At 38.9% G+C, this 72,089-nt stretch overlaps 1 protein-coding gene and 1 pseudogene across 1 annotated transcript; both read right to left on the reverse strand.

Annotated features, from left to right (window-relative positions):
• Positions 1–40,021: 40,021 nt before the first annotated feature.
• Positions 40,022–43,169, reverse strand: LOC142166595 (desiccation-related protein PCC13-62-like; annotated as a pseudogene).
• A 3,293-nt stretch (positions 43,170–46,462) lies between these two features.
• Positions 46,463–48,985, reverse strand: LOC142166596 (isoleucine N-monooxygenase 2-like). Its single transcript, XM_075225958.1, has 2 exons — positions 47,965–48,985; positions 46,463–47,208 (listed from the first exon to the last, which is right to left on the reverse strand). The coding sequence occupies exons 1-2, from the start codon at positions 48,961–48,963 to the stop codon at positions 46,576–46,578; spliced, it is 1,632 nt and encodes a 543-aa protein (XP_075082059.1). The 5' UTR covers positions 48,964–48,985; the 3' UTR covers positions 46,463–46,575.
• Between the last annotated feature and the right edge of the window lie 23,104 nt (positions 48,986–72,089).

Below are 72,089 nucleotides of genomic sequence, written 5' to 3' on the forward strand. Positions count from 1 at the left end.
ACAATACATTCCCCACGGCGTAATGAAAACTATTTTCTTAGCGTCTTATTCATCCATCCAGATCTGATGATAACCAGCGAAACAATCTACAAACGATTGCAACTCATGCTTGACATAATTATCGATCAGGATGTGTATGTTTGACAAAGGGAAGTCGTCTTTTAGACTGGCCCGGTTGAGATCCCGGTAGTCGAAACAGACTCTAACCTTCCCGTCTTTCTTCGGCACCGGTACAATGTTGGCTAACCATGTCGGGTATTCTACTACCCTGAGAAGCTTAGCTTTGACCTGCTTAGTGGCTTCTTCCTTGATTTTCAAACTCATATCAGGCTTGAACTTTCTGAGCTTTTGCTTTATCGGCGGACATGTTGGATCGGTTGGCAGTTTGTGAGCCACAATAGATGTACTCAGACCAGTCATGTCATCATACGACCAGGCGAATATGTCCTCATATTCTCTTAGAAATTCTGTGTATTCCTTCTTTTTTGACGGCGATAAGTGAATATTGATTCGTGTTTCTTTGACGTTTTTGTATCTCCCAGGTTAACAACTTCTGTCTCGTTCGGGTTGGACTTAGGCCTGTTCTCAAAATTCTCAACTTCCTTAACAATCTCCTCTGGTATGTCATCTTCCTCTAAATCTATGTCTGTTTGTTGCATTGTCTCATTGCATGTCACAGTCATTGGCTCATCAAGGTAAGTAAAAGTAATGATGTATAAGTAAAGTAATGAGAGAAAAATAATAATAAGCGTCGAATTATAAGAAAAGTTAAAATGCTAGGATAAATTGCATAATTGTTTTGGAACATTGTAGTTCTTATTACGGGAATTAAAATGCAAAAGAAAATCATTTAGTAAATAAAACAGTGCATGATGCTTAGCCTTGCTACCTTGAGGCTCGTCGGGCTCTGGTTGTCCTGATGGTCCAACTATTGAGGCGTGATCATCTGCTTATAGATTGTATGGAAGGTCCTTCCTTCCCCTCCTCCTCGAGAACAACATAACACTCTATGTTATTGTCTTCTTAGAACAAGTTCTTCATCGCCGCTAGTGCTTCTTCTTCATCAGACCCATAAATAATATCGGCCGGTTGGAAATTCTGCTCCAGATGTGGTATCGGCTGCTCCAGTGGATAGTAAGGACCGTGTCATGGTGACGACCAATTGTTGAATTCTTCCCAGGTGTACTCATATCCCAGACTGAAAGTGGTACCATGCTTTTGAGTTTTATGGGCTTAGTGATTCCTTGGAGGGTCTTGCCGAGCCCTTTGCCAGGTTCGTACCCACACCAATTCAGTATACTCTCGATCTTGTTATCCCACCATTTGTCTTTGTCAACAGCATTCACCCTTTCGATGTGATGGTAAGTTTCTCCTCCTAGCTTCCTTCTTCCTTCGATTGACAAAATGGTCTGGCGACTGTATATAGGATTTCTTCCGCCACCATAAATGATTACCTCTTGATGGTTCCATTCGAATTTCACTGCCTGATGCAGTGTTGATGCTACATCCCCAACAACATGAATCCATGGCCTTCCCAATAGCAGATTGTAAGATGCTAGCACGTCTATCACTTGGAAATCAACATCAAACCAAGTTGGCCCCATTTGCAAACACAGGCTAATCTCCCCAATAGTGGACCTTTGGGACTGGACCTTACCCAATTTCTTGAGTGTTACCAGCAGACAAATGTTGAGACTGGACCCTCTATCGATTAGGATTCTGGTGATAAAATAGTCTTCGCATTGTATGGTGATGTGTAGCGCCTTGTTGTGACACAACCCTTCAGGTGGCAGCTCATCCTCATGAAAAGAAATTTTATGACTTTCCAATACCAGTTCTACCATGTTAGCCATTTCCCTCCAGTGATGTTGCTTGGCACGTATGCTTCACTCAGCACCCTCAACAGAGCATTCTTGTGTGCCTCAGAATTTTGTAGCAGAGCAAGGATGGAAATTTGCGCCAGTGTTTTGTTCAACTGGTCGACGACTGAGTATTCCTTGGCCTGTATCTTTCTCCAAAGATCATCCGACCCTATCTCAATGATGGGTGACCGATTGGAGGCCTGCTTGCTTGAGTCAGCTAAGTGTTTAGGGGTATAAACTCTGCCAGTTCTTGTCATACCTTGTGCCGCAATAGTTTCTTTGAACCTAACCTTGCCTTTCCTCCTTGCCTCAGCTGTATAGTCCCATGGTATAGCCTTTGTATGGAATGATTTCATGGTCAACATCACCACTAGAATCGGCGTAGATATATTTACTCTGAATGGAGCATGTGCCTTGGGTGGTAAAATTGCAACTTCAAATAGTGCGGGTGCATTTGCTGGAGACACGAATTCGACCTCAATTGGTGCTGGTGTCTTTACAGATGACGTTGCTTCAAACTCAAGTGGCACGTACATATTTATTTCGGCGTCACCAGAGGGCTGAGTCTAGACCACGATCGGATTAAGAGTAACTATTGGCTTTTTTGGGTAATCACCTTCTGCTATCAATCCGATCGTTCCCTCGAGATCCCAATCATCCTCTATTTCAATCATGTGGATGCCTCCACCCTTATGGTCTGGTAGAGGGTTGTTGTGGACATTTGGAGCGGGTTCCTTTTCCACAATAATCTTACTATCAATCAGAGACTGGATCTTGTCTTTCAGAGAACGACATTCGTCGATGTGTTGATACTCAATTTTTTCCCTATATATTTTTATATACAAAATACTTTCAAAATAGCATATATATATTCATACATAAGCATACCCAAGTATTTTAGTATTTTTCCAATCTTTTGAAGAGTTTTTAAAATCAATTTACTATCCATTTTAGTAGTACAAAATCCATAATTATTCCCAAAATCATCAATTTTGGTGAATAATTTATTTTATTACCATATTTATACCAAAATATAGTTAAGATAATTTTTGTACAGTTTTACAAATTTATTTGTTATTTAAAAGACTAAATTGCATATAATTGCAATTATAGCCAATTTTAAGATTAATAGCATTTCTATAATTGTGAAATTGGTTTCAATATTTTTAAATCAATATTTATGTGTTATTAGTTGGGTCAGTACTTTTAATTTGTTTTTAAAAGTCTTTTCACTATTTTTATAAAATAAAATAGGAAAATTGGCTATTTAGCATTTAGTCTATTTCTATTTCAATTACAACCTCATTTCCTTTCAATTTTAACCTCAATTTGATCCCAATTCCGCCCAAATTAAAACCAACCCAGTTTCAATCTGGATCCAACCCACGACCTAATTACAAACGACCCAACCAGTTCCCCACCTAGCACTTAAATCTGGACCGTTGATAACTCAAGATCAACGGCCAAGACTCGCCCTTCCATAATTAAACCTAAACGACTACCCTAATCTCCCTCATTCTAACTTGACCCGCCACCTTGAAACCCTTCGTCTCTCAAAACACTCTCAAGCTCTCTGAAACCCTAGCCATCTCCCACCTTATTCTACCATGTTTCCACCGGAATCCGTGGCTTCTCAGGCCATGGATGGTTGGTACTCACCCTCTTCTACCATCAAACCATGGTAGTTCGAAGTTTCGAGGCCTGACTCTAATGGATCTCTTTAGATCCTTCTCAGATCTGTAGATCTATGGCTTCTTCGGCCATTATTCCGGCGTGTTCAACCAATATGAGTCTTTTCGACTCATGATCGAATTTTCTTCCAAGTCTTTCTCATTTCTAGGGTTTCTCTGAAACCCTAAGCTATTCGAGGTTTTCTCTGGTTGTTTTTTAAGATCTATGTTATATCTGTATTATACTGGAATTTTAAAACGTTTTCCCCAATCTTCTCTTTCAAAATTTGTTTCCCTTCGATTTAGGGTTTCTGGAAAAGTATTAAAATTTTCCCTGACTCCTCTTCTTCTTTTCTTTGTGTGAATCTTGTTTATGCTATATTTTTATGTTCTCTTTTCTACCTCGTATGTCCTTTTCCTATGTTCTTAGGTTCGCCTTATTATGCATATTCTTCTACTGTGCTCCGTTCTTTCTTCTACTGGTTTCTACATCATGCTTTCACGCATTTATCTTATGTGTTCGTTTAAACATGTGTTCCTTTACTGTAATTTCTACTAAGCTCTTAGTCCTTATTTGCCATCTTCTGGACTTTGTTTGAGTTCTTTCTAAACATGTTTCATCTACTGTTTCCTTAAGTTTATGCTACCTCTTTGTCTTCTGAACTTGTTTAAGTTCCAAGTTTTTCTTAAAACATGTTCTTTATGCTTCAAATCAGCTTTTTCACTATGTTTGTTTCGAACCTGCTATTTTACCTGTTTGTTTTCTCATGAGCCTCTGAAAGAGACCTCTAAGCCTATTTCAGTTATTTGTCTTCTCGTCTCTGCATCTGATTCGAGTTGAAAACCCTAGGATTTGGGGTTTTTGGCGAGTTTGATCTTATGTTTGGACTTGGGTTCTGTTATGGAACCCTGGATTCTCTCAAACTAAGTCTGAGTCTATGTACTGAATTTGAGCCTCTTTATTTGTGACTCTGAACTTTTCTATGCTATATTCTTTCTAAATTAGCATGATAATTCTTTCTTGTTTGACATGTCTCTATGCTTTATATATGAGGAATTCTTCCTTCAAAAGAGATTTTGCCAATTTGTGATTGATTCAGAATTCCTTTTAATAAGGTTCGATCGATTGTTACTGATTTTTTTAATTAAGCCTTTCTTCACCTTTTCTAGTTGGATTCATTCATACCAAAACTCAATTTCTGATTTTTACTGGTTGATGATTGATTGTCTTTCCTTATTTGCACAAACCGTGTTGCTATCAAACTCTTTCCTTAAATAGTTTCTATGTATTTGCCATTCTTGTACTACTTTGGAAAATATTTTAATCCAATTCTTTCCTTAATTGTCTTCTGCCCCTTTTGAAATTAGAATCCCTTAACTGAAGGGAGATTCTGTGTGATTGATTGCATACTATTCCCTTACCTTTTCTTACTTCCCTTCTGTACTTAAACACCTTGAACCTTCAGTTCAACACTTCGAATTCAACACTTTACACATACACCTCTCAATTTCAATACTCTTTCAATACTCTACTCTCTTCTGAGATCTTTTGTACTGTTTTCTTGCAATTTGGTTTACAAGACTTCAACTTTCACTTATTTGTTTCGCTGAAATTGGTATGCCTTAATTTCAATTTCATCACCATCCCTATGTGTTTATTTTTCAGTTGCTACACTCTTGTCTACTTTTCTCTTCATGTTCTGTATTGAATATGTTGCTCTCTCTTTGTATCTGTTGTTTTGTTATGAACTCCATATACCCCCACTCCCTTCTATGTGTTTGAGTTAAGGTTCATGGCCTGATAATATCCAAATTGCTGCTTAGGTCTGAACATGATCCCCAGTGGATCCCAACTCTCAAAATGTGGTTAATAGGCTAGTCAGGGGTATGCCAGTACTCCTGATTGTTGGGCATGACCACAAGCCTGCCATGGCTCGCCCTAATTCCCCCTTGTGCACTTAAACTGACTCTTAGATTCTAAGTTCTGCCCCCCTCTTATGAGCCTTGCTTTGGGACCTTGAGTTCCCTCTAAACTTGGACATCTGATGGCTAGCATTTCAATATTGCACTATGCTCTTAATTCCGCAATATATTTGGGTTGTAAGCGCTTTCCGGAGTCCATTTGAGGATCTTGAGGAACTTTTACACATTCCAAATAAGAGAAGGCTTGGGAAACCTGATCTTGGAAGTTGGTTCACCTCATATTGTTGAACCTTGACTCTAAATTAGGCTCCTCAGTTGTAGCTTAATTTCTGATGTAATTTTACTTTTCTTAATTCATTATGGTCTGTAATATGTTGTAATAACTTATGGGGTTCTAGTGAAAAGGGGAGGGTCACTTATGTATGCAAAGGGTAGACAGCATGCTCATAGGTGTTACTATTTACAAGCTCTGCACTTTCGCATATCATATAGAAATCCTGTCTGTAGGTTTTTCTGCACCTCTGCATATGTATAGATCATGTCTATAGGTTTTTTGCATTTTAGCATATCATATAGAAATCCTGCCTATAAGTTTCTGCACTTCTGCATATAGAAATCATGACTATAAATCTTCGGCACTTCTGCATTTTACATCTATCATTAGGCAAACAGTTATAGGTTAAGTAATAATAAGTTTCATTCTAGATACCATGTCTATGAGACTCCTGCACTTCAATAATCGTCTTAAAACCAACAACGCTTAGTAGTCATGCCTTTAGGAGTAACCAGTTGAATCTGATTCATTTATTTCATCTACAAGTCCAAAATCAGTAGTAATGTCGTTTAATATCTACAGAACTTATGTGTTTTCTACAATCAGTAAGCGTTCTTTAAAATCGGAGTAAGCACTATTAGATATCATGCCTATAGGTCTCACTTAGGTAAACCATTAGGTATTTAATTAATTGCATTAGTCTTTGATAAATTACAACAAGGTAAGGCTAATTCGGACTCCTCATCTGAGAAATATGTGATTAATCAGCCTATCCTACGCTTTAATTTAATTCAGACCATAACCAGTACATGTAAGTCATGCTAAACAATTTGTTTCTTTAAATAAGGAGGCATGTTTGAGCCTTTAAATGTTATGTGTTTTCCCATATTTGCTCTATGTATTTTGTTTGTAACCCTAGATGTTGTCCTCCGAGGCTTATAGGATTGGGGCGGGTACTAGCATGCAATAAGTAACGACACCATTCTGTGCTTTAATACCTTAACGGGGTGGGAAGGGTAGATATGGATATGATAATCAGTGCGCTAATACCACGTGTTACCCCTCTTTTGAGGAGTGATTACCGGGTATTGCATTGACGTGATTCATATTAATCATAAACCTAGGACCCCCTCCCTTTACGTGTCTTTATCTGCTTTCTTTAGAATTGCTTAAATATTTTATAAATTTCTGCCCTCTTTACTGTTCCTCAAAAGTCTTCAATTTATTTGCCATATTATATGCAAACCCCTCTATTTGAGCCCTTAATTGCTTACTTGATTATGTGAAGTCACAATTGTAACATGGCCGGGAACCACACTAGTGGATCTTGAGGGGTGCCTAACACCTTCCCCTCGAGATAATTTCTAGCCCTTACCTAAACTCTGGTTCTTCAAACTCAAGCACTTCTTAGTGTCCTAATGCACTTAATCATTAGGTGAAGACTCTTCAATTCCAAAACTCAATTCCCAAAAGCGAACGAGTTGTCCTCCCAAATGTCACAAGCCCGATTTAGCGAGAAAAAGGGGGCGCGACCGCGTAGAGACTCTGTTGGGGATACTTCTTTTAGGCTTTTACCATCTGATGTTATTTGTGACTTTATTGCTTCTTTATTGCTTTTATTTAATATCTTTATTTCTCTTCTATTACGAAACTGACTTGGCTCTTTGTTTCATTTCTCTAATGATTTCTTTTACCGCTTTCCTTCAATACTGTTGTAATTATGAGCAATTATATTAATCATTACTTTATGAATGTGCAAATACACGACAACTTGTAACTGCATATTCAATATCATATTCCACTCGTGCCAAACAAAATATCATAGCAACGCTTATAATGAGTGGTTGCGCCCTTCCGATATCATTACCCGCTAAATTTGGCAAAGGTGTATTTGCGGTAAAACCAGTCGATCAACGGTGTAGTCGATGGTTCCGTGCCTTTCCCTCTTGAGTTGTCCGCTCAAGGGTACCAGTCTAATACCTTATAGAAACCCTACTATGTTCAATTGTGCATGCATCACTGTCAAAACCTAGTCGAGTCAATTATGTTGTCCACATAATGACTCTTTAAGATAGCCTTGTCCAAAGTCCACTAGGTTTCCTAGGAACCCAAACGGACATTACCATATTCTGTGCATTTATTTGGAGAACTAAATGCTGCTTATGCTAATTATTGGTTTAAATAGTCGAGTCTGGCTGGGTAAGGGTCTAACACTTTGTTTTGCATAAATGAGGCACGAAGTCCCCAGATTTGGCATGGTCACCAACATCCACCCAAGGTTGCTAAGCTGGTGGAAGGATCTTCACTCCAGTGATCAGGCTCTTGTCTGGAAATACCTAGGAAATTTGCCTTCTCTCCTGGAGGTCCAACCCAACAACAAAATCATAGAAGCTTCTACTCTGTTCTGGGACTGTGATAGGTCTGTGTTTCGCTTCGGGGAGATTGAGATGACACCTCTGCTCGAGGAAATAGGAGGATTAGCTAGTATTCCGTAGGAGACTCCAGGTTTGCTTATGCCGGAAAATTACAAGGGTAGGGGTTTTCTCAAAATGATGGGACTAAAGAAAAACACATACATGACCTGTTTAAAGGATTCCTACATTCCTTTCGACTATCTGTACGAAAGGTACGACCATAGTAAGTCCTACCACACTTACCCAGATGAATTCTCCCTCACCTCATTAGGGCATATCCACAGAAGGGTCTTTGTCTTTATGTTCTGCTTCTTGGGGATGATTGTATTTCCTATGAAGAAAGCAAGGATTCACACTAGGCTAGCTATGGTCACTAAAACCTTAATGGAGGGAATTGGTGGGCAACCCTTTAACATAGTGCCCATGATCATTGCAGAAATGTACCGAGCCTTGGAAAAGTGTCAACAAGGAGCCCCACACTTCGAAGGCTGCAACTTGCTACTCCAGCTCTGGCTCATGGAGCATCTCCAAAGGGGTGAATATCAGCAAGAGATTTAGCGGAGAGACTGGGACGATCATATAGCCTTACATCAACCAAGTCGAATGAACTACATGCCCGACATGTTTGCTCAGCTAGAAGATGCCAAAAGATAGGTGGAACTGTTTGAAAATCTGACTGAGGATCAAATACAATAGATGTTCGAATGGTTCCCTACTGACGAATTCATCGCCCGATCCAGGGACGCACCGTTTTTGATAATGATCGGTTTAAGAGGAACTTACCCTTATGTCCCCCTCTGGGTCATGAGACAGGCTGGTAGGAAGAAGGTTATACGAAGGGTCGACAAGATGAGTCACTTCCAAGCTGACTTCCAAGCTGATGATAGTCTTTATAAGTGCCAAGCTCATCATATGTGGCATTGCAAGATCATAATGGGAAGAGATACTATCGAGCCAGACATATACCATGCTGGCTGCACCCCATACTATTCAGGATGGCTGGAGGACAATCACAATGGTCTGGGCCAACCTGGGTTTGTTCGAGGTCACATGATCATCGATGAAAAGGCCGAAGCACAGGTCAAGTACAACCAATTGCTCAAAATGATACGGGAATGCGAAAGTGAGCACCGGGAGATTCAAGAACCCCATCAAAATTTGATTGAAGAATGGAAAGATATGGTTGTCAACGCCAACAAGCGACTAGGGTATTTGGAGCGGGGTTTAGTGGAATTGGAAAGAAAGTTCATCCAGAGGATTGAAAACTGTCATAATGCTGAGGGAAGCGAATGAGGACACTTGGCTAGAGCCTATTTAATGCTGGGACTACGTGAGCTAGTGAAGCTATTCGATGGAGCTAAAGATGCCGAGTCTGGAGAAGGTCCTTCTGGGACCAAGTAGTTAAGAGTCTTTTCTTTTGCTTTAAAAATGTAATAAGTCCAACGGCCATTAGTGATATTTTATGTTTCTGATATTTTAGTGTCATTTTGGGATTCGTCTTATTTTTATCAATAAAATGAGGCATTTAGCAATATAATTTCTCCAAATCAACTTGTCGCTAGGCCTACCTCGGGCACAACGAGACTCCCAAATTAAGACACGATTTATATTCTTGCACTATGTGCTTAAATATTGCAACGTTTTCTTCTCATAATCCGTACTAACGTGCTACCTTTTTGTTTTTACCTTTAGTTTATTCCCCTCCCTAAAGGTTAGTTTGTGCACTCTGGCATCGTCATCTTACTCCACAAGATCCAAATGCCCTTCACCTCCTCCTCCTCCGAGTCCTATCAGAAACAAGAACAAGGGAAAGATGGAAGATTTGAGCAACATCATAAAGGAGAACTCAGTTGAAAGGGTAGAGGTTCCTCAGGGTATTCAGGTTTCCAAGGAAAGTGACTCCTAGCTCGAATAGAAGTTATTGAAGTTTCAGGAAGAACTGGACCATACCTCCACAAAGCATCCCGAAACAACAAAACCAACCCGCTCCTCATCACCACTGCAACACATGCCACACTTAAGACAATACCCCACTACTTATTCCTGAACCACTAAACTCCACAAATGATCATCCCCACAACACCCCCATCTACATGGAAACCACACCACACTATCTCAACCTATTTCAAGCACACCTGCGCCTGATAACAAAGACTCTCTTATCAGGAATCTGGCCATGGAACTCAAGAAGCCGACTAGCCGAGTTTAAGGTGTCGAAGGAAGTAAGGGGATTGAAGGACTAAATTACGAAGACCTTTGCATACAACCAGATGTCAAACAGCCCGAGGGGTACAAACCTCCTATGTTCGAAATGTTTGACAGTACCGGGGATCCGAGAGTTCTTCTGAGGACATACTACGATAAGTTGGTCGGAGTGGGGAGGGACGAAAAGATTCGCATGAAACTCTTCATGAGGAATCTGAAGGGAGATGCCTTATCTTGGTACATCAACCAAGACCCTAAGAAGTGGTCAAATTGGGTAAGTATGGCGTCCAATTTCATGGACAGGTTCAGGTTCAACGCTGAAAATGCACCAGACGTGTTCTACATCCAGAACTTAAAGAAGAAACCCATGGAGACATTCTGTGAGTATGCTATTTGTTGGAGATCAGAAGCTGCTAAGGTCAGACCGGCTTTAGAAAAAGAACAAATAAACAGGTTTTTCATCCAAGCTCAAGACCCATAGTACTATGAAAGGTTAATGCTGATTGAAAGCCAGAAATTTTCCGACATCATCAAGCTAGGGGAAAGGATCGAGGAAGGTATCAAAAGTGGTATGGTCACTAACTTTGAAGCTTTGCAGGCCACCAACAAGGCTCTACAGTCTGGTGGCACGTCCAAGAAAAGGCACGTGAGCGCTATGATGGTTGTACAAAGAACAAAATCCCCAATCGAATACCAAACCTACCCAATACCTCCATTGACATATCAACCTACCCCAAATTACCAAACACCCCCGCCCTCCTACCAAGCTCCACCACCTCGTTACCAATCACCTCCGCCTCCCACATATCAGCCCACTTCACCCAGATATTCCCAACCCGCACATGTCTACCAAACCTACAATACTCAACCACCTCCCACCCGCCAAAACTTTCCTAGACCCTGTCCAAACATCGACCGCAGACCCCCCCAAACAGTATACTACCATTGCCGAACCTATCGACCAGCTGTATGAAAGGCTCAAAGTTGCTGGTTACATCACCCTTATCCCTGCCGTAAACCCCGAAAACCCCTCCCAATGGGTCAACCCAAACAAAACTTGTGCATATCATTCCGGCATGAAGGGGCATACCATTGATGAGTGCCGCTCTATGAAGGATAAGATCCAAGCTTTGATTGACAACAAGATCATCATAGCGAAAGAGCTAGCTCCGAATGTCCGCAACAACCCTCTGCCTGACCACAAAGGTGGGGGCGTTCACATGATTGAGATAGAGGATGATTGGGACCCCAAAGATCAATCAGATTGATCGCTGAAGGTGACGAGCCAAAGGAACCAATGGTCACACTTAATCCAATTGTGGTCAAGATCTAGCTTTCTGAAAACGCTGAAGTAGACATGTCCAAACCACTTGAGTTCGAAGCACCTTCTTCTGCAAAGATGATAGGACCTATTGAGGTCGAGTTTGGGCCTCCAAAGATACCTATACCATTCGAAGTGGCTGTGTTACCATCCAAGGCAAAGGTGCCAATTCCGGTGGCCATGACAACTGTAACACCGTTCTACCCAAAGGCCATACCATGGGATTACACCGCCGAGGCGAGAAGGAAAGGGAAAACCAAATCGGGAGAAGAAATTGCAGCATAGGGTATGGCAAGAATCGGCAGGGTTTATACCCCAGAACACCTAGTCTAGCCTAGTAAGCAGGCCTCTAGACGACCAACCGTCACTGAAACTGGGCCTCATGATCTCTGGAGGAAAATACAAGACAAAAAATATTGTGTTATTGATCAATTGAACAAAATGCCAGCCCAGATCTCTATCTTGGCTCTGCTACAAAGCTCTGACGCACATAAGAATGCCTTATTGAAGGTGTTGAGCGAGGCATATGTACCCAGCAACATAACTAGAGGAGAAATGGCAAACATGGTGGGGCAAGTATTGGAGAGTCACATACTCACTTTCCACGAAGATGAGCTGCCACTTGAAGTGCTAAGACACAACAAGGCCTTGCACATCACTATGCAATGTGAAGATCATTTCATCACCAAAATCCTAATTGACGGAGGGTCCAGCCTCAATATTTGTCCATTGGTGACTCTCAGAACATTGGGAAAGAGCCTGCATGAGATCAAGGATGGAGTCATCAATGTCAAAGCTTTCGATGGATCCCAATAATTTCCACTATTGGGGAAATTAGTTTGTGTCTACAAATGGGACCGGCTTGGTTCGACGTTGATTTTCAAGTAATAGACGTCTTAGTATCTTATAACTTGCTATTGGGATGGCCGTGGATCCATGCCGCTGGAGCTGTAGCATCAACACTACATCAAGCAGTGAAATTTGAGTGGAATCACTAAGAGGTAATTATTCACAGCGATAGTAGCAATCTCATATACAGTTGCCAGACCATCCCAGCAATCGGAGGAAGAAGGAAGATAGGCGAAGAAACCTACCATCACATTGAGCGAGTCAACGCCGTGGACAAGGACAAATGGTGGGATAGCAAAATTGAAAGTATACTGAATTGGTATGGATATGAACCTGGCAAGGGACTTGGCAAGAATCTCCAAGGAATCGCTAAGCCTATCAAGTTGAAGAAACACGGTACCACTTTCAGTTTGGGATATGAATACACTTGGGAGGAATTCAACCACTGGTCGCCACCATGACACAGTCCCTACTACCCACTGGAGCATCCAATACCTCGCTTGGAACAAACTTTTCAGCCTGCCAATGTCATATATGGGCCGGAAGAAGAGGAAGCACTGGCAGCGATGAGGAATTTGTTTTTGGAAGATGATAATATGGACTGTTGTGTAATTTTCGAAGAGGAGGGGGAGGAAAGTCCCTCTATACAAGCTATGAGCCGAGGAGAACGCCTCAACAATTGGTCCATCAGAACCACCAGGGCCCAGAAAGCTTCGGGGTAGCAAGGCTGAACAAAGCACCATGCATTTTCTTTATTTTTCGCTAATTGACTTTCTTTCCGCATTCTTAATATTGAAATAAGAGTTCCAATGTTCAAAACAATTATGAAATTTATCAAAGCATTTCAGTTTCTTATAAATCTTGCTCTTATTACTTTCTATCATTTACTTTATGTACACAGCATTACTACTACTTATATTGATGAACCGACGATTGTAACGTGCGACGAGGCAACGCAACAAACGAATATGGACTCAGAAGAAGATGATATTCCATAAGAGGTTGTTAAAGAGGTTGAGGATTTTGAGAACAGACCGAAGTCTAACCTGGACGAAACTGAGATTGTCAATCTGGGAGATGCAGAAAATGTCAAAGAAACACGAATTAACGTTCATCTGTCACCATCAGAAAAGAAAGAGTACACGGAATTTCTAAGGGAATATAAGGACATATTCGCATGGTCTTATGATGACATGACTGGTCTCAGTACATCTATTGTATCTCACAAACTGCCAACTGATCTGACATGTCTACCAGTAAAACAAAAGCTCATGAAGTTCAAACCTGACATGAGTTTGAAAATCAAGGAAGAAGTCACCAAGCAAGACAAAGCCAAGGTTCCCAGGGTAGTAGAGTATCCAACATGGTTAGCCAATATTGTGTCAATGTCGAAGAAGGACGGGAAGGTTAGAGTCGGTGTCGACTACCGGGATCTCAACCGGGCTAGTCTGAAAGATGACTTCCCCTTGCCGAACATACATATTCTAATTGACAACTGCGCCAAGCATGAACTGTAGTCGTTTGTTGATTGTTTTGTTGGGTATCATCAGATATGGATGGACGAGGAAGACGCGGAGAAAACGGCTTTTATTATGCCATGGGGGATGTATTGTTACAAGATGATGTTGTTAGGGTTAAAGAATGTTGGGGCCACCTACATGAGGGTCATGACTACTATTTTCCATGACATGATACACAAAGAGATCGAGGTGTATGTAGACGATGTCATCATCAAATCCAAGAGAGCCACTAGCCACATGGAAGATCTAAGGAAGTTCTTCAACAGACTAAGAAGGTACAACTTGAAGCTGAATCCCGCCAAATGTGCATTCGGGGGTCCTGCCGGAAAACTACCTGGGGTCATTGTGAGTCGCCGAGGAATAGAACTAGATCCATCAAAGGTCAAAGCCATCCAAGAATTGCCACCACCGAAGAACAAGAAAGAAGTTATGAGTTTCTTGGGAAGACTTAACTACATCAGTCGGTTCATATCTTAATCCACTGTCATTTGTGAGCCAATCTTTAAGATGTTGAAGAAGGATGCCGCTACCAAATGGACTGATGATTGTCAGAAAGCCTTTGACAGAATCAAGGAATACCTGTCAACGCCGCCAGTTTTGGTCCCGCCCGAGCCGGGTAGACCTCTATTACTCTACCTTGCAGTATTGGATGGAGCTTTCAATTGTGTTCTGGGGCAACATGATGAAACGGGAAGAAAGGAGCAGGCCATCTATTATCTCATCAAGAAGTTCACCCCATACGAGGCCCGGTATTCTCTACTGGAACGCACCTGTTGTGCCCTGACTTGGGTAGCTCAGAAGTTGAGACACTATTTCTGTGCCTATACCACTTACCTCATATCAAGAATGGATCCTTTGAAGTACATCTTTTAGAAGCCCATGCCCACTGGCAAGCTAGCCAAGTGGCAAATCCTGCTGAGTGAATTCGACATTGTTTACGTGACTCAGAAGGCAATCAAAGGACAAGCACTAGCAGATCATCTTGCTGAAAATCCCGTGGATGGAGAATACAAGCCTCTAAAGACGTATTTTCCTGATGAAGAGGTATCTTTCATAGGGGAAGATATTGCAGAAACACTATGATGGTTGGAGAATGTTTTTCGACGGAGCAGCAAACTTCAAAGGAATTGGCATAGGAGCAGTCCTAGTATCAGAAACCAGGCAGCATTATCCGGTGTCTGCCAAGCTCAGGTTCTCGTGCACCAACAACATGGCCGAGTACGAAGCTTGCATCTTAGGGCTCAAGATGCCCATTGACATGAACATTAAGGAATTGCTAGTGATTGGAGATTCATACCTGCTTATACATCAGGTCCGAAAAGAATGGGCAACCAAGAACTCCAAGATACTCCCATATCTGCATCATGTACAGGAATTGAGGAAAAGGTTAACAAAGACAGAATTCCAACATGTTCCCAGAGTTCAGAATGAATTTGCCGATGAATTGGCTACCCTATCGTCCATGATACAGCACCCAAACAAGAACTTCATTGATCCTATTCCGGTAAAGATCTATGATCAGCCAGCTTACTGCACTAATGTAGAAGAAGAAGCGGACGGAAAACCTTGGTTTCATGATATCAAGGAATATTTGATGAAATGAAAATATCCAGAACTCTCAAATCCTACTCAGAAACGCACACTTCGAAGATTATCTAACAACTTCTTTGATAGCGGAGGAATCCTGTATAGGAGGACTCCTGATTTGGGGTTATTAAGGTGTGTCAAGGCAAAGGAAGCTTCTAGGTTATTGGAGTAAATTCACGTAGGGACCTGCGGTCCGCATATGAACTATTTTGTCTTAGCCAAGAAAATACTCCGAGGTGGTTATTTTTGGATGACTATGGAAACGGACTGCATCCAGTATGTCCAAAAATGCCATCGATGTCAGATACATGCAGACATGATAAATGTGCCTCCAAACGAGCTTACTACAACAAGCTTGCCATGGTCGTTCGCCGCTTGGGGAATGGATGTTATCGGACCTATTGAGCCTGCCGCATCAAACGGGCACAAGTTCATTCTAGTGGCAATTGATTATTTCACCAAATGGGTTGAAGCAGCATCGTACAAAGCAGTGACAAAGAAAGTGGTATCAGATTTTGTCCGCGACCGTATTGTTTGTCGGTTCAAAATTTCGGAGTCAATCATCACTGATAATGGTGTCAATCTCAACAGCGACCTGATGAAAGCCATGTGTGAAACCTTCAAGATCAAACACAAGAATTCTACAGCTTATAGACCTCAGATGAATGGAGCTGTAGAATCCGCCAATAAGAATATCAAAAAGATACTGAGGAAGATGATAGAAAAGCATAAGCAGTGGCATGAACCGAGGCAACTCCCTTTATATTGGTTTATGGTACGGAAGCAATCATTCCCGTCGAGGTAGAAATTCCCTCTTTAAGAATCATACAGGAAGCTGAACTTGACGATGCAGAATTGGTAGAGAGTCGCTACGAGCAGCTAGCTCTTATAGATGGGAAGAGAATGAATGCAGTTTTCCACGGTCAGCTCTATCAGAACAGAATGTCCAGAACCTTCAACAAAAAAGTCAAGCCGAGACAGTTTACACCGGGGCAGCTGGTGTTAAAGAAGATTTTCCCACATCAAGAGGAGGCCAAAAGTAAGTTCTCTCCCAACTGGAAGGGTCCATACATGGTTGACCGGGTCCTCACCGGAGGAGCCCTCATACTTGCAAAAATGGACGGTGAAGTTTGGCCGAAGCCGATCAATTCAGATGCAGTGAAGCGATACTATGTGTGACTTTTATGCTTTCCTCATATGATGTAATTTGAACTACGCCTGACCTAATTCCCGTTTAAGAGGGGATACGTAGCCCTATGGGTTCGGTCATAATTCAATAAAAATTTTATTTCCCCCCCGCTATTGGAAACTGGGGTAGAATTTTGAGAAGGACCCTCAAAATTCCTAAGTAATTTTAGCCATTCGACGCAAGCAGCCGTCGGAAGCAGCAACCTAGTAAACTGGGGCAGAATTTTGAGGAGGACCCTCAAAATTCCGGAGTGAGAGAAGTTGCAGTATCTTGGACCACGTCACAGTCGTCAGTTCATCTAAAGAAAACTATTCTTAATTATGTATTTATTGTCACATTTCTTTACTAAATCATGCATGTCTTGTTACCAAAGTTGCTTCGTTTAGCAATGCTACCCCAATGATACGCACAATATCATCGTAACGGAGCTGAGCAGGTCAAGCAGAGCCAGCGGAATACGAACTAACCTCCCCTTTTTACAAAACACACGATTTTTCTTTGAATGCAAGCACTTGAGTTGCAAAATCATCAAATATACTATACACTCACGAGACTCACATTGCTCAGGAATATAACTCTCAAAACCGTTGCACTTCCTCACAGCTGCTATCCGCACACAGTGCTCCCAGCAGAACAATATCCCCGGCAGTCGCAATATCTCGATCCGCTATCAGCTCAGAAAATTCTATCACTATTTTGCCCTTTTACTCCTTGCATAAGGCTACCTTTCTACCTTCCGAGACTAAGCTACCTCCATCTACATTCCTGCATTGCATAAGGCTACCTTTCTGACTTTCGAGGTTAAGCTCTGCATTCCTGCATTGCATAAGGCTACCTTTATGCCTTCCGAGGTTAAGCTCTACCTCCATCTGCATTTCCTGCATTGCATAAGGCTACCTTTCTGCCTTCCGAGGTTAATCTCTACCTCCATCTACATTTCCCTGCATTGCATAAGGCTACCTTTCTCCCTTCTGAGACTAAGCATTGTCTCCATCCTGCATTGCTCTATATTGAATAAGGCTACTGTTCTACTTTCCGAGACTAAGCACTATCTCCATCCTGCATGGCTGAAATATCGCCACTTTATCACTCTTGCATCGGCTGAAATATCGCCACCTTTTATTTACGTCTTGCATCGGCTGAAATATTGCCACCTTCTGCATTTCATGGGCTGAAAGATCGCCAAATTATGCAAAGGCGTCATTGTTCAGAGTCACCATTTTCATAGCCCGAGAACGCCATGCCATGGCCTAAGGACCGCATTTTATCTCTTGCATATCATTATTCAAAGGCATCATAGTTCGGATGTATAATTTTCATAGCCCAAGAACATCATTTCATAGCCTGCAAGTCTTTTATCATACGCTTCATGTCCCAGGACGTCATAGTCCGAGGACGTCATCCCAACCGTCCGAAGACATCATTCATGGTCCAATGGGAACTTGCATCATGTTTAAATTTATGCACAATATATGCTCACTTGCAGGTAAACTAGCTATCAATGGTCGTCTCAGCAGGGGTGATCTCACTCCAGTTCCTGCAGCCTATCAGACTCTGACCATCCTTCTCAACCCAAACATCGCGTCCGTTTTTCAAAATCTCCATCGGCATATTCCGCCAATGGATCCTGAACTACATATGGCCTGATTCTTGTAAGACTAGGGATATGTAGGTAGCCCAGGAACCAGAGCACGGTAAAAATTCTCCAAATCATTTCATTCGGTCAAAATTGGCCATCATATCTTTACCCGGCAACTCTTTCATCCTTCCCGGGTAAAGAGGGGCAGCTGTTGATACCCAATTTTTTACCTATATATTTTTATATACCAAATACTTTCAAAATAGCATATATATGCATACATACGCATACCCAAGTGTTTTAGCATTTTTCCAATCTTTTGAAGAGTTTTTAAAATCAATTTACTATCCATTTTAGCAGTACAAAATCCATAATTATTACCAAAATAATCAATTTTGGTAAATAATTTATTTTATTCCCATATTTATACCAAAATATAGTTAAAATAATTTTTGTACATTTTTACAAATTTATTTGATATTTAAAAGACTAAATTGCATATAATTGTAATTATAGCCTATTTTAAGATTAATAGCATTTCTATAATTGTGAAATTGGTTTCAATATTTTTAAATCAATATTTATGCGTTATTAGTTGGGTCAGTACTTTTAGTTTCTTTTTAAAAGTCTTTTTCACTATTTTATAAAATAAAAGAGGAAAATTGGCTATTTAACATTTAGCCTATTTCTATTTCAATTACAGCCTCATTTCCTTTCAATTTTAACCTCAATTTGACCCCAATTCCGCCCAAATTAAAACCAACCCAGTTTCAATCTAGATCCAACCCACGACCCAATTACAAACGACCCAACCTCTTCCTCACCTACCACTTAAATCTGGATCATTGATCACTCAAGATCAACGGCCAAGACTCGCCCTTCCATAATTAAACCTAAATGACTACCCTAATCTCTCTCATTCTCACCTGACCCGCTGCCTTGAAACCCTTCGTCTCTCAAAACACTCTCAAGCTCTCTGAAACCCTAGCCATCTCCCACCTTATTCTACCATGTTTTCTACCGGAATCCGCGGCTTCTCAGGATATGGATGGTTGGTACTCACCCCCCTCTACCATCAAACCATGGTTTTTTGAAGTTTCGAGGCCTGAATCCGATGGCTCTCTTCAGATCATTCTCAGATCTGTAGATCTATGGCTTCTCTGGCCATTATTCCGGCGTGTTCAAGCAATATGAGTCTTTTCGACTCAGGATCGGATTTTCTTCCAAGCCTTTCTCATTTCTAGGGTTTCTCTGAAACCCTAAGCTATTCGAGGTTTTCTCCGGTTGTTTTCTTAGATCTATGTTATATTTGTGTTATACTGGAATTTTAAAACGTTTTCCCCAATCTTCTCTTTCAAAATTTGTTTCTCTTCGATTTAGGGTTTCTGAAAAAGTTTTAAAATGTTCTCTCACTCCTCTTCTTCTTTTATTTGTGTGAATCTTGTCTATGATGTGTTTTTATGTTCTCTTTTCTACCTCGCATGTCCTTCTCTTATGTTCTTAGGTTCTTCTTATTATGTATATTCTTCTACTGTGCTCTGTTCTTTCTTCTACTAGTTTCTATATCATGCTTTCACACGTTTATCTTATGTGTTCGTTTAACCCTGTGTTCCTTTACTGTAATTTCTACTAAGCTCTTAGTTCTTTTTTGCCTTCTTCTGGACTTTGTTTGAGTTCCTTCTAAACATGTTTCATCTACTGTTTCCTTAAGTTTATGCTACCTCTTTGTCTTCTGAACTTGTTTAAGTTCCAAGTTTTTCTTAAAACATGTTCTTTATGCTTCAAATCAGCTTTTTCACTATGTTTGTTTCGAACCTACTATTTTACCTGTTTGTTTTCTCATGAGCCTCTGAAAGAGACCTCTGAGCTTGTTTCAGTTATTTGTCTTCTCGTCTCTGCATCTGATTCGAGTTGAAAACCCTAGGATTTGGGGTTTTTGCGAGTTTGATCTTATGTTTGGACTAGGCTTCTGTTATGGAACCCTAGATTCTCTCAAACTAAGCCTAAGTCAATGTACTGAATTTGAGCCTCTTTGTTTGTGACTCTGAACTTTTCTATGCTAGATTCTTTCTAAATTAGCATGACAGTTCTATCTTGTTTGACCTGTCTGTATGCTTTATATATGAGGAATTCTTCCTTCAAAAGAGATTTTGCCAATTTGTGATTGATTCAGAATTCCTTTTAATAAGGTTCGATCGATTGTTATTGATTTTCTTTAATTAAGCCTTTTCTTCACCTTTTCTGGTTGGATTCATTCATACCAAAACTCAATTTTTGATTTTTACTGGCCGATAATTGATTGTCTTTCCTTATTTGCACAAACCGTGTTGGTATCAAACTCTTTCCTTAAATAGTTTCTATGAATTTACCCTTCTTGTACTACTTTGGAAAAGATTTTAGTCCAATTCTTTCCTTAATTGTCTTCTACCCATTTGAAATCAGAATCCCTTAACTGAAGGGAGATTCTGTGTGGTTGATTGCAAACTATTCCCTTACCTTTTCTTACTTGTTTTCTGCACTATAAAAGGGGCACGATCCTTCTGCACTTAGACACCTTGAACCTTCAGTTCAACACTTTACAAAAACACCTCTCAATATCAATACTCTTTCAATACTCTACTATCTTCTAAGATCTTTTGTACTGTTTGCTTGCAATTTGGTTTACAAGACTTCAGTTTTCACCTATTTGTTTCCCTGAAACTGGTATGCCTTAATTTCGATTTCAGCACTATCCCTATGTGTTTATTTTTCAGTTGCTACACACCTGTCTACTTTGTTGTTCATGTTCTGTATTGAATATGCTACTCTCTATTTGCATCTGTTGTTTTGTTATGAACTCCCTATACCCCCACTCCCTTCTATGTGTTTGAGTTAAGGTTCATGGCCTGATAGCATCCAAATTGCTGCTTAGGTTTGAACCTGATCCTCAATGGATCCCAACTCTCAAAATGAGGTTAAAAGGCTAGTCAGGGGTGTGCCAACACTCCTGATTGATGGGCATGACCACCAGCCTGCCATGGCTTGCCCTAATTCCCCCTTGTGCACTTACACTTACTCTTAGATTCTAAGTTCTTCCCCCCTCTTATGAGCCTTGCTTTGGGACCTTGAGTTCCCTCTGAACTCGGAAATCTAACGGCTGGCATTTCCACACTGCACTACGTTCTTAATTCGGCAATATATTTGGGTTGTAAGCATTGCTCGGAGTACATTTGAGGCTCTTGAGGAACTTTGACACAACCCAAATAAGAGAAGGCTTGGGAAACCTGATCCTGGAAGTTGGTTCACCTCATATTGTTGGACCTTGAGTATGAATTAGGCTCATTGGTTGTAGCTTAATTTCTGATGTAATTTTACTTTTCTTAATTCATTCTGGTCTGTAATATGTTGTAATAACTTATGGGGTTCTAGTGAAAAGGGGGGTCACTTATGTATGCAAAGGGTAGACAATATTCTCATAGGCGTTACTATTTACAAGCTCTGCACTTTCGCATATCATATAGAAATCCTGTCTGTAGGTTTTTTTGCACCTCTACATATGTAGAGATCGTGTCTATAGGTTTTCTGCACTTTAGCATATCATATAAAAATCCTACCTATAAGTTTCTGCACTTCTGCATATAGAAATCATTACTATAAGTCTTCGGCACTTCTGCATTTTACATCTATCATTAGGCAAACAGTTATAGGTTAAGTAATAATAAGTTTCATTTTAGATATCATGTCTATGGGACTCCTGCACTTCTATAATCATCTTAAAACCAACAAAGCCTAGAAAATATGCCTATAGGAGTAACCTGTTGAATCTGATTCGTTTATTTCATCTACAAGTATAAATTAAGTAGTAATGTCGTTTAACATCTGCAGAACTTATGTGTTTTCTGCAATCAGTAAGCCTTCTTTAAAATCGGAGTAAGCACTGTTAGATATCATGCCTATAGGTCTCACTTAGGCAAACCATTAGGTAATTAATTAACTACATCAGTCTTTGATAAATTACAACCAGGGAAGGCTAATTCGGACTCCTCATCTGAGAAATATGTGATGAATCAGCCTATCCTATGCTTTAATTTAATTCAGACCATAACCAGTACATGCAAGTCATGCTAAACAATTTGTTTCTTTAAATAAGGAGGCCTGTTTGAGCCTTCTCTCACCCGTAACCCCATCTGCCCGACCCGTTACCCGAACCAACTCTGCCCCCAACACTTGAAACGACACCGTTTCCCTCGAGTGGAAGGATCCTGGCCTTTCATCATGCCTCATCCAACGGCTGTGGTCCATCCACTCACTCCATATATAAGCTGCCCCTCGTACCCCACCCCCTGTCCAAATACCCCTGCCCTTCATCATCCTCACAAAGAACCCCGGAACCCTAGAGCCGCCCCTGCACTCTTCACCATGAAAACCGGCGGCATGAACGCCGGTGACCTCGCCATGAATACCATAGAACCCCCTCACCACCCTGAACATAGACCTGTTAACCGTTTGGTTCGAATAACCTCCCAGGTCCTCGAATCTTCATTTGAAGATTCGAGTCAAAACTCGATCTACACCAAACAACCCCAGCTTAATACCAGACACTCCCCGGACCCTCCTCGTGACCAAACCATACTTGGTTTGGTCCGAATCTAACCAGGGAAGCACGAATATTAGATCTGAGTTTTGAAACCACGAGGTCCCTCGTCACTGGTTCAAACCGGTTCAAACCAAAGAGGTTAAGGTCTGATGGACTTTAATCGAAGTGTTTCTCATTTGAGAAACACTTCGATTAAAGTCCGTTCAGCCTTAAGAAAGTTTTGTCCGAGTCCGAGTTTGAGGTTTTGATTTTTCAAGATTTAAGGTGAGTTTCTTTCTCTTCTTTATTTGTTTTGGCCCATTTGATTGTGTTAAAGTCTGTTCATGCTTTGATTTTATGTCTTTGAATTTTGTCAACTGTGCCCCGTCCATTTGCCTGAACTTCTGTTTGTTTGAATAAGTCTTTCCATTTGCTCTGATAATGTATATAAATGTTGTGCAAGTAGCTGATTTTCAAGTTTGGACTGACTAGTGACTCCTCGAGTGTATTTCTGCTTAGTCAGTATAATTCGAACCATGTATCGACACTGTTTAAATGTCTGATTTTTGGCTACGATTGTGTATGTTAATGCTAATATAGTCGAGTCGACATGTGTCGTCAATTAGTTTCAACTGTCTGAACAAAGTAAATCGATTTGCTTCTGATGAACATTTGCCTTGAGCCAATTAAGAACCAGTTTTTGCTTACTTATAGATTGTTTGAATTGATCAGTTAATGTAAAAAGGATTGTTTATGTTTAAATTCTGAATTGGAAGGCATGTGCACTCGTGCACAGCATGTGCATTGGTGCACCTCATGTGCCTTGTGCACAGCCTGTTTTTCTGCATAAGAAGGCTTTTAAGTTTTAAACAATTTGACAGCATATGCTGTCAGATATATTCTACTGCCCATACTTGCTTTTAGATAATAAAATGGAAAAGTTGAATCCGCCAGGGAATGTGAATGGGGTTTAATACTTAATTAGCTAAAGTGGGACTGAAAATGGAAGGCACATGGGAGGGGCATGGTGATATTCTGAAAATAGGCTGTTAAAAGAGATAGTTCTGAGGCTTAAAAAAGGAGACATAATTAGAGGGGATACCACTGGAAAAGATAAAGGGAGACTGGGAGATTAGATAAGGAGAGTTGAAATACGTACAGAGAGAGCCTACAGAGATAGAGAGAGACACTGAGAGGGAACACCTGAGAGTTCAAATTCCGAAAACAGAAACTGGAAAAGAATTCTTTTTGATAACCCAAATAGATTTCAAAACTGAGGATTGACATTTGAATTTGAAAAGAAAGGAGATAAGGAAAGGGATATCACAAAGATCAGAAATTGTCTTCTTCCTACTATTTGTTCGATTCTCAGTTTTGTTCAAACTGTCCAAATCAGTTCTGTCTTCTTTCAAGTGTTAGCTAAGTCTATTGTTTGGATTTGTATTGTTTGTCTCTTCTGGAATTGGATTGCCTAGATCTCTTATTCCGTACTACTGGAAATTTATTTTATTCTGCCCTTCCTCCATTGGCTTTACTGGTCTTTTGCCCTGGGATTTTTTTTGTTCTATTGGAACCTACTGTTACTGCTGCTGTTTGGTATCGCCTCTATTGCTCAACTGACTGCCTTACTTTCTTCATTGTAAGCATTTCCTCAGGTATACATTTCGAATCTGTCTGATGTTGCAATGAAAGTTGAATCGAAAGATCTGAAGGATGTTATAATCATCTGTTGCATTACTTACAAATTTTTATATAAATGTTGTTAAGATATACAGTTTCTGGGTCTGTTAGCCTAATGGAGACAGATTAGTAAGGTTGTATTTAATTAAGGTTTATGCCAATTGGAAACTGTGACATTTTATTCGTTTAGGAGTACACAAGATGTAAATACAATCCGTGAAATATGCAGAGCCATTTAATACAATTGCTAATTCAAACTCGCTCTTTCAGCATGTTTCGAATATGTATGGACAAATAATTGTTTAGATCTAGCTAAAGACAATACAGTTTCAAACTCTTGAGTCTCAGCTTTCATGAAGCAGTTCATATGATGAGTTTCAAATGTCATTAGTCGCATTTCCTAATAAGCAATTTTAATTAATCTTGTCTAAATAAGTTGAAGTTAGGGAGCGCTTGTAACAGTCGTAGCATTTCACCAATCTCATATACATTTCTCTTATCAAGTTCAAAGCATGTTTTCATGAGGTACAATGTTTCTTCATTCCGTAAATAATTAATCGGGAGATTAGCTAAAATCTGGATTTGGCCAAACATATAGTTAAAATAGCACGCATCTTCTCTTCTATTTTTAAGAGATAAACACATTAGAAATGTCGCTTTAGGATGTTCCTCCTAAAATAATGAGACGAGCCTCGCCAAATAAAAATACAAATTGCGGGGCCCTCAATAATTGACCATGATAAATATTTAGAGTTTGGGAGGGACGGTTTTAGTGAATTCCACTGCCTTCCCCAAAGATAATAACGCGTTTAGATTCTTTAAGCGCGACTTTAAGTAAATTATATTCTTAAAATCGGGTGCACATTGATGTGACCCAAATCCAAGTCTCAACGGAGTCAAAATGTGTTAACAACTACGGGTGCATTGATTGTGACGTGGTCCGAGATGCATTTTCATGACGTTGCAATTCCATAAAAATAAATGATAATAATAGAAGCGGTTTAAGCTTAATAAAAGCACATAAGTCACAACCTGTATTTAAATTAGATATTTAGCCATTATAACAATTTAAGCGACCGTGCTAGAACCACGGGATTCGAGGGTGCCTAACACCTTCCCTCGGGTCAACAGAATTCCTTACTTAGAATTTCTGGTTCGCAGACTTCATTTGGAAAAGTCGAAAATTTCCTCGATTTGGGATTCAAGATAAACCAGTGACTTGGGACACCAAAAGCCAAACCTTTCCCAAGTGGCGACTCTGAATTAAATAATCCCATTTCGAATATTGTCACTTAAATTGGAAAAACTCCACCCGCGCATTCAACCCTTCGGGGCGGGCGCGCGCAAAAGGAGGTGTGACATCTCTGGCGACTCCACTAGGGATTAACCCAGAACCACTGGTTCAGGGTTCAAGAATTCGAGCTTAGAATAATTTTTATATTTGGCTTTATTATCTGATCTTTATTACATGTTTTGCATAACGTGCTAAATGTTGTCTTTTATCGCTTTGATATTATCTAAACTGTATATAAACTGTGCCGAAACCCTTCTTTTCTTACCTCCGGGGAGAAGCTCGCTGGTCGAGATTCCCTATTCTGTTAGTGTCAATACATGAAATAAGAAAGAGGTCGGACAAGTTACAAAGCCGGACGATCTCGCGGGTCCCCGGTACGTAGCCCCCTCCTCGACTCGAGTTGTCCGCTCGGGTACACAGTCTAGAACAAATACCCAGGTTACGAACCTACAATAACTTGACTTCATGCCGGATCCCTAGTAGGAACGCTTATTTGCATCATGTTGCATTTGACTTAGGGGACTCAACACAGGGGTTGGGTCCGTCTAGGACTAGCGACCTGAAATGAAAAAGACCACCCTGTTGCATCCTATTTGTTTCCGTGCATTTATTTGTCTCGGACATGCATGCTGCCTGACTTTGGAGTATTTGAAAAATAAATATAAAAAAATAATAATAATAGTGTATAGGACTAATTTTCTACTTTGAAAAATAGCAATTACTGTCGAAACTCTGCCAAAATTTGGCGATAATAAAAAGGGAAAATGTTTTTTTTTCTTCAATAATTTGCTTTACTAAAAAAAAAATGAAAAGATTAGAAAAAATAGTCTTTTATTTTGGAAAGTTGTTTGTTGAAAGGAAAGAATTTTGTTCTAAAATAATTTGGTTAATTCGACCGAACTACGCGGGTCTGATTCTCACCGGATGTGAGATACGTAGGCAAACCTCATCGGTTCCGGCCCCAATTTTCAAAATCAAAAAATATATATTTCCCTTTAGTTCTTTCTTTATAAATTTTTCCTTAGAAAACATAAAAAGAAAAGAAACAGAAAATAATTTAGAAGTTTTCTTAAACTCCAAATAAAAATAGTCTCTTTCTTTCTGAAGTCTTTCATGTGAAATAATAAGAATTAAAAACCAGCAATAAAAATCCAAAAAAATACTCTTTGCTTTTAGTCTCTCTTTTGTAAAATGTTTTTTTTTTAAAAAAAATATATATATATATATATATATTTGAAAATTTGAATTTCGAAATATTAGGATTTTTCTTTAGAAGTGATGTTGTAAATAAATAAAACTCAGAATTTCACATCATTTTTTTTTTCTTAAAAGTCCCTCTTTCAAAATTTGAGGGGCAACATCATAATAAACTTCCGTAGAAAAGGTAAAACAAAACAAAAAAAAAACCAACCGAACATATTTTCTTTTCTTAATAAATTTCCAGAATTCAATTCAAAAACAAATAAATTTTTAGAAGTCTTTCTTTTAAAAAAATAATAAAATAAAACAAAAATCAAAATAAACAAGATTTTCTTTCTTCTTTAAAGTATTCCTTTCAAAAATTCCAAAAAAATATAAATAAACAAAAAATTTATAAGTAAATAAACAAAGAATAGCCAAATCTTTTGAGCCCTATGCTAAATGAGCACTTGCTTCTTTATTTTGTTAGTTTCGAACTACGTAATGATCTGATTCACGTAGGCATCGTGATACGTAGGCAATCCTCATCGGATCCGGTCGCATTTGTTTTACTGCAAAATAAAAGAAAAACAAAAAAAAATATAATAAAAAAGGGGGAAGAACTAATAAGAGGAAAAATGCCGGAATGACGCATGCTCTCGTAGCAAACATATAGTAATCCACTTAACTGTATATGTGCATCATGCCCAACGTGAGATTAACTATCTGTTATTTGCTGCAAATTAACCGTACGCTTGTCGATGAGTATATCCAGGGTTTTTGGAAAGACGGTTGGTTTGGTGAAAGTCTGGCCTCGCACTCATACTTCACGAGGTCAAGGAGAAGTGTTCAGCTACCTGTTGTTAGGGCAAGAAGCAGTACTCACACTTACTTCACCAGGTCAAAAGGAAGTGTGGAAATGTCTTCAGAAATTCCATTGCAAACGATCCCTGTTTCTGAGGAGAGCTCAATCTCAGCCGTCCTCACACCCGAATCCGCCACTGCGGAGGAAAATAGAATCCTATGGCTCCGCATGTTGGAAATGTTGGACGACTGGAACAATGGGAAAGAGCCGCCAAGTGTCGTCCCCGGATTCCCTGAATTATTCTCCAGGTCAAGTGGGACTTCAAACGTTCCCGTAAGTTATCCTGCTACACCATTCGGGTACCCAGCCACCTCAGCCTTCTCTGCTGGATCGCCTTCTGACCCTCATCCCCGAATGTCAGCCACCGATGCAAGCATAAACATCTTTACTGCATCGCCTTGCCCGATTACGGCACAGCCTTCCACGTACAAACCAAGCTTTGACTCATCCTCTTTTACATTCCAAGCACCATCGTTCTCAATGGAACCAACTAGATTCGCTACCAGCACTAATCCTCTACCGCCTCAGTGCGAGCTTGCACCCAGGCAGGATTAGAACCCCAGAATTGCAGAACAAAATGAGATTGCCAAGAGAATGAGAAGACTTAAACAAAGCTTGAAAAATATGCAAGGATTGAGCGGACAGAAGAGCGTCTCTTACGCCGACCTATGCATGTTCCCTCACGTGCACTTGCCAGCAGGTTTCAAGACCCCAAAGTTCGAGAAATACGATGGGCATGGTGACCCCATTGCACATCTTAAAAAATACTGCAATCAATTACGGGGAGCTGGCGGAAAAGAAGAACTGCTGATGGCATATTTTGGAGAAAGTTTGGTGGGAGTCGCTTCGGAATGGTATATGGACCAGGACATATCTCGCTGGCATATATGGGATGATCTTGCCAGAGACTTCGTAGGGCAGTTTCAATATAATATTGACATTGCACCAGACAGAAATGCCTTGTCAAACTTAAAGAAGAAACCCTCGGAAAGTTTTAGAGAATACGCCATCAAATGGCGTGAGCAAGCGTCAAGGGTAAAACCTTCCATGGACGAGATAGAGATGGTCACTACTTTTCTCCAGGCTCAAGAGTCCGACTATTTCCAAAACATGATGTCAGCCATGGGAAAACCTTTCGCAGAAGCGATTAAGATTGGAGAAATGGTGGAGAACGGTTTGAAAACGGGAAGAATTTTGAGTCAGGCAGCCATAAGGGCAACCTCCCAAGCCGTCCAAAGCGGGTCTGGAGGAATGGCAAGAGGGAAGAAAAAAGAGGAAACGTCCATGACAGTGTCAGAGGTGGGAGAATATCATGATCCCGGGCTTTGTTCTTCCGAAAGAACCCCGCAACATTATTTCCCCCACCAAAATGCGACCTACGCTCCTCAGCCCTACATGGTCATGAGCACCTAGCCTTATATCCAGCGGACACAACCAGTCAATCGGGGGCAGACCCCACATCCTAGGAATCAGCCTCCTCACCGAAACCACTACAATCCTCGACCTCCTCAAAATAATTTCCTCCCTCGGGAACCACCCAGGAGACCCAACTACACACCAATCGGTGAACCCTATTCCACCCTATTCCCTAAGCTTGTCCAAATGAATTTGTTGCAGCCCATACCACCGAATGGGCAGAACCCGGGATCACCATCATATCGGCGGGGTGTCAGATGTGCATACCATTCAGGGGTAGAAGGGCACGACACCAACGACTGTTGGACATTGAAACAAGCTGTAGAGAATCTGTTAGACCAAGGGAAGATTGTGTTGAGAGACGAGGATATCCCAAATGTGACCAATAATCCGCTGCCCGCCCACAACAACGGGCCGATAGTTGGGATGATTGGTGAAGACGAGGAAGTTGATCCGGCACTTAAATCCATAATCGCTATTGCTGATACAGAAAAAGGACCCAGGGTAACTCCGGAGCCAGAAAAAGGAATAAGTGATGTATTCAAGCAGGCCTCCATGGTATGGGGGACAATCAAACAACCTCGGCCGAACGAGCCAGTGTTTGTCGGACGCATACCACAGGAACCAAAATGCAACAAAGAAGGAGATGATAAGGTGTCCCCGCTCGACGAGAGCAAAGGAATATGTGAGGTGACAAGGGAAAAGCTATGCGAAATACACATGGTCCAGCCAGGAGAGGGCACTAGCACCGTTGAAGTATCGTACATGGGACCAAGCACCTAGTTTCAAAACTAGAAGGCTACGCCCTTCTTGATCAAACGGGAGTCCTAATGAACCTGTCTTGCCACTTTCTCTGCATCACAAGTAACCCCAGAGGGTGACTCAGATGTTTTTCTTCAGTTTCATGTTTTTAATTTCCTGAATATCAACCTTTTTCCTTATCTTCCCCAAAATGCCAAGAAATGAAATCATGCTTGATTACTCACTTTCTTCTTATATGTTTTCTTTTGTGTTCTCTTCAATTCTGATTAATGCAGCTTTAAATAACATGACATGTTTGCGGACTTCATGCCCGGATCACGAGAACTCCGATCAGACTTCAAATAATGAGTCAAAATTTGAATTTAGGAACAACTAAAGAAAATTGGTTCATGGTTTGGAAAATGTCCGTCACTGAAGCAGAGTTTGAGAGCAGTAAATGGGCTTAGACCCATACAGAATGATAAACTTAATAACTGCGGTTTGTCACGAGCAATTGTACCAAGAAAGAAGGGTCCATACGTCATTGGAAAACGTTACCAAATGGAGCATTTGTATCTGGGCGACGTCGAAAGAAACGACGTCAGCCTTGCTTGGAAGACAGATGCAGTGATATGTCTAAATCACCCTGGCGATATCTTTGCACAGTTTGAGATGACAAAGGCTTTCATTCTCGCTACCCAAACACTATTAACCCTTTGCAAACCCATTTGAGCTGGTTACTTTTCTTGGATTACACTCTTTGGAACCTGAAAATATTATTGAAAAAAAAATGATGAAAAAAAAAAGAAGGAAGAAAGAATTGGAAAAATAAGAAAATATATAAACAAAAAAAAATCCAAAAAAAAACGGTATGAACTACGTCTGACTTGATTCCGAAAGGATACGTAGGCAACCTCTCCTTGGGGTTCAGTCACATCAAAATAAAATCCAGGAATTCCCCCCGAAAGTAAAACTGGGGCAGAAGTTATAACGATTCAGCAATAATCCCACCCAAAAGGTTCCAAAGTTGTAGTTCAATCCAAATTCTTTTCACCCCAAACCTTTTTCAAGTCCTTCTGATCAATCAACAAAGTATTCCAAAATAGGAAGACGGAATTATTTGGGTCCGATACAACAAATGAGGAGAATGAAGATAAGAGAGTCTTGTCGGTGAAAACCTTTGGGCACCGTGAGGCGATGCGAGAAGAGAATTTGAAAATGAGAGAGCTTGTTTAGTAAAAACTCGCAAAGAGTACTAGCAGGCGACAGTAAGAAGAGAAATAAGAGAGGTCGACTAGCGAAAACCCGCAAAGGGCGTTGTCGGCCAAAAAGATGATTCTACCTCAGAAAGTCCTGGCAAGGTTCCCAGGCTTTGAAAAATATAGACCTGTTTTGATTCATGAGGAAATGCAAGTTCTCGGAGTTCGGGCATCCAGTCCAAAAGGCATGTCATGTCAGTTTGAAACTGTCATACACTCCAGATAAGTCTTTCTTTTCCCCCCGAAAGGGGCTTTTCTCTTTAAACTCATATGTTCTCCTTTACATAGTTTTCTTTGATCTAACTCTTAATTCCATAATGACCGCAAAGAAAGGTGGCATGACCGGTTTTACAAGGCTCCGTTTGGCAAAAGTCAAATAAATGTACGACCTCAGTGGCACGTCAGTCCCATCCCGACTGGCCATGGTGGTTGATTTGCTTCCAAAACCGACAAATTCCCGCAGGGTATCCCTTGTTACAAATCACCATAGAGTCTCCCTTTGTACAATTCCCCAAAGAATTCCACCCCAGCACATCCCCAGCAAGTGTATACAAAAAAAAAAATCCTCACAGAGTTTGCATTGGACAAATCCACACGGAAGTTTCTCTTGTACAAATCCCCACCGAGTCTCCTTAATAAAATCCCCACCAAAATCACCAAGCAGAACGGGACGGAAAAGCCAAAGCCTTATAAGGCAAATCATCACAAATCTGGGAACGCAAGTCTGAGTAGTCCAAAGGGTTTCACATTAATGGCAGAGTTTGTCAACAAGAATCAGGCTAAGACAAAGCAATTGGAACGGTCAAGGCCCCCAAAACCAACCGCCATTCTCAAACTGACAATGTTTTCTTTGTGTAGGAAATTGAGACAGGTATGACCCAAAGCAGCCATGCATGAAGCTGGTGTAGCCCAAAAGAAATGGAGCACACAAGCATGGAAACAGCCTTGCAGCAGAAAACGACCAATAATATGTTTCCCCTTAATTCTTTCGTGCATTTCTGATAAATAAAAATAGAGAAAGGGGAGAACCAAAGGAAATAAAGAAGACAAGGAATAAACATCTCAAAAGAAAAACAAATCATGGTAGCATAGGACCTCGTTCCTCAACTATCCCGGTATAAACCCCGGATCTCCCTGGCATAACCCAAGGAGCCTTTTTTATCCAAATTCCCGGCATAACCCGATGAATCTTTTCGGCATAACCCAATAAATTTTTCGGCATAACCCGATAAATTTCCCGGCATAACCCGATGAATCTTTTCGGCATAATCCGATGAATCTCCCGGCATAACCCGATGAATCTTTTCGGCATAATCCGATAAATCTTCCCGGCATAACCCGATGAATCTTCCCGGCATAACCCGATGAATCTTCCCGGCATAACCCGATGAATCTTTCCGGCATAACCCGATAAATCTTCCCGGCATAACCCGATAAATCTTCCCGGCATAACCCGATGAATCTCCCGGCATAACCCGATGAATCTTTTCGGCATAATCCGATAAACCTTCCCGGCATGATCCGATGAATCCTCCCGGCATAACCCGACGAATCTTTTCGGCATAACCCGATGAATCTTTTCGGCATAATCCGATAAATCTTCCCGGCATAACCCGATGAACCTTCCCGGCATAATCCGATGAATCCTCCCGGCATAACCCGATGAATCCTCCCGGCATAACCCGATGAATCCTCCCGGCATAACCCGATGAATCTTTTCGGCATAACCCGATAAACCTTCCCGGCATGATCCGATGAATCCCCCGGCATGATCTGATGAATCCCCTCGGCATAACCCGACGAATCTTTTCGGTATAACCCGATAAATCTTCCCGGCATAACCCGATGAATCCTCCCGGCATAACCCGACGAATCTTTTCGGCATAATCCGATAAATCTTCCCGGCATAACCCGATGAACCTTCCCGGCATAACCCGATGAATCCTCCCGGCATAACCCGACGAATTTTTTCGGCATAACCCGATGAATTTCTTCGGCATAACCCGATAAACCTTCCCGGCATGATCCGATGAATCCTTCCGGCATAACCCGATGAATCTTTTCGGCATAACCCGATAAACCTTCCCGGCATGATCCGATGAATTCCCCCGGCATAACCCGATGAATCCCCTCGGCATAACCCGACGAATCTTTTCGGCATAACCCGAATCTCCCGGCATAACCCGATGAATCCTCCCAGTATGACTCGATGAATCTTTTCGGCATAACCCGAGAACTCTTTTCCATGCAATCAGCATTAGGGTTTTAAAACCCTAAACTGAATTTTCCTTTTAGTCAGCATTAGGGTTTTAAACTCTAAACTGAACTTTTCCTTCCAGCCAGCATTAGGGCTTTAAATCCTAAACTGAGCTTTTCCATGCAATCAGCATTAGGGTTTTAAACCCTAAACTGAATTCTTCTTTTGTTCGGCGTTAGGGTTTTAAACCCCAAACCGAACCTCTCCCCAGCTAGCCGGTGTTAGGACTCCAACCCTGAACTGAGCATCATATCCTCTTTCATCAATTTTATGAACTTCTTGGTGAATAATTAACGAAATTTTCCTAGTGAAACTGGGGCAGAAAATTTCGTTCGTTTGTTTGTTTTTCCCGCAGGTCTAACCTCGAGCCACACGAATCGAAATGACCCACGAGATGAGTCTCAACTCAAAATCAAAGAAGAAAAGAGGTGTCCCAAGATTCGGAGTAAAAGGAAGGCGGATTGACTCCAGCATTTAATTAAGGTCCTGAACCCTGCCAGTCGCGCCTCACTCAGTATCCCAGAGATTAAACAGATCACCACAACTCGCAAGCATCAAGATTCAGATCGGAGTCTGCAAGCAGAATCAGCTAAGACCCAAGATCAAGTCGTAAAAGAATCATAGATAGGAATCTTGTAACTAGCAATTGACATACACACAAGTAGTTAGATCAGTTTCCAATTTCCATTTGGTTGTAATAAAGCAGTCAGTGACGTAGCAGTGACAACAGCAACAGCAGTAGCAGCAAGCATTGCAATCCCATGGTAGTCCCAGCTACCAAAACTTCCCGAACTACATTGACCTGATTCCTGTTTAGCCCAGGATATGTAGGAAATCTTTGAAGCAAGATTCGGTCAGATCTTTCAAAAAAAAACATGCTTCATACGGAGTAGTCCATAGGCAAAAATCGCTCATGCACGCTCACTTTATCTTTGCACGAAAACTCTTCGTGTTTCCGAACAAAGAGGGGCAGCTGTGAGCACGTGATTTTTGTTTTACGCGACAATCGCTCCAAAAGAATTAAAAATGTATGTGTCATGCGTAATTTAAACCATGACCCGTTTGTTAGATGGAAAATTACAAAAAATACGCATTTTTTCTTTTGTCCTGATTTGTTGCTTTGTTTAATTTTACCTACTTTTAACATTTTTATACGCGTGAAATAAATATGTTAAGTTTAATTAGTGGTGCTTAGTTTTATTTAATTAGTTTGTGTATTTAGGAAATTAGAAATAAAGAAAAAGAAGACAAAAAATTTGTTTTAAAATGAATTTGGGTTACAAAACATTTGAAAACTGAAGCCCAAATGAATGGCCCGATCCACCGGTCCACACAGCCCACTCCCCAGGCATCAAAACGACGTAGTTTAACGCCAAAACTACGTCGTTTCAATGCCAATCCATCCCAACCATCCAAACCAAGCTGATCCAACGGTCCGGATCTCTCACCCGTAACCCCATCTGCCCGACCCGTTACCCGAACCAACTCTCCCCCCAACACTTGAAACGACACCGTTTCCCTCGAGTGGAAGGATCCCGGCCTTTCATCATGCCTCATCCAACGGCTGAGGTCCATCCACTCACTCCATATATAAGCTGCCCCTCGTACCCCACCCCCCTGTCCAAATACCCCTGCCCTTCATCATCCTCACAAAGAACCCCGGAACCCTAGAGCCGCCCCTGCACTCTTCACCATGAAAACCGGCGGCATGAACGCCGGTGACCTCGCCATGAACACCATAGAACCCCCTCACCACCCTGAACATAGACCTGTTAACCGTTTGGTTCGAATCACCCCCCAGGTCCTCGAATCTTTATTTGAAGATTCGAGTCAAAACTCGATCTACACCAAACAACCCCAGCTTCATACCAGACACTCCCCGGACCCTCCTCGTGACCAAACCATACTTGGTTTTGTCCGAATCTAACCAGGGAAGCACGAATATTAGATCTGAGTTTTGAAACCACGAGGTCCCTCGTCACTGGTTCAAACCGGTTCAAACTAAAGAGGTTAAGGTCTGATGGACTTTAATCAAAGTGTTTCTCTCCGTTCAGCCTTAAGAAAGTTTTGTCCGAGTCCGAGTTTGAGGTTTTGATTTTTCAAGATTTAAGGTGAGTTTCTTTCTCTTCTTTATTTGTTTTGGCCCATTTGATTGTGTTAAAGTCTGTTCATGCTTTGATTTTATGTCTTTGAATTTTGTCAACTGTGCCCCGTCCATTTGCCTGAACTTTTGTTTGTTTGAATAAGTCTTTCCATTTGCTCTGATAATGTATATAAATGTTGTGCAAGTAGCTGATTTTCAAGTTTGGACTGACTAGTGACTCCTCGAGTGTATTTCTGCTTAGTCAGTATAATTCGAACCATGTATCGACACTGTTTAAATGTCTGATTTTTGGCTACGATTGTGTATGTTAATGCTAATATAGTCGAGTCGACATGTGTCGTCAATTAGTTTCAACTGTCTGAACAAAGTAAATCGATTTACTTCTGATGAACATTTGCCTTGAGCCAATTAAGAACCAGTTTTTGCTTACTTATAGATTGTTTGAATTGATCAGTTAATGTAAAAAGGATTGTTTATGTTTAAATTCTGAATTGGAAGGCATGTGCACTCGTGCACAACATGTGCATTGGTGCACCTCATGTGCCTTGTGCACAACCTGTTTTTCTGCATAAGAAGGCTTTTAAGTTTTAAACAATTTGACAGCATATGCTGTCAGATATATTCTACTGCACATACTTGCTTTTAGATAATAAAATGGAAAAGTTGAATCCGCCAGGGAATGTGAATGGGGTTTAATACTTAATTAGCTAAAGTGGGACTGAAAATGGAAGGCACATGGGAGGGGCATGGTGATATTCTGAAAACAGGCTGTTAAAAGAGATAGTTCTGAGGCTTAAAAAAGGAGACATAATTAGAGGGGATACCACTGGAAAAGATAAAGGGAGACTGGGAGATTAGAGAAGGAGAGTTGAAATACATACAGAGAGAGCCTACAGAGATAGAGAGAGACACTGAGAGGGAACACCTGAGAGTTCAAATTCCGAAAACAGAAACTGGAAAAGAATTCTTTTTGATAACCCAAATATATTTCAAAACTGAGGATTGACATTTGAATTTGAAAAGAAAGGAGATAAGGAAAGGGATATCACAAAGATCAGAAATTGTCTTCTTCCTACTATTTGTTTGATTCTCAGTTTTGTTCAAACTGTCCAAATCAGTTCTGTCTTCTTTCAAGTGTTGGCTAAGTCTATTGTTTGGATTTGTATTGTTTGTTTCTTCTGGAATTGGATTGCCTAGATCTCTTATTCCGTACTACTGGAAATTTGTTTCATTCTGCCCTTCCTCCATTGGCTTTACTGGTCTTTTGCCCTGGGATTTTTTGTTCTATTGGAACCTACTGTTACTGCTGCTGTTTGGTATCGCTTCTATTGCTCAACTGACTGCCTTACTTTCTTCATTGTAAGCATTTCCTCAGGTACACATTTCGAATCTGTCTGATGTTGCAATGAAAGTTGAATCGAAAGATCTGAAGGATGTTATAATCATCTGTTGCATTGCTTACAAATTTTTATATAAATGTTGTTAAGATATGCAGTTTCTGGGTCTGTTAGCCTAATGGAGACAGATTAGTAAGGTTGTATTTAATTAAAGTTTATGCCAATTGGAAACTGTGACATTTTATTCGTTTAGGAGTACACAAGATGTAAATACAATCCGTGAAATATGCAGAGCCATTTAATACAATTGCTAATTCAAACTCGCTCTTTCAGCATGTTTCGAATATGTAAGGACAAATAATTGTTTAGATCTAGCTAAAGACAATACAGTTTCAAACTCTTGAGTCTCAGCTTTCATGAAGCAGTTCATAGGATGAGTTTCAAATGTCATTAGTCGCATTTCCTAATAAGCAATTTTAATTAATCTTGTCTAAATAAGTTGAAGTTAGGGAGCTCTTGTAACAGTCGTAGCATTTCACCAATCTCATATACATTTCTCTTATCAAGTTCAAAGCATGTTTTCATGAGGTACAATGTTTCTTCATTCCGTAAATAATTAATCGGGAGATTAGCTAAAATCTGGATTTGGCCAAACACATAGTTAAAATAGCACGCATCTTCTCTTCTATTTTTAAGAGATAAACACATTAGAAATGTAGTCGCTTTAGGATGTTCCTCCTAAAATAATGAGACGAGCCTCGCCAAATAAAAATACAAATTGCGGGGCCCTCAATAATTGACCATGATAAATATTTAGAGTTTGGGAGGGACGGTTTTAGTGAATTCCACTGCCTTCCCCAAAGATAATAACGCGTTTAGATTCTTTAAGCGCGACTTTAAGTAAATTATATTCTTAAAATCGGGTGCACATTGATGTGACCCAAATCCAAGTCTCAACGGAGTCAAAATGTGTTAACAACTACGGGTGCATTGATTGTGACGTGGTCCGAGATACATTTTCATGACGTTGCAATTCCATAAAAATAAATGATAATAATAGAAGCGGTTTAAGCTTAATAAAAGCACATAAGTCACAACCTGTATTTAAATTAGATATTTAGCCATTATAACAATTTAAGCGACCGTGCTAGAACCACGGGATTTGAGGGTGCCTAACACCTTCCCTCGGGTCAACATAATTCCTTACTTAGAATTTCTGGTTCGCAGACTTCATTTGGAAAAGTCGAAAATTTCCTCGATTTGGGATTCAAGATAAACCGGTGACTTGGGACACCAAAAGCCAAACCTTTCCCAAGTGGCGACTCTGAATTAAATAATCCCATTTCGAATATTGTCACTTAAATTGGAAAAACTCCACCCGCGCATTTAACCCTTCGGGGCGGGGCGCGCAAAAGGAAGTGTGACAATAATTTAACACACATTCACTCAATCAATAAATAGAGAAAAAATTCGACCAAATAAAAGGTCCGGGCAAGGGTGGACAGAATAGTCGACACAAAAATAAAAACAAATCAACTAACATTTGAACACATGAACCATTTAACAAAACAAACAACATGAACTGGCAAGGAAAAGAAGAAGAAAATACCTTAAAGAATTGAAAATCAGACGACCATGTCTCGGATTTTGAATCGAACCTATTTTGGGGTTGAACGGACTTTAATCGAAGTGTTCTCAACTGAGAACACTTCGATTAAAATCTATTAGACCCCAACCTTCTTGTTTAAACAGACAAATACTCGGATTCTGGATTTCTAGGGTTCTTAGGGCGGATTTGGGATTCAGGTTTTTCTGGTTAGATTCGGACCAAACCAAGCTTGATTTGGTCACGAGGGAGGTCAGGGGAGTACCTGGCATGGATTTGGGGGGGTTTGGCATGGGTTGGGGTCCGGCTCGAATCTTCAAATGAAGATTCGAGACGGTGGGGGAAGATTCGAGACCCACGGCTTGTGGATCTGTGTTCAGGGGGTCGACGGGGTGCTATCAGTGGTCTATCCAGCCGATCAGGCCGTTGTTGCCGCCGGGTTTACGGTGAGGGAAAGGGGGGCGACGCTAGGGTTCTAAGGGGTTTGGGTTTGGTGAAGGAGACGACTCGAGGGAGGGTGGGTCTGGCTTAGGGAGTGGGGTGAGAGTATAGGGTTTATATATGGGACGGGGAAGTCGGATCCTGGTCGTTGGATCAAGAATGATCAACGGCCCAGATCTTTCACTTGGTGAAATGACGTCGTGTAATTTAAATGAGATTGGGTCGGTCTTTGGGGTTAAGTGGGTCGGGTATCAGGCGTGGGTATGGAGACGTGATCTTGGCCGTTGATCAATCTGAGATCAACGGCCTAGATCAAGTATGATCAAAACGACGCCGTTTGGACGTTCTCTGATGTTGGCTGATCTGGACCGGGTAAAACAGTGCTTTTGGGCCTGATTTTGGGTCCAATTTAAATGGCCCAATTCCGATTTCATCTAATTTTAACTCATTTCTTTTCCTTCTTTTAATTTTTGATTTAAATAAAATTCCTAACTAAATTGTAAAATCAAAATAAAACTATACAAATATTAATTAATACCTAAACAATAATTATCACTCACATTAAACATTTAATTAAAATAAAATCTCTCAATGACAACAAATAGAATAAAAGATGCATATTTTTTGTGATTTTTCCTTTTAAAACCAAATTATGGTTCGATTAATTCCTAATAGTAGAACGATATCCTAAACTCACATGCGACATATATTTTTTGTATTTTTATTCGTCAAAACTAAACAATCACAAACAAAACTACAAATAACTGCCAAAAGTGCCACGTAAACTCCAAAAATTGTACAACAAAACAAATTATTTTATTTTTCGATTTCTTTTGGAATAATTGTCGTGTAAACAAAAATCACGTGCTCACAGTGACAACTGATCATTTCCTTCTAACATGACATCTTCCCATTTCATATTTGAATTTTTTTTTGTTAATATCATCATACATAAGATGAAATCTAATGAATCAACGTGAACATGCACATGATTCCTCGTAAAAGCCAGAAAATACTAAGCACAAATGTCCAATAAGCTTTGCCATCTCTCCCAAAAAACACATTTTTATTCATGTATAATTTCTCGTTTCTCCTAGTACTAAACTTTCGCTCACTTTATTATGCATTTTTCTACACGTAGGAAATAAACTTTTCTTTAATTTCCTAACGTTTAATTCCCTTCAACTCCAAGATAGGATTTTGCAATTCGGCCATCTGCTCCTTTTGGGTAAAATCTTCCTGGTTTATTCTCATTTCCACTTCCGTATACTATTCGCAGTATCTCCTCTGGCGTTCTATCATAGGAAAGCGAGTATTTATCTCCTGCTAATATATTTCCTCGTATCTTCCCTTCAGCACCTACTGTTGGTTTCACTTTGAGTCCTTCATCTTTCAATCCATGGCATCCTAGCTTGTTTCTCAGCTCTGATATCCGATTTGTGAACTCTACTACTGTTATTCCGTAGGGTTCTACGTTCTCTCTTCCTCGCTCATAAAGCAATGCTCTTAGAACTGCGTCTTGACCTGATTCTACTCCAAGTAGCCCGGCTAGTAGCTGCAGATTTTGATTTTTGTATCAGAAGTATTACAGTTCATCAATTCGAAATATAATTACAATACTTCATGCATGCATTTTATTTTATGAGATGATATTTGACTGGACATGAAATTTAAGATAATTTCTATTATAATTATATTGGTCATGTTAATTTGGCGCATTTCTACAATTCTATCATATACTTATTACTTTTCACCAGCGTAAGTACTGGGTAACTTTGTCTACAAAGCTAATGCAGACGGAAAATTTAAGATATAAAATTAACTAGTGAATTATACTTATGATTCTGAGCCGACTATTATAATAATAGTTTCACTTCTATCCGCAACAATGCGAATCTTATTTATATATACAATTAAGTTATCTAAATGATAACTACAACAATTGTCCATAAAAGAAGGTGATTGTAACCCAAAATATAAGGTAGATTACATGTTATAATAATTATGACTAACCAACAATTGTAAGTAATTGATAATATAAACATTCTTTAAATGATATAGTCAGTATATATAAGTTAGCTAATTAAACTAATGATTGAAAAATTAGATTTAAAAAGACAATGGCATTGCAAGTAGCTAAAATTTCAGTTCTTGAAAATTGTATAGATTTAAAATGATGGTCAAATGTTTTGCAACTTTCTAAAATTGAAATAATGCATGTCATGCATGTAAATTAGAACAAAGATAATAATATTATCTTAAAAATTGTGCTAGTTCAGAGAGTAATTTGATTTAATTACCCTTTTGGCAGTAGGGCTATGGAGTTTAGGATTGGCTCCAATATATCCAGTAAGTCCAACATAAGGGATAACATACGAAGCAAGGAGATAATTAATGTCATTAGCGTAAGGATTAAAAGGTGGTTCCAATTGATGTCCAAATGCATCGTTCATAACTGTAGCAAATGCTTCTCTGCTTAGATTTAGCAATGGCCTTGGAAATCCTGCTACTGTATTCTTGATTGCCCTGCAATATCAATTTTATCGAACTTTTAAATTTGGATATATAGACGCTATATATTAAATTAAGAGGGTGTTTGGATTGGTTTTTAACCCGATCAAATAACCTTTTAAGATTTTCTTAGCTTTTTTCATGTTTGATAAAGTTAAGAAGAGCTTAAAATAAGTTAAAAACTGCTTAAAACAAGTCAAAATCAAGAAGGTGGCAATCCCAACTTATTGCGTTTTGGGTTAAAACCTATTTCTGCTGAAAAGTCTTTTTTTTAAGCCAATCCAAACAAGCTCTAAATCAACTACTGAAGAAGAGGTGTAGGTCTCCCGACACCTATGCTGCTTGGACCTTTTAAAAATATTTTCGGGTGTATGCAGTGGCGGAGGCAGGATTTTCATAAGGGGTTCAAAAATCAAAAAGTTTAAAAAACATTGTAGCTACTGGGAATTGAACCAATAACCATATAAAGGTTTTGAATGCCCATTGGCCACTAAGCTATGCTTTCGGCAAAAGGGGTTCGGCTGAACCTCCTTCTGTCCCCTAAATCCGCCCTTTAGTGTATGTTGAGTCCTCCAAAAGTGGTGTATCTTTTAACGATTCGACATACGCACGACAATATTTTTAAAGAATATGCGCAACATAGCTGGACACTATTTGGTTGAATTGGATAAAGAATATTTGAAATTGAAACTGAAAGAAGTATTTTGAAGTTGAAATTGTGTTTGAGTATGAATTTTACTTGAAAAAAAGTTGAATCTTTGTGAACGATTCAAACAAATTTCTCAATATTTTATTAATCCAATACACCTTTTGTCTTATTTTATATTATATACTTTTTTAAGGAAAAAATGATATTATATAGTCGCTCTCAAAATAATAGCAGAAAAATGATACTGACACTGAATATATATATATATATATACACACACACACAAAAATATACACACACACACAAAAAAAAAATTATACACATTTTCAACTTAGTTTTTGGCGCGGGCTAAAAGTGATAATTACTCTTTTTTTTTATTTTAATTTGTTCAAAAAAGATGCGAAAATTACCTGACATGACCAACTTCTTGGAATCCAAATTGAGCAATGACATCTCTAATTAGAGGGCTAAGTTTTGCAATTCTAGCCCCAATAGGTGATGGTCCACCATCTGCAAGTTCAGGTGCGAAACTATCCAACCCATAGCCAAAAGAACCCCACAAGAAAAATTCAGCTTCCATGTACTCTAAATTCAAAGGGATTCTAATAAATCCACATCCGATTTTGGCACATTAGAACCAATAGCAGCACCACTTGAACTTAGTAATTGCAAAAAGAGGAAAATCAGTAGTGAGAAATAAGTAAATATCATGGTTACAACTGAAAGAAAGAACGAGAAGTGGAACGAGAAGTGGAACGAGAAGCTTAAGCAAAGAAAACAAAAAAGAAACTAAAGATGCATTTGCAAAAATGGCCTTTTTTATGCTACACGTACGAAGCGACCTCAGAAAAGGCGATACTGCGTGCAAATCCAAAAATAGAAAGAAAACAAAACTAAGCTTTGGCTGAATATATAGTTTGTATTTTTCTTTAGTACGTAATCTGGTTTGTTGGGGGTTGGCAAAGGCAAATTATATTATGGAATGTGTAGTGTGTGAGCAAAACGATGAGAATTAAAAGACAATGGAAAAAGAAGAAAGCTTCTAACTAAATTTAAATTCAGGTGCGAAAGAGGCAGTTGAGAAGGTTTTGGATCAGCTTATAATTTGGAGTAGTTTGTCATAAAGTTGATATCGTCATGCTAATGTTTTCTCTTTTTCAATTTTGATTTGCTTTCCAAACAAATGTATACTACTAAAAACAGGAATTAATGACAGATAAATTCAATTCTGTAACTAAACAGAAAAATCTATCGCTAATCCGATTTTTCGACGGATCAATGACAGATTTCAAGAAATTCTGTTAGCACAAGCGATTTAGCGAAAGATTAATAACGGACTACGTAGCTAATTCAAGTTCTTTATTAGTGATAGTCATTCATGACTATTGGAATGTAGCTATCTCAAAAAGGAGAAGAAAAGGGTTGATCAAAGTTTTGTATTTAATTGACTTATAGTCTGTTTGGCCAAGTTTTTTTCTCCCCAAAAGCATTTTTTTTTCAAAGTTGAAGTATTTGGCAAAGTTTTTAGAAGGAGAAAAGTGTTTTTGAGTAGAAGAAGAATTAGTTTTGGAGAAGAAGAAAAAAATAGCTTATCCTCAAAAAGCATTTTTTTAAAAAGCACTTTTGAGAAAATTACAATAGAAAGACTTTGATGTTAGTTCATTAAAATTGTAAAATAATTGTAATATCTTACCCAACTCCTACTTATAACCAAACATCAAAAATAGAATACTCGTAATACTAAAAACAATTAAGACGATAATGTATGATAGAAAAAAAAATTAAGATAAACAATATGATGAGTGACATTGTATTTTTTAAAATTATATTTCTTGTTTTAAATGTAAAGTTGATATTAAAATTCAAAACTTGAAGCAAAAAGAAATATCAAAATATTTTTACAAATGTCATTTTTTTCCTTCAATTTATTAATTAACGACTTAATTTTTTTGACCCATCACTTTTCTTCCATTCGTTTTTTTTTGCCATCCTATCTTTCCTTTCATTTATCTGTTCTGATTTCTTCTCCTTTTTTTTTTTCAAAGGAAATATCAGTTTGCTTCATGTCCTACTTCAAAGTGAAAATTTCAAGTATTAATTCTATATACATTAGTTCATTGAGGAAGGAAATTATATTTATTATACATGATTCAACAAAGAATTCTTTTTACATAAATATAATCTTATTCTAATTTAATTCTTAAATATTAGAATTTCATATATAGTTCTAATAATGAAAGATTTGATAGTCATAATCTTAATTGATTTTAAAGTTGATAAATACTAAAAAATTATTAAATGATTATTTTATCAAATGCGAAATGTTTTAAAGACTGAAAAAGGCGAACACATTTCTCTAAGAAATAGATAATGGGAAACGTTTGATCAAGTTGCTAAGTTTACGCCTTTAATACAATCTATTCATCTACAAGAATTTCATATGTTAATTACACTGAAAAATGAATGATCGCATATAGTCTAGGACGAAATAAGAGAAACAATATAAATAAAGGAAATTTTACCTCTAAGAAACTGATACGACCAAACATCATTTCCATATATTTTGTTCAGTTAATACATTCCTACTTAGCTTTACATTTTTTTGTTGCTTTTTCACATAAGGAATGTTTAATAAATTCATATAATTTAGTTGATTTCGTATTCCTAAGTATTAGGAGAAATAATTAAATAACTATTCCTAAATATTAGGTTTAAATTAAACGACTATTTTACATAATGTGAAATCGATTTTTAAAAGGGGAAAAATTGAATGATATTATGGTAAGAGGTTTCGTGCTTTTAATATATATATATATATATATATATATATATATATATATATATACTTCATTGAAAGGTTTTCAATACTTGAATCAGTTGAACCCGTAGTTTGGTAGCTACAATCTGTCTGTATTCTGTGTACAAAATGATAAGGAAGACAGATGGAGAAAGAAGAGGAATTAAAAGCTTCTAAATTTCAGATGGGAAAGAGGTAGTTGAGAAGATTTTGGATGACATCGTCATGCTGATGTTTTCTCTTTTTAATTTTTGTTTTGTTTTGGAAACAAATGAAATCGTTCATGACAATTGGAAATGTCAAATCTTGGTATATTAATTGGCCATTTGGATGCGAAGGCCTATGTCCAAAAGGAAGCCATATTCGTATAATTGGTGTAAATATCAATGCGAGTAAGTTTTTACCGTCAAACTAGAATATTGGATTAAGCAATCACCAAACAAGCCAAGCTCTGATGGTCGAAGCGCGATAATTGCCTACCACACCATGACTCACCTTAGTTTTTACATGGATGCAAAAGTAAGAAGACGTGTTCTTTCTATAATTATCTATTTCATGGAAGAAATTCTACACCTAAAAATAGTGATATTTCTTCCTTGTGTTTGGTGTGGGAAAATATGGTATTGTGTATGAAAAAAATGAACTTGGTATAGTGAAAAAGAGAGTTAAGAGAAGGAGAAAATCTAAGCCTCTAACTTATTCTCTACAAAAGAGTATTATTTTTGTTGAAGGAATGTGTTCATTTTATTGGAGCTTTGGACTCAACAACTTGTCCAGAGTTTGTTCGAGTCATACGACGTTGTTGGGCTGTTGTATACTGGAGGGGACAAGTTAAGAGTATTACTGCTGGACTCAGAGGCGGATGTAGAGAAGGGAATACGGGTTCCCGGGAACCCAGTAACTCTTACGTAAATCCTGTATTTATATTAAAAAATTCACTAAATATTGGTAAATATCTAATTGGGAACCCAGTTATTATTGCATATTAATTTAAAATTATGGCAGGAACCCATAAGCCTCATATCCTGGATCCGCCTCTGGCTGGACTGGTGAAGATGCTACAGCAATGAGCTTAAATCTATTTAAAGAGAATGATATATCTGCGCCTCAGCCTGAGGAATATTTATTTATCTTATTTTTGAATTGTAATTACTTGTAATTTCACCAACAATAAATGTAGAAGAAGATAGTAATGGCAGCTATTACTGCAGCAAAATAATGATATAAAAAAATGAGTGTACTGAAAACCAACCCAATGAAGACAATTTGAATCATAGGAAAAGACACTTTTGAATAGTTTCTTTCCTTAAAAGAAGAAAAAAAAACCAAAATTGAGAAGAAAAAAAAAAATTCTGGTCTTAAGGAGTGCCACGTCACCTTTAAAATATTGATCACACCAATATTATTGATTCATCTGCAAGAAAATATCGTATATAAATACACATACATGATGTGTACGTACATACTTTATTCTGGTATAATTCCACATATTTAAGGGTACATGTCTTTAGACAATCGCAGTTTTGCCTTAGCAAAAAATGGCATGATACAAAGGAGAGCACATTCCGGGTAATCATCAGCCAAGTCATTGCCTGGAGAGTTCAATGGTAAACTCCAAGTAAACCCTTGAAGAAGCCTAGCAAGTAACATAGTGGTAATTGTTGAGCCAAGGTTTACACCTGGACAACCTCGTCGTCCAATACTAAATGATAACAAACGTAACTCTGAATCAGTGAAAACTACATCACCACCTTCCTCGCTGATATGGCGCTCTGGCTTGAACTTCATGGGATCATCCCAAACTCTAGGGTTTCGGCCAAGTCCAAGACGACTTAATAACACTACACTCCCTTTTGGGATGAAGTATTCACCAACAACAGAATCCGATACAGACACATGAGGAGCGTTAAAAGCCGTCAAGGGATGTAGTCGAAAGGACTCTTTAATACAAGCTTTGACATAATTTAACCGTGGCAAGTCGGATTCTTGAACCAGTCTATTGCTCCCCATGACATTGTCAATCTCTTCTATGGCCCTTTGCATTATCTTTGGTTGGTTCAACATTTCTTTGATTGTCCATTCGACTGCATATGAGGGATTATCTAACGTTGCAAGCATGAATTCCTGTCAATATAATCGGTAACCAAGAAGGTCAAACAAAATAATCGTAATTGATTTTCTATTTTTTTTTTTTTTTTTATGTTTTTCTAAAATCAAATCGAAAAAAAACAAAAAAAGCAAGTCTCATTTTCACATAAACTAATAAAATGATGTAATCCAAACGGACAATCGATCTTTTGACTTATGTTTCAAAAATATTTTCCAAATTCTTCTGAAAACTACTCCCTCGTTCCAATTTATGTGAACATTTTTGCTTTTCAAGATTCAAACTACATACATTTTGAAAGACATTTTTTCATCATATCAACATGGGAAGAATTAAAAGTTATAGTACTTTTTGTATAATATTTGAATATCTAAATTTTAACTTTAAATATCGAGTTAATCTAATTCAATTTAGCTTCAAAGGTAAGTTAAATTGACTCTCGAAAAACGAAAAAGTTCAACATAAACTGGAATATAGGGAATAAATCAATAAAAGCCATCGTGTAATGTTGAATTCTAATTAATTTATATGGTCAAAAAAATATTGAAATTGGTTTTAAGCAAGATTCAAGACAGATTTAGCAGTTTCTAACGAAATCTTACTCGTCTATTTTGATTTATATGACGCTATTTGATTGGATACTGAGCTTAAGAAAGAGATTTTTGAAACTTATGACTATAAATATGTCATGATATTTATAGCCGCACTAAAAGTAAAAATGAAAATCTTAAAGTTTATCACGCTGTTCACATGGTTTAAGAGAGTATACTCACAAGGACTTGTGCTTTAATCTCTTTAGCATTCAACATAGGATTCCCATTAGTATCTCTGAGCATGATAAGGACATCAAGGATGTCTTCTTCCACGGTTTTTTTGCCATTCTTCCAAATATGAATCCTCTGGTCAATTTCAAGATCAATGTGTTTTGTTGCTATGGCAAAGGCTTTCTTAATAATTGCCTTGTGACCATCTAAATCAAATCCACTTAACCATGGTAAGTAATCTGAGATACTAAAAGAATGAAAATATTCAAGAAGTGTAAAAATTGCATCAATTTGCTTCTCCTGATCTTCTTGCAATTCTACTAATGGTCCTCCATTTTGTATTATACTTTTTCCAAGTAATCTCTTGCTGAAAATCATATTGTTAATAACATTTGCACAATAGTATCTTGTCACTTTCCTCAAGTTAATAACAAGACGTTTGTTAATGCACTGTTCATAAACGAATCGAAGAATATGGTCAGCTTCTTCATCTCTCTTACGACGAAGCCATTGAAAAGATGTAGCTGAGAGGACATGGGAAGAAAGGATTCTTCTCATTTTCATCCATTGATCACCCATAGGGAGAAAAAGCGAAGTCAAGTAGCCATTGCTAACGAGGTTCGCGGACATGCAAATAGGCCTCGATGAGAAAATCGAGTCTTGATTCTTTAAAAATAGGCAAGCAAGCTCAGGAGAAGTGACAGGAATGACATGAACATTACCAAGACGAATGCAAGCAATTTCAGTATCCATTTCCTCCATTAGTTTGTGTATCCACTCAAATGCTGGCTTCTTGTTTAGTACCATTTGAGGAATGCAACCAACTATTGGCCATGGTTTTGGACCTGGAGGCAATACTGGCTTATTTCTTGTAATACTCAATAATTTGCTTGTTATCTTAAGGATTATGGAAAAGAAAATTTGCCATAGAGTAGTAATATAGCTAAAGAAAGCAGAAACCATTTGAAAAAAATAAAAAATGTGTGGAAATTTAAAATTTCTGATCATGATTTTAATTTCCTTGTGATTTCTGAAGGCTCAACCTACACTATTTATAGCACTTTCCATAGAAAAGTGTACGATAAGTAAGATTAGTACGTATCTAATATGAAGATTAGTACTAATCCGAAGATAAGGAAAAGTAGTGGAGTAGTAATCTATATCTATATCTATCTATTTATATTTATATTTATACTATATTAAAAGTACGAAGGCCCTTAGTGAAATATCGTTCGCTTTTTTTATCCCTTAAACATGATTTGACATCGGACAATATTGTCATTTGTCGGATCTCCAAATATTTAGGACATTAAAATCAAATAAAATTTAGTTTATTAAATTTTTTCTTATTTGCATTAGGTTTAGGCCTTTAAAATCAATTAAAAGATTTTCTTATTCTAACAAAAAGAAACAATAGAAAACTTATAAAACTTACCTAACGTTATTTAGGTAAACTTGGAAACTTGAACGATTCTAATTTATTGCAACATAAATAATGACAAAAATGAATAGAGTTTCTTTAATTGACTATAAAATTCTAATAATTTATGAATATTAAAGTAGCCGATCTCTTATCTAACATCAGTAAAGCATCCCATTGCAAATAACAATAGTAAAACATGTACATGTTTAGGACTAAAATAATATATTTAGGTTTTTAAAATTAAATACCACTAACTTTAAATATGATCTTGAGCATCCACTGTTATGATTAAAATACTGTCATTCTTCTTTAGTTTCATCATATTTCTTAATTCATGGGAATTTAAGATTACATATTATTCTATAGATTACTGTCTGTGTTTTTTGTTATTTTTTACATATATATATATTCAAGGTCACAAAAAGATGGTTCTTACTATGAAAGAATGCCCGATAAAGTGCCATAAAAGTTTGATTTTCGTAGCAAAAGATATGACCATCAAAATATGTCACTGGCGGGTAACTTTTTAGAATTTTCATGTATCTTTTTGTAATCTTAGAGGGAGTGAATGTAACGATCCGACCGACCGTTTTGAATATTTTAGCCCCAATCCCCTATTTATTTCCTCCTCTATGTGGTATTATGGTTATGTGATTTGCTGGGATGTTTGGTTTTGGTTTCAGGTGAGTTTCAGAGTAAAATAAGACATATAGTCCCTAAGTTGGAGGTTTAAGTTGAAAGAATTCACCGTAATTTAAATTTTACGTAGATGACTCCAGAATGAAGTGTTGATGGTTCCAATAGTTCCGTATGGTGATTTTGGACTTAGGATAGCGTCCGGATGTTGATTTGGTGGTCCGTAGGTCGTTTCGGCGTGAATTGGCGAAAGTTAGAAAGTTGAAGGTTTGGAAGGTTAGAAAGTTTGACTGTGAGGGCTTTATTAATATCTAGGTTTAATTCCGAATTCTAAAGTTGGAATAGGTGTGTCATGTCACTTATGACTTGTGTGCAAAATTTACACTCTATTGGAGTTGTTTTGGTATGAATCGACATTAGTTTTGAAATTCTATAGTTCATAGTTTCAATATGCTTGAATTCGGATTGAATCCAGAATAATGTTGAACTTAATGCATTGCTGAAGCACTGCTGTTCTGGTGTCATTGTATCTGCGGAGGGTTTAGCCGCAAGTGAGGACACGCAAAAGTGAGAGGCTGCTCGCTGATGCAAGGGGCTTTGGGCCAGGCAGGAATCGCAGATTGCGAGGCTCCTTCTGCATCTTCGAGCTCGTAGGTTTGAGGATTGTGGTCGCACATGCGGAAGATTAAATGCAGGAGCGGTCCCTCTTCTTCGGGATTTTTACCGCATCTGTGATTTTGTTAAGTTTGTCCAAAATCGCACCTCCGGAAAAATCATCGCAGGTGCGAGACCGCATCTGCGGAATCTTGATAGCATCTGTGGTGTTCGCCTAAGGGTTCAAATGCCCAGAATTCTTCATTTGTGGCATGATTTTTAGCAATTAATTTGTACTCGAGACTTCCAAATTAGTATACAAAATGGACCTCTGACTCTATTTATGTTGAATTTCAGGTACCTAACACACAATTTTCTTTTGGACGATTTGTCGAACACTTTGCAGGAACTTTAAAATCGCCTCTTCTTCACATAAATTGGGTACTCAGATTTCCCACAAATTTATTTCATAGTAAGCAGCACACACTAACCTACTCTCAATCATATTCCTCACCCTAATATTAGCCTAAATCAGAGGGGGTCTTGGGACTAGAGGGACACGGCCATGAAAGGCCAAAGAAAAGAAGAAGGAGAACAGAGAAGACAAAGGGAGAGAAGAGTAGATGAGAACCAAGTGAAAATACCTGTGTCTTGTGTGAGTGCACTAGAATTCACGAGCAGTGGAGGTTTTGGAGTATGTTAGATATGGAGGAGTTTAGGGTTGGGAGAACAAAAGCAGAAGATACCTGAGGGAAATGAGCAAATTAGATCATTAAGATTCCTCGATTTCTGCACCTGCGGATTTTTAAGCGCTTCTGCGCTTTCACTTATGCGCAAAAGAAATCACACTTGTGGTTTCTACCGCATCTGCATTTATTTATCCTCTTCTACGCAAGTGCACCTGTGCATTCCCAAACCGCAGGTGCGAGAACTCCTGTGTTTAGCAGTTTGTTTCTGGGCAGCCACTGCCTTGATGCATTCCCAATTCTCAACCTCCTCAATTTAGCTCCAAACAATCTAAGACTTGGCAGATTAGTTAAAAAATAATATTCTAAGCTATTCCAAAAAAGAAAATTTAAAAAATGACTAAAAATTTTAAAAACGATGGGTTGCCTCCCACCAAGCACCGCGTTTAACGTCGTGGCACGACGCAAAACAACTTTACCACTTTTCTCGCCATTTGGACAATATAAATTGGGCACCCAACTTGGAATAAAGCCTATGATCACGAACGGTGGGTGGTGGTAAGTAGATGATCAAGCCAAGACTTAATTTCTTCATTTTGCACTTCTTGGCTTTCATGTGAGGAATGTCATTTTGCCTTCTTGTTCCCTCAAATTGTAAAATGTATGGCCTTTGTCTTTCCTCCTTGCAATCCCTCATTGACTCGTGTAGTTCAATTCCCATTTCACCACACAATTCCAATATTGAAAAATGCTTGGAATGTGATATCAACCCTCCAAATTGTAATTCTTCCCGGATCTTGACATCCTCTTTTTCCTTCGGACTAGAGGCAATCTCAACCAAATTTTTATTTACACTGGTTGACTCTAATTCCATATTTTTCTTGGCATCACTAACACTCATGGAGTCGGTTGGCGGATGTTCAATTCTTGATTCCTCAAAGTAGAGATCACTTTCTTCCTCGAAATCGGACTCTTCTTAACTTCCTTCCACACTCTCAAGTTGGTGGGCATAGTGAGTCTCAACCAATATTTTCATTTGATCTTCCAAAGTGCGGATATGTTCATCATTGTGAGTCAAGCTTTGTTTCAAGTCCTGGAGTGCAAAATTGTGCTTCTCCTCATTTGCAAGAATGGTCTCCAACATGAGCATCATCTTCTCATTTTGAGCATTTGAGAGTTCTTCTTAGTTTTGATCACGCGCCAAGGAAGGATTTTCAGCTTCAACCTCCAAAAAGGATTCTTGGCTATCATTAACTTCCAAGGCTTTTTGGACATCTAAAGATTCAAGCATTTCTTCCATTTGTAAGTTCAACATTTCAAGTGCCAATTCATTTTGGAGACTATTTTCCAAAATCTCCTCCAAGACAATTTGTTCTTTGTTGCCTCCTTCAATTAGGTACTCTAACATGAGCATGAACTCTCCATTTTGACCATGCTCAACTTCTTCCATTTTCATAGGCCTATCATTTTCATCACAAAAAGTAGAATCATCATAGCGGGGGCTTGGGGAAGGGAAGGAAAAATAATCACAATATTCTCAATGACCATTTTGGCGACCACACTTATCACAAATCCTCCACTCATGGGTTTGAGATTGTGCACACAATCCACCCCCGGGAGAATTTTAACAATTTTGCCATGAGTGTGGTCCTCCACAATAAGGACAAGAGTCATCAAAGAATAAACAACTACCATCCGATCAATTTTCATTATATGATGCCATTTTTTAAAAATAATAAAATAAATACGAAACAAACAAAAAAAATAGACCAAGGTAAAAAAATAATAATTACGCAAATATTTACAAGTTTGGACCAAAGCACTTACGCTTATTTCTCAAACAACCTAAATTACCCCAAATTGTTCCCCGGCAACGGCACCGATTTTGATGACGTCCAAATCCACTACTAAAAAGTAAATGGACACGGTCGCATGCAATATAATTTACCCAACTATGAGTCGGGGTCGAATCCCACAGAGAACAATATATAGGCGATTAGGAATATAAGAGAATTATCACTTGTTATGCAATGCCAAACACTTAGAATTGATTTGAGAAAATATCTACACCTAAATGCGGAAATGTAAACTAACCTAGAAAGCAAGTAAATTGATCAATGGCTACAAGTATGGATGCATAGGGAATTACACTCAATTAACGATCCAATGTATTTCCCGATTTTACAAATATGAGTGAGTTTATGTTAATTAGCCACGGGTAATAATTATATATTAGCTTCTTCCAAAGACTAACAAGACTTCCCAATTGAATTATTCCTAAAATAATTAAGATTTTAAGCACACCGGGATATGGCTACAAGTAGTCCAATCCTATCCCTAGGTAGAATCTATAAAGTGAGGGTTAAAGCCTCAAGTTCTTGTTAATTAATCGTTCCCAACCCCAAATAATCTTTTCCAAAATTAGTCCGGAGTTAATGGGCGAGTACTAGGGTTAGCTAATCCCTTTAGAAACATTAAAGAAGAAGAATAATTAAAGAAATAATAACTCACTTCATAAAAAGATAAAAAACATTCAATACATAAGCACAATAAGTTATTTAATCCACACTTTAATTATGAATATAACCATAAACAAGATTCAAGTGTTGGATAAAATACTACAGACTTAGATAATCAATACAAAGCAAGGAAATGAAGAAATAAGTACAACGAAGTAAGAAATTCTCAACCAAAAGTTTCAAATCTTCAAAACCAAAGTGTGTGTGCAAACCCTAGCTTCCAACCTTGTTCTTCTCTAATCTTAGAGACTGAAATAAGCCAAAGATGATGAAAAATATCAGCTAGGTCGAGTATTTGTGGGTTTGGAATTGAGAACATATGGAATGCCTGAACTGTCCACGTCTGATGCCCGTTGACCGCACATGCGGAAGAATTATCGCAGGTGCGGCTCCGCATAAGCCTACATCCTACAGCAGAAGTGAAAAATCAAATAACTTCTGGAACCGTAGATGCGGTCTACCAAGGACAGATGTGCAACCCTAGAAGCGGTAATCTAACCGTAGATGCGGTGTCTTGAAAAGTCACTTATCGCAGATGCGGGCCTTTTCACGCAAAAGCGGAGTCGCTTTTGCGACCAATCTTCCGCAGATGTGGAATCACAGGGGAGTTTTGCATGGTTTTTACCCTTTTTTGCTCAATTCCACTCCAATTGAAATCAAATCACTTTATGGCATCATTTACCTGAATATCTAACAATACACACCATAAACGACCTCATATTATAGTTAAAGGACATAAAAACTAAAGAAAAGGGACTAGAATGAGTGGTAAAATCACCACTCATCAAACTCCTTAGGCTAAATTTTGTGGATTTGAAAGACGATTTGAGGTCTGATTTGACTAATTCTTGTATGGTTGGACTCGTTATCGAATGGGTGTTCAGATTTTGTAATTTTGGTAGAGTTCCGAGACGCGGGCCCGAGTTGACTTTTTATTTATTTATAGAGATCGTTATTTTATTGTTCGAAATAGTTTCCTATAGTTTATATTTATTGTATGAAGTTGTTTTGGCTAGATTCGAGCCGTTCGGAATGGATAATCGAGGGAAAGGCTTACTAGTGGATTGAGTTAGCGTGTTTTGAGGTAAGTGCCTTGCCTAACTTTGTGTGGGGGAATTACCACTTAGGATTGGTGTTATTTTATGAAAATTATGATATGTGAAAGCCGTGAACTCAAGGTGACTTTCACGACCCAAGTTCTCCCTCCATGAACTTTCGTGACGACACCTAGTCTTTATGACTAGGTAAGCCTACCAAAACCTCATAAATAAAATAAAAATGCGAAACTAACAATTATCAGGTAAATATAAAAAAGGATTTTAAAATGCGGCTCGTTAATTTACAATAATAACACTCTCTCAACTGAACATAACACTCCAAAAACTCGGAATCTCATGAAATCACAAGCTACAGAAGTACATACTGTATCTATTTTCTAGAAAGTCTAACAACGAAGAAAATACAGGAATGTTTGTAATTAAAAGAGGAATAGAGAGGGACTTGTAGGTCTGCGAACGTGGCAGATATACCTCGAAGTCTCTGGATCGCCTCGCCTAACTGGAAGTATGGCTGAGAAGTAGAACCTGGATCTGCACACGAAAAACATGTGCAGGAAAGGGCATGAGTATACCATAGCGGTACCCTGTAAGTGTGAAGCCTAACCTCGGTCAAGTAGTGACGAGATCATGTCAGGGCCCTATTGGTTATATATATAAAGTTAAAAAAGTATGAAATGTGACAGAGAAGGTAGTCACTAACAGTCAATGAAATGAGCCACAAGAAAAGTATAACTTAGTACACACATAAAAGCAATAGGGGATCTCTCGGGATACCATTCGTAGTCCCAAACGTAAAGGTACAGAGGATCTCCCGGGACACCCTCATGTAGTACAGATCATAAATGTGCAGGTGGATCTCCCGGAATACCGTCCGTAGTCCCAAATAAATATTCAGTATAGGGGGATCTCTCGAATACCGTCCTGTAGTTCCAAATGTACACACATAACCAGTCAATACACACAACAATCTCAACATGAAATATACAGTTCTATTCAAGTTCGTATCATAAAGACAAGTAGTTTCTACCCTAAACATGCTTCACAGAGTCCAAGTAGGTAGTTAAAGCAAATAAGGCAGTTAAGGCATGTAAGCATGTTTGTTTACGCTACACAGGAGGCTCCAAACAAATATGACTCAATTTAAAAGAAAAAATAGAAATTTACTTAATGAAAATGGTATTTTTCAACAATTAGCACTTGTATGCACTCGTCACCTCATGTACACAACATTCATATAACAACAGTGCCAAAATACTAATGGAGTTCCCCCACGCAAGGTTAGGCAAACCACTTACCTCGAATCAAGCTCAAAATCAATCTGATAACACGCTCTTGCCACGAGTATCCAATTCTGGGTGGCCCAAATCTAATCAAATTAATTTAATAACGTAAATATAACTACAAACAACCAATTTAGCTAAAAAATCGAAGCTAAGGCAAGAAAATAGAAAAACGCCCAAAAATCCTCCCCGGTCCTACGTCTCGGAATCAGGTAAAAATCACGAATTATGAACACCCATTCACTCACGAGTCTAACGATACCAAATTCACTCAAATCCAATACCAAAATCTCAATCAAAATCCCAAAATTAGGCCTAAGAACTTTTATCAATTTACCCCAATTTTCACCCTAAATCCGAAATTAGATGATGAATTTATGTTTAGATTAATGGGATATAATAAAAAATGAGTTAGGAATCATTACCCACAAACTTCCTCCAAAACTCTCTCCAAATTTCGCCTTCTACCCAGCTCTCAATTTTTAAAGTTATGAACTCAAACCCTCGATTTTGGATTTTTAAATTCTGCCCAGACGCGTTCTTCTTCGCAAAGGCGAGACTACAATCGCGAACGAGATGAACAAAATTCCACTGGCACAAATTCCTCTTATGCGAACGTGAGGGAACTCTTGAGAATGCTTAGCTTCAGCTGCTAGGACCTTCGCGAACATGACTCCTTACTCGCGAACGTGTAGAGCAAATTCTTGAGGTCCCTAACTGCTCCGCCTTTCCTCTTCATGAACGCGCTCAGCTCCTTACATTTGCGATGCTTCCACTGGCTAGCCTTCACAAACGTGATATCCCCTTCGCGAACGCGAAGAACAAATGTTTGCAACAGAAAAACCAGCAAATCTACTATCCTTATAAGTCCAGAAATGTCCCGTTGAGCATTCGAAACACACCCGAGGCCTTCGGGACCTCAACCAAACATACCAACCAATCCTAAAATAGCATAGGAACTTAGTCGAGTCCTCAAATCATACCAAACAATGCTAAAATCACAAATCACCCTCCAATCCAAACATAATGAACTTGAAATTTCAAAGTCCTACAACCGATGTCGAAATCAACCAAACCACGTCCAATGGACCCCAAATTTTGCACACAAGTCATATTCAACACTACGGACCTATTCCAACTTTTCGAATGGGATTCCGACCCCGATATCAAGATTTCCACTATCAGCCCGAAACTCCAAAAATTCAACTTTCGCCAATTCAAGCCTAAATAAGCTACGGACCTCCAAAACACAATCCGTACACACCCCTAAGCCCAAAATCACACAATGGAGCTAACGGAATATACAAAATTCCATTCGGGAGCTGTCTTCACACTGTTCTGATGAGGGTCCAAATTCTAAGGCTTACGCTCTCATTTAGGGACTAAGTGTCCAAAAACACTCCGAAACTGAAAATTAATCATCCCGGCAAGTCACAATAGTAGAAATAAACACGAGGAAAGAAATTAATAGGGGATCGGGGCTCTAACTCTCAAAATGACTGGCCTGGTCATTACATCCTCCCCTCTTAAAATATTCCTTAGTCCTCGAACGAGCATAGATACATACCTAAAGTGGTGAAAAGATGAGGGTAGCGGTTGCACATATCTTGCTCGGTCTCCCAAGTCACCTCCTCAATCGGCTGACCCCGCCACTGAACCTTTACTGATGCAATGTTCTTTGACCTCAGCTTTCGAACCTGCTTGTCCAATATAGCCATTGGCTCCTAAATATAAGATAGATCATTGTCCAACTAGACTAAGCTGAAATCCAACACGTGCGACAGATCATCGTGATATCTCCGGAGCATAGAAACATAAATCAAACCCGAAGCAAAACACGCTCTCCAACCATAAATCAAACCTCACTTTCGAACATCTAATAATGCCTTTCATAGGCAAAACCCAAAGCAAAACCTGCTCTCCAACCATAAATCAAACATCATGAACCTTCCGGTCTGTATAACTCTTCTGTATGGAATGGGCTGTGCGGAGTCTTTCTTTAATCACCTTAACCTTCTCCAAAGCGTTCTAAACCAAGTACGTGCCCAATAACCTTGTCTCGCCCAGCTCGAACCAACCAACCGGAGATCTACACCGCCTCCCATACAGAGCCTCATACGGTGCCATCTGAATGCTGGACTAATAACTGTTGTTGTAGGCAAACTCCGCAAGTGGCAAGAACTGATCCCAAGAACCTCCAAACTCAATCACATACACATGAAGCATATCCTCAAGAATCTGAATAGTGCCCTCGGACTGTCCGTCTGTCTAAGGGTGAAATGATATGCTCAACTCCACCGAGTACCCAACTCATGTTGTACAGCTCTCCAGAATCGTGATGTGAACTGTGTACCTCTATCTGAAATGAAGGAAATTGGAATACCATGCAGGCGAACAATCTTTCGAATATAAATCTCCTCCAACCGCTTAAAAGGATAGGTAGTACACACATGAATGAAGTGTGCGGACTTGGTCATCCGATCCAGAATCACCCAAATGGCATCGAACTTCCTCAAAGTCCATAGGAGTCCAACTACGAAGTCCATGGTGATCCACTCCCACTTCCACTCCAAAATCTCTATCTGCTGAAGCAAGTCACCCGGTCTCCGGTGCTCATACTTCACTTGCTAACAATTAAGGCACCGAGCTACAAACTTAACTATATCTTTCTTCATCCACCTCCACCAATAGTGCTGCCTCAAATCCTGGTACATCTTTGTGTCAACCGGATGGATGGAATACCACGAACTATATGCCTCCTCCAAAATCAACTCTCAAAGCCTTTCAACATTGGGTACACTTATCCGACCATGCATCCTCAACACCCCATCATCATCAAGGGTCACATATCTAGCATCACCATGCAAAACCTTATCTGTAAGGACAAGCAAATGAGGGTCATCATAATTACGCTCTCTAATACGATCGAACAAGGATGACCAAGAAACCACACAAGCTAGGACCCGACTGGGCTCCGAAATATCCAACCTCACAAACTGGCTAGCTAGGGCCTGAACATTCATCGCCATGGGCCTCTCTGCTATGATAGATAGGCCAAACTCCCAAAACTCTCTGCCCGACGACTCAAAGCATCGGCCACCATATTGGCCTTTTCCGGATGGTACAATATAGTGATGCCATAATCCTTAAGCAGCTCTAACCACCTCCTCTGATGCAAATTAAGGTCCTTCTGGTTGAACATTGATAACTAGGTATTTTGACGCATTTTATACTTCTTATTGCTTATGCTTTGATTAGAAATTCAAACAAAATAATCCCGAAAACCTCACAAGTTATGCTTGATTGCAGGTTTGCTCAATAAAGTGACAAAATATCACAGATTAGCTCAAAAGGAGTGAAACTTGCACAAGTGCCAAAGGCAAGACAAGGTCAGGAAAAATAGGCCCAGTGCGGTCGCACACCACTTTGTGCGGTCCGCACTAGGAGATTCAGAGAGCATGACTTCCAGGCTAAGAGACAGTGCAGCCGCACTAGGTTTTGTGCGGTCCACACTGAAGGCAATGCGGCCACACTGAAGGCAATGCGGCCACATATCCATTTTGTGCAATCCTCAGAGCTGAGAATCAGAGAAGTGTTAAGTTGGAGCTTTCATCCCAATACGGTCCGCAGTCCATTTTGTGTCGACCGCACTAGAAGCCTCCGCGGCCGCAGTCCATTCTGTGCGGTCCGTGGAGCCCGAGTTCAGAGAACCAGATCTTCAAGTTCAGAGCCCTAGTGCGGCCGCACACCATTTTGTGCGGTCCGCACTAACCCCGCAGGGGCATATTTTTCCAGATTTTTCAGCTTAGTATAAATAGATTCTTTTTCCATTTTTATGGTATCAGATAGTTTTGAGAAGCAGCTGCGCTTGTGGGAACGAGTCTTGTAGCCATTTTGGGCAATTTTATCTACTTTGCAACATTGAATCTTTATTTTTATCTTAGTAATTAATTAATATGAGTCTATCTTCATCTATTTCTTGTTTTTCTTCTTTGAATATGAGTAGCTAGACCCTATAGCTAGGGTTGTGGCTCAACCCTAGTGTGGGAAATTGATGGGTCTTGTACTTTAGGGCTAAATTGACTATGAGTGTTTGATATTTGGGTCAATTTCATGGTTAATTTTTGAATTAGTGGTTGCAAACACTAGTTTGTGTTTAGTTGACTAGGGCTCTTCTTGAGAAAGAGAGCTTAAGTCACTGAAATTGACCCAACAAGGAATTGGGGCATACTCAAGAGATTGATAGCCCCAATTAAAGAGTTAAACCTCGAGAGAGTAATACCCCACTTGAACACTAAGTTGATTGTGTAAATCTGCATACCCAATTAGTCTTGAGAAAGTCAATTGGGCAAAATCACTTGAACCACCAAGAGGTATAGAGTGGGTAAAGTAGTGCAACAGTTATATCATACTGCCCAATCATATCAATTGTGCCTTAGACTCAAGTACCCGTCAATTGACCACCTAGGCGGATGTTACTACCCTAGTTCCCCTTAAACCATTTGAATTACCCTTTATCTCTTAGCTTAATCTAGTTGCATTTATAATTTGTACTTTTTCAAAAGTAGAATTATAAAGAAAACCCACAAATATGATTAGAAGTGTAATTTGGAACACTTACGCAATCCTAAGCTAAATAGACACTCAATTCCAATTCTAGCTCTCTGTGGATATCGATCCTGACCCAAAATCGAGTAAAAACTGCTCCGACCCTCTTTCGCTATATAATTAGTAGTGCGGAGTAGGCTGCGATCAAACATGTGCTGCAAACTCCAGTGATCAGTGTAGATCTCAGAAGGAACGCCGTACAAATAATGACGCCAGATTTTCAAGGCGTGAACAATAGTAGCTAACTCGAGATTATGGGCAGGATAATTCTTCTCACGCACTTTCAGTTGTCTGGACACGTAGGTAATCACCCTACCGTCCTGCATCAGTACTGTTCCAAGGCCAATCTTGGAGGCATCATAATAGACACTATAAGACCCCGAACCTGTAGGCAATATCAATATTGGGGCTGAAAGTTAAAGCTGTCTTGAGCTTCTGAAAGCTCTCCTCACACACTTTTGTCCTTCTGAACAGAGCACCCTTTTGGGTCAGCTTGGTCATGGGTGTGTGAGCACGTGATTTTTGCTTTAACGAAAACTACTCCAAAAATAAATCAAAAATAAAATAAATTTCTTTTACTGTGTAATTTTTGAATTTGCGTGGTGTTAAATATTTGTGTTATGTCAGTAAATGTTTATTTTGTCATAATAAAATGAAAAAATAAAATAAAATACATATTGCATGCATATAGTATTTAATTATGCGTTTAAGAGATAATTTAAATAAAATCACAAAAAATATGCATTCGTTCTATTTGTTTTACTGTGTAATTAATGTTTTGACTATGTGTTAAATAGTTGTTATGAAGTAATTAATATCTTGTGTAAGGTTAAAAATTGTTTTGTAATTTTGTTAGGATTTTTTTTTTATTAATAATAAAATTAGAAAATAAAATAAAATAGAATGGGAAAACCGGACCTGGATTTAAAATCCAGGCCCAAATCAAATTACACTTCCTTAGCCCAATCCAAACAGCTTGTCCGGTCCAGTCCCAAGCTAAGACCAAACGACGTCGTTTGGTCACCTCTCATCAAGGGCCGTTGGATTAAGTCCATCCAACGGCCAAGATTTCATCACCCTAACCCAAGACCCTTACCCGATCCAATACCCGGTTCAACCCGTCCCCCTAACTTAAACCAAACGACACCGTTTGGTTAAGTGAATAGATCTCAGCCATCCATCCTACCTAATCCAACGGTCAATATCCACCCACCATTCCCCTATATAAACCCATAATCCTTTACCCGGCCCCTAACTGAACACCCCCCTCTCCGCTCCTGTTCATCATCGTTCCAAACAGACCCCTAACCCTAGCCGCCCCTATTCCCCTTCGCCTGAAACCCGGCGGCATCAACGCCGCCGGTCACCATCTTGACACCCCAGAACCCCCTGAACACCCTCTATCCGAATATGTTACCTGCTTGGTTCGAATCTCCCTGAAGGTTCTCGAATATTCATTTGAAGATTCGAGCCAAGTTCAGATCTAAACCTAACAGTCCCAAATCGACACCATAGCTTCCCCTAGTCACCCTGAGTATGGATCTATCGTTTGTTTGGTTCGAATCAGTTCGGAACTTCTCGAATCTTCTTTTGAAGATTCGGACCAAACAAGAACAAACTCAGATCCGTTTCAAACTAACACCAAATGACCCCTAGGCTACCCTCACCCTTGTGTCATGTTTGGTTCTTTTCGAATCTGACCAGAAAGGGTTAAATCCCAAATCGAATTTTTAAGAACCCTAAAAATACTAAACTTCCGGAGTCTGTTCAGATTAAGTAAAAATTGAGGTTCAATCGACCTTAGTCGAAGTATTTTCAGTGGAAAATACTTCGACTAAGGTCTGTTTGATTTCAAACAAAAATCCAAATCCAAGTTGAGTTCGAGTCGGATTAAAATTGAAGATTCAAGGGTATTTTTTCTATTTCTGTTTGTGATATTCTGTATGTATTTTCGTTTGTTTAATAACTTGTGAATTTTTCATATTTTTGTTTTGATTAATTTTGTTATAATGTTCCCTACCCATCTACTTGATTTCTAAAGTGAAATGTTTCTGTTGGTTATGATTGTTTACAATGTGTGTAATCGACTCGATTAAGTTCGTCGATTAGTTATATTACGAATTTTCATTTCTGAAAATGCTGACTAAAACAGTCTGCTTCTATTGTTTTAGACTAATTATTGACAAATGTTGTAAATAGTAAACTGATTAATACTCGTCAATTAAATCATGTTTGTTTGTGAATCAGTGAATTCAAATGTATGCTGTATATGTTGTTTTCTGAACAGGGCATTGTCAGTATATTGACAATGCTCCTGAGTATGTTTGATCTTAGTTCAATTATAAGTTCAGTTTGCATTATCATGCTGAACTCAGTGTAATATTGTCAAGTTTGAGTTCAAGTTTACAAATGATGATTAGATGTAATTGTGATAGAATGTTTACATTCTTAGGATTCAGTCCAGAACCTAAGAGAATTGGTTATAGCTGTGTTAAATCAGGTTGATAATTAAGTTTGAACAGATTTTTAAATCTGTTTTGTAAATTCTGTTATGATTTTTGCATTTAAGGCAGTAATAATAGTGATCACAGTAGGTATTTCTGGGTTAGAAACAGTAGGGTAATGTGATAATAGTAGTGGGCTGAAAGTGGAATGTAATAGCTATAATTTAAGTAATAAATGGGGAACAAGGGATAATGGGGCTGCTGAAAATCATGTTAGGATCACATAAAGTATTAAAAAGTAGTTTTAATGGAAACTTTCTAATTTTTAAAGGGATAAAGGGTCCAGCCACCATGACAAAGGTGCAACCAGCCCTGTATAAATACAAGAGCTGGACAGCTTAAAAGAACGGACCTTAGAGAATTTTTTAGGGCAGACTTGAAGAGACCTAAGAGAATTTTCAAAAAAAAGGAGTTTTAAGAGAAAAAGAGAGTGTGAAATCGGGGAAGCAAACAAATTTTTAGGGGCAGTTTTCAGACAGAGAGATAGAGCTTAAGGCAGATTTTAGGAAACTGAAAGAAAACCGAAATCTGATATTATTTCTTTTCAGTAAGTCTGTTCGGATTTGATTCAATAACATTGTTCAGTTAAAAATTCTGAAATTTCCTAAAGAGTGCTGTCACTGTGCATCTGGGTTCTTTGGGTCTTATTATTGTTTAAATCTGTGGGAATACTGGTATTTTGCTGATTTAGTTACTGCTGCAACTGCTGAAACTTACTTCTTCTACCTCCATTTCCAGGTACATATCCTTTTAAATTCTATGTTGGAAAGAGATTCAGTATGACGGATAAAATGAAGATTGAATTGTAATACTATCTTTATTCATATGAGTTCTTTAATTAAAAACTCAGTTTTATTTTCTGGATCAAATAAGTAGTATATGTTGATAGAATGACTGTAAATTAAATATCTTTTATTGAAGACTGTATAAGTATTGTAACAAGGTTAATTTTCTAAATTTTCATTAAAGTATGGTTGTGATTAAGATTGTCAAGATAGGGAACAATGTCATAAAGTGGGCCACTATTTAAATTTTATGGTGTTGTTAGTTAAGTAAAGAGTAATGTAGAAATATCAAAAAAACTACACTACTAATTCTTATTGTTAAATAAGGTTTAGATGGTCTTGATGGTATATGTTTATAAAGATAATAGATGTGTGTATAAGCGTTGGTGAAAGGTGATATGATATAGCTTGTTACGATATTAAAACATTATGAATGTTTACGAAATACAGTTAGGTTGTATGTAAGGTAATTTTATTGAAGTAACTTGTATAATAACTCCTTTCCTATAAACTCGATGCCTATTTGCCTTCATAAAACAAAGTGACCAAATAATTAGGCCTATTAGATTAAAAGCGAGTATATGAGAATGAGAAGAGATGTACAAGCATAAATTGCCACACTTTACATCAATGATAATTAGAAATAGAATTTGCATTAAGTAAATAATGAAAATTCTCGGGAAATATTTCCTTCCTTTATGAATCATTTATTTTCAGTTTCATATGCAATTTATTCTTTGGCATATATATATATGTCATATTTGTTTAAAATAGTATTAATCATATTTTTATTCTGTTCTTTGAATTCAAATAGTCGGAATGAATATAACTTATATTCGGAAATCATAATCGACGAACAACCTTTAATAGATTGCGAATTCTTTTCAAAGAATTTATAGGCCTCTAAATAGGAGTTTCTCATGATTTTCACATAAAAGAAATACATGAATATAATAAACAAATTGTGGAAAATCCCTAAACTATTACGAATATTTTGTGCAATTAGGGATACGCTCGCGTACCCTGATTATTTTTTTTTTTAAAAAAAGTAAAAATTCGGATTATGTGTACGCGCAATTTCGAACGAATATTTAATAAAAAAGGATTTTTTCAAAGAAGTTAAATCAATTTCATAAAAACCCGAGATGTACGGTTCACTATTCAAGAAAAACAAATATTCTTGATTCGACACAATTTCGAAAAACGATTGTTTAAAAGTTATCGTGTACACGTACGCGTGACACAATTCCGCATTTGTAAAATTTAAAACACGAATATACGTACGCGTGATTCGATTTAAAGAAGGGTCCTCAATAAGCGGTAGCAAAAATCATGTAACATCAATATATTTAATAAAATCAAGATAATTAAGCCAATAATAAAAACAGTTAAGCGACCGTGCTAGAACCACGGAATTCGGAAATGCCTAACACCTTCTTCCGGATTAACAGAATTCCTTACTCAGGATTTCTGGTTCGCAGAATAATAAACAGAGTCATATTCTCCTCGATTCAGGGATTGAAATTGGTGACTTAGGACGCCTTAAAATTCCCAGGTGGCGACTCTGAAATAACTAAATAAATCCCGTTTCGACTGTCCTTTAATTGGAGAAAACTCCCCACGCGCCCCGCGGGAGCGGCAAAAAGGAGGTGCGACAGCTCTGGCGACTCTGCTGGGGAAAGTATTATTGTAACCCAGAACCATTGGTTCAGGGTTTAAAGAATTCGAGCCTAAAATAGCTATGTTAATTGGCTTTATTTACTATATGATTTTCAACTATTTATATGCTAATATGCTAAATGTTTTTTTTTATCGCTTTAATATTATTTGAATTGTGAATATATACAACTGCTACGAAACCCCCTTCTTTCTGAGTCTTCTGAATTTATGGTGTACACGTGTGCGTGACCCACCTTTCTGTTAAAGTCGCACCAAATAAGACGGAGTTGGGACAAGTAACTAGGCCGGGCAGACTTTCGTGCTCTCGGTACGTTGCCCCCGCTTCGGCTCAAACTGTCCGTTTGGGTAAGCCAGGTTTAGAACAATCAACCTAAGGTTTTACACTTAGAATAACTCAGCCATGTACCGGATCCCTAGTAGGAACGAATATTTGCATCATATGCATTTGGCCTTGGAGACTCAACACAGGGGTTGGGTCTGTCTAGGATAGGTGAACCCAAAATAAAAAGACCATCATGATGCATCCTACTTGTTACTTGTGCATTCATTTGCCTCGAACATGCTTGTTGACCAGCTTAAATAAAATCATGGTAAGAAGAAAGGAATAAAATGGGTTGTTTTAAATTTCGAAAAAAAGGTTTTAAATCTTGAAATAAAGGTATTTAATAAATAATAAAAAAAAAATTTCGAAAATTACTTTTTTATAAATTTTCAAAAATGAATTTTGACTTTATCAAAATTAAATTTCAGATACAAAATGAGCATCACACAAAGCCCCTCATCCACAAGTACGGAAGAATTTCTATGTCAGCTTCAAATGTGGTGGTATGATTTAGGCGAAGACGGTCAAAAATGGGTCGTCAAGCATTTGGAAAATCTCACGGACATTATGAAAGTTAAACCCCGTGATGATCTGATTGCGGCGTTAGTAACTTTCTGGGATCCTGTTCACAATGTTTTTCGTTTCTCTGACTTCGAGCTTACTCCTACATTAGAGGAGATAGCTGGATATACTGGTTTTGAAGGAAGTTTAAGAAATCAAAGCTTGATATTCACAAAAGCTCCTTCAGTACATCGATTCTTCGGTCTTTTGAACATCAGCAGTCAAATCAGGAAAAGCAATGTCATCAATGGATGTTGTTCCTTCAACTTTTTTTATTCAAGGTTCGGAAAGTCAGATGGGTTTGAAATTCATGAAAAAGGCCTTACTAATAAGCAAAACAAAGACACTTGGCAGATTCACCGTCGATTTGCTTTCATGGTGGCTTTTCTAGGAGTCATGGTCTTCCCAAATAAAGAGCGAACAATTGATATTCGCACCGCAAAAGTTGTGCAAATCCTTACCACCAAAGAAAATCACACCCTTGTCCCCATCATTCTATCAGATATTTATCGGGCTCTGACTTTATGTAAATCAGGAGCAACGGTCTTCGAAGGATGCAAAATTTTGTTGCAAATGTGGGTGATGGAGCATCTCCAACAACAGCCCAAGATCATACAATATGGGTCAAAAAATGATAATTTCATCAAGAGCTATGAGGAAAGAACAAAAAATTATCAAGCTCCAGAAGGGATAGAAGCATGGGTATCTCATCTAAAGGCTTTAACGGCAAGTCAAATTGAATGGACTCTGGGATGGTTCCCGATGAGGGAAGTAATACATATGTCAACCTCAAATAGTTATCTACTACTATTGGGATTAAGAAGCATTCAGCCGTATGCACCACTAAGAGTCTTAAGGCAACTAGGGAGATATCAAATAGTTCCTGATGATGAAGATTTGAGTATGCAAGTAATCGAATTACACCCAGAAGCCACTATTCCCAAAGCTCTACTTCAGCAGATGTGGAATGGATGTCGATACTTGAAAAGTGATACTCAAGTCCCAGACACTACAAAGGGTGAGATGAATCCTGGATATGCAAGGTGGTTCAAAAAACAGTCTCGCGTGGATGATGTACCAGAACCTGAGCTGAAAAGGCCAACAAAAAGACCCCATGTTCAAAACTTCAATGATAAAATCCAAGAGCGGTTGATCTGGGGAGAAAAAGAAAAAGGGTACAAAGCAACTATCCACGCCCTAAAAGAAAATTTAAGAAGCCTCAGTTTGGAGAAAGATTTGCAAGAACAAGAAGCCGAAGGCGAGAAAAAGAGTCTAACTTGTGAGAATGAAAATCTTCATGCTCGATTCCAAAAAGAGTTTCTAAAACGCCAAAGAGGAGCTTGAAGGATCAAAAAACCATCGCCAATCTCTTTGAAAGAATGCAAGATTATGATTTCATTCTTGCGGAAAATGAAAGGGCATTGAGCAAAGCAAAAGAAAAGATCCAACAATTAAACGAAGAAGCCAGATCTAACAAGGAACGCCAAGATAGGCAATCCGAAAAAGACAAGGCACAATTCAATAAGGAAAAAGACTATTGGATGCGATCAGAAGACCAGCTTCGTGCACAACTAGAAGAGGCAAGAAGATGCAACAGAGAACACCAACAAGCAGACCTCGACAGGGAAAGAGCGCAAGCAAGATTAGAGCAGGCCAGACTCCGGGCTTTGTTAGAATCAGCTCTAGATCGTGAGAATCGTGTCAGAGATATAGCCACCACTCGTCAGCAGCAATTGCAAGACCAAGACTAACGTCTCCAAGGTTTCAGGGCACAAATCCACGACCTGGCAGTCTTCACATCTCAAAGTTATGTAAACTGCCAAGGAATGGATTATGAAAGATTTACTGAGCATGCGCCCACTTTTGCTCGTCATCTAGCAATGGAGTTGGAAAGGATGTATCGTACGCTGGGAGGCTATCCAGGTCAAGCACCACATTGAGCAGATAACCCAATATAAGTGGAAAGTGGGGCACATTGTGAGATGTTAAGAATTGTATCTTTATTTTGATTTAAGTGTGTGTTTTCAAGCCATTTTCTTAAAGTTTTCAAATGTAATTCCATCTTTGTGTAATGAATAAAAGTGATTGTCTGTGGTCCGAACTACGCAAGGTCTGATTCATGTAAGAGCATGATACGTAGGCAATTTCTCAGATTCGACCACCACGATAAAAGATATATATAATAAATAAAAATGAATAACAATTTCAAGAAGGCTGGGACGATACAAGCAGCCGAGCAAATGCATAATAGAAAGGAATTATTTGTCTAAGAGCATTGCATCTCAACGTGCGATTATATATGTGTTAAACTCTCACAACTAACAAGTTTGTCCATTTCCAGAATTCAAGCAGTTAGTTTCTCTAAAGAGTATACTGGCATATTATCACTATCACACAAGATCAAAAGGATCGATACCCGAAAGTATGTCTATCCCAGATGTTGACACAGGTATGGAGATAGAAGAGATGGATGTCGGGAAAATGAAAGAAGAGATGTTTAAGATCAAGCAGCAAATGGCTGAGATGTACCAAGCTTGGTCTACAGGACAGTTACCCCCATCTTACCTAAATAACCCTGCTCCATCAATGACCCAAACTCAGGATAATATCACCACTGAATTATCCCCAAGTTTTCCCATTTATCAGCACTACCGAGGCACTACCTCTCAGACACCACAGTCTCCACCTCCAAAGCCAGTTCCGTACTTTCCTCCACCTATGACTCCTGTTTTTGTAGCACCTCCCCCTGCTACATTTCACAAATCTCCTAGTGAGCCTACATTCTAGGCCCAGGACAACCAATATTACCCGCCGGAGCCCACCCTTAAAGCCTCCGAAATTCATTCAACCACTCCTCATTTTGATCTCCCAACCAAAATTGACAAACCAGCCAAAAATGCTGAGCAAGAAGAGATGTTCCGGAAGGTCAAGAGTCTAGAACAATCGTTCAGAGACATGCGAGGATTAGGTGGGCAAGTCAGTGTAGCCTACAAAGATTTATGCTTATTCCCCAATGTACAATTGCCAGTTGGCTTCAAGATGCCCAAATTTGACCTATACAGCGGGCACGACGACCCAGTAGCCCACTTAAGGGGTTTCTGTAGCAAGATTCGAGGAGCTGGGGGAAAGGATGAATTATTAATGGCTTACTTCAGTCAAAGTCTAAGCGGATCGGCTTTAGAGTGGTATACACGCCAGGACCATGGAAGATGGTACACCTGGGATGACCTGGCACAGGCATTCGCATACCATTTCCAATACAATCTGGAAATTATCCCAGATCGGTTATCTTTGACCAAATTTGAGAAGAAACACAATGAGAGTTTCAGAGAGTATGTTTTTCGGTGGAGAGAACAGGCAGCAAGAGTAGATCTTCCTATGAAGGAGAGCGAAATGGTAGACTACTTCCTCCAAGCCTTGGAACCAACTTACTATGCCCACTTGGTTTCAGCGGTTGGAAAACCATTCAACGAAGTAGTAAAGATGGGAGGTATGGTGGAAGAAGGCCTCAAGACAAATAAAATCATGAGCTATTCAGCAATTAAGGCAACTACTCAAGCTATTCAAGGCGGGGTAGGAGGAATCGGAAGAAAGAAGAGGGAGGAAGCAGCCGTAGTTTATTTAGGAATTTGGCCGGGACCCAGAGGTTCACTGCTTTACTATAATCAACAACGACCTCGCCCATCAGCTTACCACCATGATTCATCCCAAAACTACTATCACCCTTCAGAGCCTCATTTTTCCATTAACCATGCTCAAGCATACAATCAGCCGCCTGTTCACACCAATTGGCGTGCTCCTGTCACATCAAATACTTACCCACGAGCATATCCCGGACCAAGTTTCAGGCCTAGGCCAGCATTCAGGGGAGAAAGGGAACAGAAAAAGAAAACTTACACTCCATTGGGAGAGTCTTACACTAGTCTATTCCACAGGCTGAGACAGTTAGACATGCTGAGACCAATACAATCCAAATTACCCAATCCTCCACCAAAGAATCTGGATTACACCATTAGCTGTGAATATTGCTCCGGTGCACCAGGCCATGATACGGAGAAATGTTGGCATTTGAAAAATGCAATACAAGAGCTGATTGATACTAATAAAATCGAGGTTCAAACCCCCGAAACTCCAAATATCAATAGAAATCCAATGCCAGCCCATCAAGAGGCTAATATGATAGAAATCATACAAGCTGATGGGAAGACAAAGAAGCCGTCACAAACTGTCATGATGATCAAGTCTCATGAAACCAAGCCAGATAAGCAGTTAACAGAGGAGAAGCTGGTATCTAAGCAGAACAGAAATGGTGATAGACCATCTATGATAATCGAGGAGGGATCATTGAGCAAAGTTGCCGCAAAACAAGAAAGGCCGAAAGTGATAGTACCAGGGGTTGCTAACAAACCCATTATATTTGTGGAAGGAGCACGTACAGATCAGGTTATTATTGCACCTGTAATCCAGCTGCCGATCATCAACAACAAAACCATCCCATGGAACTACGAATGAGTGACTGTAATGTACAAAGGCAAAGAAATCAAGGAAGAAGTGTGTGAGGTGCAAGGCTTGACACGTTCGGGAAGATGTTTTACTCCCGAAGAGTTGAGAAAAACTAAAAACAATCCAATGCCAACAAAGAGAGCTGTGACGGAAGAAGAGGCGGAGGAGTTTTTAAGAAAAATGAAACTCCATGATTATTCTGTTGTGGATCAATTAAAGAAGACCCCCGCTCAAATTTCATTGTTGTCATTACTGATCCATTCAGAGGAACACCGTCTGGCGTTGATGAAAATCCTGAATGAAGCTCATGTTCCTGAAAAGATCTCTGTAAATCATTTGGGCAAAATAGCCAACAGAATCTTTGAAACAAACAGAATTACATTTGCTGATGATGAATTACCTGTGGAAGGTACCGAGCACAATAGAGCTCTTTACCTCACCGTGAAATGTGAAAACTTCTTAGTAACCCGGGTATTGGTTGACAATGAGTCCAGTGCAAACATATGCCCTCTCTCCACTTTAAACAAATTAAAAATTAAAGAGGAGAGGATCCAAAAGAATAGTATCTGCGTACGAGGATTTGACGGTGGAAGCAGAGATTCATTTGGCGACATAGTGTTGGAACTAACTATAGGGCCAGTTGAATTCACAATGGAATTCCAAGTGTTGGACATATCTGTTTCTTACAACTTGTTATTGGGTCGACCATGGATCCATGCTGCTAAAGCAGTCCCGTCAACACTACATCAGGCTGTCAAGTTTGAATGGGATCATCAAGAAGTAGTCGTGTATGGAGAAGAAAGTTTAAATGCTCACAGCAGTACTATTGTACCAGTCGAGGGAACAGAAAATGACCAGGGACCATGGGTATACCAAGTGACAAACACAGTGTCGATAGAGAAAATTCCAGAAGGGAAATACCTTCCGAATCCAAGGATATCCTCTGCATCAGTCATGATAGCTTATGAAATGTTA

The sequence above is a fragment of the Nicotiana tabacum genome, chromosome 11 (genome assembly GCF_000715075.1).
Source record: "Nicotiana tabacum cultivar K326 chromosome 11, ASM71507v2, whole genome shotgun sequence".
Classification (NCBI taxonomy): domain Eukaryota; kingdom Viridiplantae; phylum Streptophyta; class Magnoliopsida; order Solanales; family Solanaceae; genus Nicotiana; species Nicotiana tabacum.

What these genes read in the sequence shown, in the direction of transcription:
- LOC142166596 (XM_075225958.1), bottom strand. Translation starts at nt 48,963, where the DNA reads ATGATCAGAAATTTTAAATTTCCACACATTTTTTATTTTTTTCAAATG. An exon ending in AGATTAAAGCACAAGTCCTT is followed by an intron (nt 47,209 to 47,964) that starts GTGAGTATACTC and finishes TTATATTGACAG; the next exon opens with GAATTCATGCTTGCAACGTT.